We start from the raw sequence: 70,035 nt of genomic DNA, 5'->3' as shown, positions 1-70,035 counted from the left end.
TGTAGAAGGCAATGAGGTCTCCCCTCAGCCTCCTCTTCTCCAAGCTAAACATGCCCAGCTCCCTCAGCCTCTCCTCACATGCCCTGGTCTCCAGACCCCTCACCAGCCTGGTCGCTCTCCTCTGGACACGCTCCAGCACCTCAATGTCCCTCTCGTACAGAGGGGCCCAGAACTGGACACAGCGCTCGAGGTGAGGCCTCACCAGTGCCCAGTACAGAGGCACCATCACTTCCCTGCTCCTGCTGGCCACGCCATTCCTGATACGAGCCAGAATGCTGTTGGCCTTCTTGGCCAGCTGGGCACACTGCTGGCTGATGTTAAGCTGGCTCCACCAGCACCCCCAGGTCCTTTTCTGCTGGGCAGCTTTCCAGCCGCTCTTCCCCCAGCCTGTAGCGTTGCTTGGGGAAAAATCTCTGTGTTTGCACCCGGCTGTACTTTGTTTTGCAGGTGCAGGGGTCCAGCTTTACATTGTGGCGGTGAGAAACAACTGCATTTGTGACTCAGTGAATAAATTTATTTTTTCCATCTGTGGTAAAATTAAGGTCAAATCAATTACAAATTTTTTTTTCTTTCTAAACACAGACTGGAAAATTTGGGAGGGCGGGGTTGAATTAAATGCTCCCATGGGAATTAAATTTTTAATCTTTTCTTTTAAATCAAACGGTATCTAAATTTAACATTGAAGCCTCATTTTTGAAATGTAACATTGAAATATTTTATACTGAAAACTGTTTAAAGGTAGCACTTTGTCATTAAAAGAAAAAAGATCAATGTAGAATTTGACAAATTGGTTTTTTTGACCTAAATTTGAGATTTCGATGGATAAGCTCATGAAAAAATCTTGCCCAGTTGTAATTAGCACTAAGTGTTACCATCAGTCAGGTGAAATAATTGCAGTCTTGAGCTTTGAACAAAATGCAAAAGTGAAATAACTGCTAATGCAAACAACTTTAAACAGTCTGACAGAAGTCTCCTTGCCAGGATGTCACAGTTTCATTAATTCTCCACCAGTTTTCACGTTCCCAGAGTAAAAGAGAAGGCTGATGCAACAGTCAAGGACAACACAATTTTTTAAAAGCCCTTTCAGACCTGATAAAGAAGCAAGAAAGGGCACAGGTCCATGTGCTTTCCCTTGTGTTGTTTTTTTAATGTCCTTAGAAGCACTGATGGAATTAGAAAACCACTGATGAACAATAAGAAACTTAGAGGAAAAGCCAAGCATTTTAAGGAATTGCTTACATACGCACATGCAAACCCATGTAGATCTTAGAGAAGATAGTGCCAGTGGAAACATCACAGCTCACTTGGGTGAACTGGCTCTGCTGCACGTTCAGGATACCTGCCTAGGCAAGGTCTCTGCACTGTGGTTCCAAAACTGCCGTACCCATGGGTGCCCACCCGGGTACCACGGGGAGGGATGGGAGCGGGATGCAGGCTGAGAGCGCCCCCCGAGCCGCAGACCCCCGGGGTGGCCGAGGCAGCAGGGGTTGCACCACTCGCACTTCGGTGTTGGTCACCGGCTGAAAAGTGGTCACTACAGCTAGTGAGGATGCTCTTGGTCCGAATGTAATCAGCCTTATGTCGCTTTAGTTTAAGTAAATGTAATTAAACCTCAGCTAAATTAATCAAATCCAAGTAAGCCATGCACCAGTTCGAAACAGGAGGGGGAACTGACTCCATTGAAGCAGCTGGAAATTTCAGATGTCTTGAAGCATGGCTTCATCCAGAGCACGTGTAAAGGTGGCTGTAGGGGCTAGTTAAATAATTCATATAAAGAAAACAAGTGCAAGTGGGACATGCTGGATGGGGCATCATGAGAAGGCAGTACCAAATCCTGAGAGAAATCCCCTACTAGACAGGCAGGACAACCCCAGGACGGTCCTACAGGGCAGGGGGGAGGTGTTCCTTACCAAAGTGAAGCTCTCCAGCTTCCATCCTCCCTCTAAACTAATTACCTGGACACAGATATGCTGTGGTAGATATATGGGGCTATTATTTCCCACAGTACTTTGCCCTGGTGTACCTGGTGCTTGCTGCTGACTTATGTGAGATGAAGTTATTTAGCTATTTAGACTGCGCCAGCCCCAAAAGTCCCTCCATGTTTCTCCCAAGTCATCGCCGAGCCCTTCTGCAATCGCTCAAGGCAGAACAGCAATAGGAGGCCTCCAACCTCAGCCTCCTGCTGAGAGGATGATCTTAGATCAAAGATTGATTATTATTTATTACCAGGACATTTGGAACAGATAGGCAAGGAACCAGTTGGGATTTTCTCCAGGGGAAAAGGCAGGGAATGGCTGGGAATGAAAGCGGGGAAACGCATGCAGCCCTGGAAACATTTAGGTTCATTCCTCAAATGCCAGGAAATGCACGAACCCCTCCCATTCACATTGCTGAGGAGATGCGTGCAGACATGAGGAATGCGTTCAGGTGAAATATGCCTAAATTTATATCAGTTTTACTCCCTGCAAACACAGGAGAGGCAGCTGTTTGGCCAGGCATGTTCTTGTGCAGGGGCGATGTGCCGCATGAAGGAAACCCCCGGAGCTCTTTGCCAACCATTCACAAACCATTCAGTTCGATTTATTTTTCAAAGTGTTTCCCTGAATGCCTTTTTGGGGAACTTCACTTCAGATTTTATATTTATTTATAATATAAATTAAATAGCTAATACCACGTCATAAAGGAGGAGAATAACCTCAGCTAACTGCCACCCGCTTGTGTGAGAGGAAATCCTTGTCCTGGATGGCTATAAATTCCATAACATTATCAGCAGTGTAAACTCTCTAGTCTTGACGGTCCTGGCGCTAACATTAGCTTTCCAGCACGACAGCGAGGTGGGCAGACACCTCTCACAAGCTCACCTTAGAAAGCGTTATGGTTTGAGAAACCCACAACAATTTAATGTTGTTTAGACAATTATTCTCTCACCCCATGACCCCTCCCTGCCCAGGAATGGAAATTGGGAAAAAACAAGGAAACACAAAGGTTGAAATATAAACAGATTTAATAGAATGAGACTAGATAATTAACTAGTTTAATTAATTACTAGTAACAAAGTACTACGGCAAGATGCTGAAGGGATGATGACAGAAACAGAGAGCCAGCCCTGAAGACCTTCACTCTGTCTACACAGCACCAGGGGAAACCGTAAGGAGACTTCAGTGGTATCTCTGTTCTCGTTTACCTAATGGGTTTAATAACACTAAAGAACCAATATCGATCCCAATACCAATATAAAATACACAAGGATTAAACCCAGCCCATTCCATCAGCAGAAGCCACGCACTCCCAGCAGGGACAGCCAATGTGGGACACCGCAAGCGCTGCGGCTTCAGGAGGAAAGGACGGGCTCAGGGTCCGGCACCGAGGCAAGGAGTTCTCTGGACCGCCGTCATCAAGGGAGAGAGAGAGAACTCCTCAGAAAACTTTCTAATTTATATTGAATGTGACATTCATGGTATGAAATAACCCTGTTGGCAGCTTGGGTCAGGTGCCTGGATCTCCCTCCTCCTCATCCCCACACCTGGCCAGCTTGAAAATACTGAGAACTTGAAACCCATATACCATAGCTGGCTATAAAGTAAATATTTTCACATATTAAGGACACTAATGTCTTCTAAATGTACAGTTTTCCCAAACATTAGAGGATAAATCAGTCCTGTGTCACTCAAACCAGGACAAAAGTCTTTTTTGGAAAAAAAAGATAATATATATATATATATATAATCCATTATTTGCTCAGCTTTCTGGTTTCCTGGTGGAGGAAACCCCTTTCTGCTTCTGCTTAGACAATTAAAACAGTCTGGCCCGCAGTCTTTCTTAAACAGTAAAAATGTAAAAAGAAGCCAGAATCTGGAGTGCAAGGTCCAGCCTGTGGGCACCAAATGCCTGAACCGCTGACCTGAGACCCTGAGAACATCTGCTTCACACCTTCTTCTTGTTCAAGCTGAGAAACCCGGACTCTGAGCTTGAAAGTGAAAGAATCGGTGCTCACAATTGTTTTTGTGGGTGAGAAGGGAAAATGAAGCAGTTAACCGTACCGACCATGCAGTGGCCTTCGGCGCTCCCACTGCAGCACCTGCTGCCATGTGAATAGTCTCCACGTCTGCACCCGTCCCCACCACAGAGCGAGAAACCACAGTGCAAAGATCCCCCGAGCCCGGCCGAGAGCCTCGCTGGGTTTCCTGCCATCGCTTCGTTTGCTGCTGATTGAGTGAGAAGGTGGTGGGACACTCCAGGTTTGGGGCTACAAGAAGACAGCTCTGTTTGCCTGCCAGCCTGGAGGGAGATGTGGAGATAACCCCTAAAGAAACGTCTGCAGGAAAGAAGGTAAGATGCTGAAGCGTTGATTATAGAAACAGAGAGCCAGCCCCGAAGACCTTCACTCTGTCTACACAGCACCAGGGGAAACTGTAAAGAGACTTTGGTGGTATTTCTGTTCTCGTTTATCTAATGGGTTTCATGGAAGCAGGGCTGGCTAAACTTTTTACCGTCGTGAGTTGAGGCTGGTTTTGCACCGCTGCCTACCCTTTGGGAGAAACACATCTCAAAAACAAGTGTGAAACGGTACCAAATCAGAGCTTTCCGCTTCCACTGGTGGGAGTGTTTTGCATTCGCTTTCTGCTGGTACCATTCATGGCAGAGGGGCAAAGCGCTGAACTCAGGCTTAATTTTCATTTTGGGATCCATAAGTCACATGCAAATCTGTCTAGTTCTTGGGTAGCCCGTTCCCGACAGAGACCTGCTATTTGTGTGATGTGGATGGCTGCCTGAATAAGCGTTTCTGCTCCCTGAATAATTGATTGAAACTACGTGAGAAAGCTACAGCGAAATAGATGGGAGAATAGTTACTTGTGCTAATATTTGCAAAGCGTTTCCAATCTGCAGGAGCACACAGCCGTGCTGCAGGAATCCGTGTGCCGTATCACAGGAAACTGATGTTTTCATCCCTGACGAGGCAGGTAGAGTTTGTGCAGTTCAAGATTATGGTATGTTCTCCCTAAGCATGGAAAGGACACTGGCGTGGGACCCAAGAAATTCACTTTGTGTTACTCTGTGAGGAAAAGTGTATTTCAAGGGAAGGAATTAGCAGACTTTCCCTCCACTCTCCTGTTCTACACCTCCAGCAAAGCGTGAGCTACTCAGTGTTAACTAATTAAAGGGGCTGTCTTTCCTTCAGAAGGAAATTGGAAGATATATTTCTATATAATCTAGAGAGACAGAGCACCCAGTAAGCGGAAACAGAGAGATGTCTTTCCTTGGAGATATATAGGTATATCCCAGTAAACGGAAACAAGAATAGGCAATCTTGTGAAAGCTGGACAATGCAGCCTAGAGCTTTGAAGGTTTTGGTTTTTCTTTTACTTTGTTTGCACTGCAAATTGCATTTCCAAGTGCCTGTTTCCACTCAATAGCTAAGATCTCCTTGGCCCATCTGAGATACTTGCGTCTATTGGGGTTCAACCTTGATGGCTTTCTATGTGCCAACTGGAGCGGAGGATTCTGCTTCTGTTGGTATTGGTGTAAGTCAGGTCCATGGCGCAAGAGCAGCAGAAGACCAACAAGTTCCGAATCACGGTGCAGATCTCAAAAAAAAAAAAAAAAAACCAACCCAAAAAAACCAAAACCCAAGAACTTAATAAAAATTTTTGAGACTTTTTAGTTTGGGCTTCTTTCTTTGCATCCTGCCACATGGTACCACCTGGATCATCACAACGCAAGAGGCAGTGGTTGGCAGGGATGCTCACTGAAGCAGCAAACGCCCAAGCTAGTCTCTGCCAGATCCGGTTGCAAACCACCAGAGTCAGCAGAAGACCAAAGCGGCCTTGTTGCCACCTACAAACAGCATCCCAACTGACGTTTCACTGCCCGCAGCCTCTGGGCATCTCAGCTCCAAAATTAAACCTTCCGTAGCGGATGTTTGCGAAGTGGGGCACGGCCACTCGGATTAAGAGAGTTCTGAGTCAAGTGAACGGTGAGTGCATCTTGTAATGGAAAGGATATTTCTCTAATTGAGAGAGTTTCCTGGTTCTGACGTAACCGGGAGAATTATTTCTCAATGTGTCAGCTTTACTGTCAAGCCACAGCCGCATGCTCAGTGTAAAGGCTCAAACTTGTCTTGCTTACGCCATAAGCATGATGGTTATTTATAGCTGGCGTTTACACAGCTGCCACTCCCAAAATACCTGAGACCTCCCAATTTGAAGGTGTTCCTGCATCCTTCGTTGGGGATGCAGCCGAGGGATGGAGGGATACAGGAGCTCGGAGGGGGCCCCTTGCCCAGACTGTGGCAAATTAGTTATTTCTGTGCCAACCACCTAAATCCCAAATGACTGCCTTAGCCTTTCATCTCTATTTGCTGCGGTTAGACAGAGGTGATGGGAAATGACAAAGAGGTGCAAAGTTTTGGGCATTTTGCACATTTACCTGAGCAGCAGAATCTTCTAGAGTTTGCAAAACAAACCCGGAAATTGCTCAATTACAAAATTTCTATTGCTTAGTCAGGCTAAAAATAAAATAAAACCTTGTGCCAGGCTCATTTCTGCTGCAACCACACTCATCTCAACAGAGTTAAGCGGGGGTGAGCATGGGCCTTCACCATGTTTTTCATCAGTGCAACTTCCAGTCACAGCCAGAACAGGGAAATGGAAACAGTGGCGAGCCAGCTGACCCAGCACCACTCCTCTGGTGGTCTCCGCATCCCCAAAACTCACCCCGTCTCCTCCTGCTCGGCACCAATGCCAAGGTGTCTGCAAGGCAGCTGTTACCAATGAGTGTCTGAAAGACCGGGGGCGCGACCCAGTCCAATCCCACTCCTATAACTTCCCAGTGTTGTGTTTGGGCAGGGGCTGGATGCAGCTTAAGGAGCTCTGGGGCTGTCTTGGTTTTACAGGGCTCTGTCCTACAGCCTTGCCCTTCCTTGTCTTCTACAAAATCAATGTATTTTTTTTGTTTTGTTTGCTTGGAGATGATTCACTTCTCCTGGAAGTCCCACGCAGCATGTGCTGTGATGGGGAAGAAACTCCATTGTTTTACCCAGGGCAAGAGGTTGAGTTGATCAACCTGCCGGACAAATTGCATGTGCTTCTGCCCCCAGCAGGGTCACGACCGTAGGTGTAACAGAGCTAATGCTGTTCCCAGTGTTCCTGACTATCATGAGCATGGTGCTAGGAGTTAGGACCACGGGATACCAGCCAAGATACAGGGCTTCTGGCTGGACTCTCTTTTTCCAAGTATTTCTCCATTCCAATACAGTGACCTCCCCCGCAGTGGTAGTTTTGCACCTGGGACACCCCATCCCAGCAGCATCCCTCGCCACAGCTCAGGGGAAAAGGCAAAGCCCACAGCATGGGACCGTTGTGCTGCAGCCAGTCCCACAGACAGCGATAGGAAGGAGACTTTCAACTCTGGTAACCCTAACTTCTGTTGGGAACAAAACACGAGCAGCAGAAGGGGAGGCTGACTGTCCCACGTGGCAGCCGTGTACATTACAGAAGCCACAGAAGGCCCGGGAGTGTTTCCTAAGAGAGCTTCTGTTGTGCTGAGAGCTGGCTGCGTCACTGATGGAAGGGGAGAAGGGAACAGGTCCCAGCTTGGGGGGTTTTAGAAACCCACAAGCCAAGTATCTTTGGGGAACTGCTTGGGTATGGCCATGAGCCAGGATATGGCTCTTCATTTGGAGCATCCTGTGAACTTCCTACCTGCCCCCACACTGCCTCCCCATCCTCCAAGGATGTTTCTGCACATCCTACACTCAAGCACAAAACCTTACAAAGTTATTTCAAAACAGACCTTTTCGAGCACTCACACTTTTGCTGCACACAGTAGAAGATGCTTCCATGGAAAACTCACCCCACTCCAGTGTCACTTGATATCCACAGCACATCTCTGCAGCCACTGCCACACTCACAGAAACATCTCTGAGCACTGCAAAAGAGAAACCAACATTATAGCGCTCCAGCCTGTTTTGAACCCAATTTTCTCCACCCACCACCAAGGATGGGTTCAGCCAGGTGGAGAGGGTTTGGGTCTCCCTTTCCCAGCTGCTCCATATCAGCATGGATCTGCCCAGGGCCAGCTGGTGGGGCAGCTCAGGCAATCGCCTGCTGAGCCTTTCCTGGGGCCAAGGCAAATGTCTAATGTGACCTGGTCCAGCAAAAGAAATCAGCTGTTGGCAGTTTCTAACCCAGTGGAACCTATTCCTGTACACCTTAAACGACTGCGACCTAAATCTTATCTGGCTTGGTAGAGGCACCTGCCTTCCTCCTGCTTTTAAAAAGAGGTGAAAGCACCGATACTCTGGTATTGGACCTCAGAGCTTCAGCCAAGAGGTTCAGAGGTTCAATGGTTTGTCTAGTCCCAAAGACACAGTCAAGCTCGGAAATAGGAGTAGTCCCACCAGGCTGAGCGTACCCTAGTTTCTATGTTGGGCGTGGACTTTCTGCTCTAAGTTTAGCACAAACGAGAGAGATTTGGAGAAGACTGGACTTTCACTTTCTAATGAGCATTTTGCTGAGCGGTGATTGCTCTGCACTGTGTGGCAGGAGAGTGAGAACTGAGTCAATTAAGCGACAAGCAAATTCCTAACAAATATGTGGGAACAGGCCGACATGGGCTGTGTTTCGGCGCACTGGAAGGAGATAAGGTTCAGCTCCCACTGCAGAGATTTCATGAGAACAGATAATTTTAAACCCCCGCAGTGTCTAGCAGCAGTGATTATATTTCACACTTCGGGTGAATAGAAAAGATTCTCCAATATCTTACGGTGTCTCTGACAGGGCGAGTACAGAGCTGTACATTCCCGTGGGACAGGACGTGTGGGTCACCAGCAGAGAAAATATTGGATAAGGTTAGAAAGACATGCAGATGCTGAAATTTCTCCAACTTTTTACTTATTTTTTTTACCAGTTCTGAGCTGGGGAGGGAAAAAAAAAACAAAACAAAAACCATTTAAAAAATCAATCATTTGAAACAATGGCCTGGAAAGCTTCCAAAATCGAAGCAGCTCAAGTCAGGCTCCTGCCTTAAGTTTTACCGAGGGTTTTCTGCTGCCGGGTTGACTTTGCAGCCCTTTGGGAAGTACCTCCGCCGGCCCCGCTAGCAGCAGGGCTGAGGTCTCCGTCCTCCCCTCCTTCTGGGGCCTGCGCTGCGGCTGCCGGTGACAGTGCCGCTGCTGCCTTGAGACCTGCCGACACCAACAGCAGAGAGTTTGTGCCAGGCCCAGAATTACTTGTGTTTTTTCTCGTGCCCACTTCCCAGCGGACGTCTCAGTGCGCGCACAGTGGGCAAGGGTTTGTAGGTGGCACCAGGGGTATCAGTGCAAGGACACTTAATTTATGCATCCAAAACGATAGTGTTGGGACCTTAGGGGAGTCACATAATTGGACAATTTCCGAGTCTGACGCCTCTTACCCGTTTACCACAAATGACTTCAGCAGCCACCCATTAAATCATTTCAGAAAACACATGGAAATATTAAGCAACAAAAAAAAATTCCACCCCATCTTTCCATTCAGTCAGATATACATACATAAACATATTTTTGGCTGAAAAAAACACAAACAACAACGAGCTAAAACGTCATTTGTACCTTTGCGGTCCCGGTAAAAGTTCCCCATCCCTTCTTCGGCGCTCTCGGTTGCAAGTTCAAAGACAACAGGTACAGGGACTGAAGCTTAATCAGGAAATAAAAAATTAGGTAGAGGGGAAATTTAACAAACAATGCATAATTGTTGTTCTGAGGTTAGGTTCAACCTTGGGACTGCTTCCCAGCACGTCGCTCCATTGTGACCTTCAAGATAACCGCACGAGAAAGGGCTTTTCAGCACTCTGAATCCTGAAATGACTGACTCTGCTTACTCAGGCAGCATCCTCCTGGGCAAATTACTCACTTTGTCACTCGTTTTGGTTTCTTTGCTTTCTCGTTCTCTCCGCAGTGTGACACTGGAAGGCACCTCTGGGTCAGGCCCTGTCGTATCTTCATCACCATCGAGCTGCTCTCTGCTCAAAGGGCACGTTAGTCACTTGGGTACAGAAAGGATTAAGCCCAAGACTCTGCAGGACAGTTTCGTGCATCCCAGCCTGTGATTGCTCATAGTGGGGATTTCTGTGAAGATTCTATACTTTCCCAGCTATCCTTAGCAACTCTTACCATTCGCCCTTTCCCAGAAATCCACCTGATCAGAGAAATACCCACCGGCCTTGCAATAATTTCTAATAAATTTGTCTTTTCCACACCTCTGTAAAGCACGAATCTCTCTGACATGGAAAAAGAAGATATCCCACCCAGTCAGTCCTTGGCATTGACCCAAAACTGCTTCATGGATCTCACCTGGGACCCACCAGGGCACTGCAGGGAGGCTCCCCCGACGCAACATGAAGTGGGCTCCCGTCTGTTGGGCACATCTGGATTTTGACAAGGATCTTGCTCTCACGCCACTGTGAGCCCCAGAGCTTCAGGACATGGATGTCTCCTGAGCGCCAGGGACAAAGAAGAAGCCTCCTGCCACCAAGCTCCCTCACCACAGGAGCCTTCGGTGCCATCCCTTGCTCTGGCACACCGAGTGCTCTGTTGGCCCATCCCTAGAGCTCCTCTCCCTCTCCTGACGCCTCCCTTCCACGTGGACGTCATTCATCCCCGTGATGTTTCCAGCAGACGCCTTTGTTCCAGGAAGCTGACCAATAGTTTCCAATCAACCAACCATGATGACTGCATTAAATGATTCTTATCCCTTCAAAAATGGCAGGCCTGAACCTTTTCTCTGGGTTCTTGTTTTCCCTCCTGTCACTGCTCTGCCATGACTGAGCTTTCTGCTGGAAGGGTTTCAAAAAGGTTGAAAAATATTTTTGAAGATGTGTCCAAAAAGTTATGTAAGCCCTTAAAGGAATTGTCTAGATTCAGCATTGAGCCCCAGAGAGATGTCCTGTCTCCCAGAAGAGCATCTCTGGGGGAATGCATCCCCTGAAGAGCTCTGCAGACCCCCCCTCCCCCAGCCGTCCCCACTCCCCTGATGATGTTGGGCTGCCAGGAGACAGCTCCTGCCCCACACCTGGGCAGGGAGGTGAGCTCAGCTCCCCATGGGGCGCAAATACCTATTTCCTAGTAGGTGTTTCAGCTCCACCCCTAGTCCATGTTACCCCCCCACTGGCACCAATACCACACAAAAACCCTATCAGCCCTCACCAGGCAGCTTGAATCTACCTTGAACCTTGGCGTTCCTCACGCGTCCCTCATAGCCAAGGCTGCGGGGAGGGACTTGCACAAAATCTGCCCGTTCAATCTCAGCAGCAGCCAAAGAAACCTCGTACTCTCTTCCCTCTTTCGCAGTAATGCAGTTTTGCAAGTAGAAAGAGCTGGTCAGGACAATCTAGTCTGTTTGCCTCATCAGCCACAGGATTTTCCTGATTTTGATGAGGTTTGGAACCACCCCAAGAAAGTTGATATACTTTTTTTCTTTGGCTGTCTGTGCTGGCTCAGATTCTCTAATCAACCTCCTGCTTTAACATGAGCCAGAAATGTCTGAGTGTTTGCTCATGAGATACCTGAAAGGTTGATACTCAAACAATTACTAGTCTCAACTGCGAGATATAAATCACACCTGGGTGCTTTGTTACTTGACAGTGGCAACTCTATTCATCAGCAGATCAATTATGCTAATAACACTCATAAATAACTTTCCTGTTTATTATAATTAGATATAGGTGTGAATGTGACTTGTCTAACGTGCTGATGTGCAAGACCATTCATCTGGTATGAACCTGGGTAGAGTTCTTAAACCTCATTTTTAACCTTTAGCTGGTATAAAGCAGGGATAATTCCCTGATAATTCCAGCCAAGAAAATGGAACTATTTTTCATCCATTTGCCTTTGTTGTTCTGCATCTGTTGAGAAACTTTATGACTGCGCTTCCTTTTCTGTCCGTTTTGGTCTTATCTCCATCCCCAAATCATGGACACCTGCATTAACACCCAGGCACTGCTCATTTGCCCCCCAGAAACCTGCTGTTTGAAAAGCACAGTTGGTCTAAAATGCTACGTCTCACTGAGGATGAGGACTGACTCCTGCTTTCGTCACCGATTTCCTCCATGGGCATAAACTGGTCGCTCTCTCTCGGTACGTCTCGCTTTACGCACAGCTGTGAGAAGGAGATGACACGTTTTTCTCACTTTGGTGATTCAGATGTGATGCATCCTCTTGAGGCAGGGACTTCTGCTTGCTGCCAGGGCACTGCGGACTCATCCCACCCTGCCGGCGACCTACGTGCCTGCACCGGGGAGCACGGTCGCCCACGCTCCCTCCCGACTCACGGGGACTCTCTGTGCCTCCGGTGGGTGACGGGGGTTGCAGAGGACCCAACTCACCCCTCGCTCTGCCCTGCACCCTGGGAGGGCTACGGTCCTGCCTCCGACTTCCCTGGCAGTGCTAAGAGTGGAAAATGGGCCGGGGAAACAGGAGGGCAATCAGCTCAAAAGAAAGACCCTGTTAATAGGGTAGGGCGGCTAATTGAAGTTGATTGACTTGTGTGTAAATGGCACTGAGGAGATGGCAGGCTGAGTTTTATGGGAGATGATGTGGTATCTCATGGGAGATGCAGTGTCTCATGGGAGATGCGGTATCTCATGGGAGAGGTGGTACCCGCAGTGCGCAGAGCAGCCAGACCGGGACCCCGGCCGGGGCCACCGGCTGCTCCCAGAAGACCTGGAGACGTGGCAGTGCCTCCATGCAGGAAGCTTTTCTGTGCTTGGAGTACATCCCAGCAGCTGTACATAACAAAAAGAAGAAACTGCACATCCTCATTTGGGATTTTAAAGGTGTCAAACAGTCTGTTTGGAAGTGCTGGTCTCCTCACCCCTGCTCTCATTCATGAAATAAATATCACCAGCACCACTGGATTGTGCTAAAATCCGAAACCCCCTCTGGGATGGAGGCAAGTCTCTGCTCTTAACTGTAGCCTTGCAGATACACATCTGGCCACTTTGCTAAGGGTGTTTTTTAGCAGCATTCGTAAGGTGACTTGCAAAGCTTTGTTAGGATCCGCTGGCACCCGCACCAGTGATAATTTGTTTGATTTGACACCTTTGCACAGAGCTAACACATCATTCTCCCCCTGCGCCCACAGTGCTTGTCTTTTCCCGGCATCTCCCCCTACTCCTGTCCTTTCCCAAATAGGCTGGAGTTTTTTTGCATACCCAGTTCCTCTGGACAAGTTCTGTAGAAGTATGCAGAGAAGGGGATTCTTTTCCCTTCCTCCAGCCTCCTGACGGTGCAGCCTTATCAGCACTGTCTTACAGTAGTCCTGATCTGCACAATACACCCGGACGCGAGTGCGTCAGCAACGCTCGGCGCACCAACGATAAGGCTCATAATAGATAGCTCATGGGCTAAACACACAGAGATGCGTTTATCACCCATTTCCTACCGATAAGGACCCGAAACACTGATAAACCTGGCGTGCGCCGGAAGTCCCGCGTGCATCCCCCACCGTGCGGCCGCCTCTGGTTGAGGAGTGACCCCGCACGGCAACTTTTACTTTTTTAAAAGCATCTCTATGACTTGCTGAGAGCATCCCTGAGCATTATGCCCCATGAAGCGTCACCGATCCCTGCAGGCACATTTCTTTTCCAATCATCCCTCAGGGCCAAGGCCTGAGGAAAAAAACTGTTGAAAAGGATGGCTTTGCCCTTGGTGTGCTGGAAGACGGGCACCTCATCTCTGATGCAGGGCATGCAGCCTGCTTACCCGAGCAGATCTGGAAGAGACCTCTGCTCCCCCAGCACTCGTTTTGCTTCCAGCCCTCTCCCTTGGCTGCGTCGTTAACCTGGGATTTCCACTGAAGCACAAGAGCTGTATGAAACCCAGCTTGTTTGCTTTTCAACTTAATAAATAAACCTCATTTCCCAGATTGCTGTTTTGATTAGCCAAGTGGAAGCCGCTGTTTGAACAGCAAGGTGCTTATCTGAAAACGTAAAGCCTGTAAATAAGCTATTCCAGAGCGATGAGCTCAGATCCGGTAGCCCCGGCTATTTTTATGTCTCTGTTTTATTTAATGCAGCTACATTTTGACGCTAGCCCAGGAACGCAGTGCTGGATGCGGGATATAAATAGAAATGAGTCTAGCAGGCTGCAAAAATAAACTCATTGGAGATGCCTGGTTCCAGCTATCAGCCCTTGCTCTTGGCACCCAGACAAGCAGCTGGTTGGGAAGAAGGACCCAAATGTCACGGCTAACATGACCATCCGCTCTGCCTCTTGGCTTCGCTCGCCGTAAGCAAACCGGCTATGACGAGGTCACCTGTTTATAAGGAAAAAATGTCATACCCAGAGCAAAAAGAGGCTTGGAAAGTCATCGCCCACATAGCTCGGCACCCCGTTTGGAAAGAAAAGGCTTACCCTTACACCAAGTTCTGCTCCATTTCTGCTGCAAGCTGCTTTGGTTTCCCGATATCCCAATGAGAGGGACTAGACACCTCCAGGTGCTAAAACTCCCTGCCTCCCCCAGGCCAGGGATACACAGAGAAAAGGATGGTGGGAAGAAATAAAATCCAAAAGCTAATGCCAAGCATAGGAAAGAAAATATTATATGAGCATGGGGCCAACAGCTATGAGAGAACTGCCGAATTTCATCAGCTTCCCACAAGGCCTGGCTATTTCAGCAAGCGTGACTGCTCAGTGGCTTTGTTTCCCTTTTCCGAAATTAAACAAGGATGCTGCCAGCTGGCAACTAGGCAAAAGTCTCCACGGGGACACATCCGCCAGCAGCATCCTCCAAAAAAGCTGTTTTCTGGAGCGCATGATGGGAAAGCACCACGTCACACATGCTCTGGGCACGCACGTCTGCTCCAGCCCTTGCCTGTCCTTCCCCAGAGCCCCCACCCAGCCCCGCGAAGGTGTTTGTGGGTGAGTTTGTGTCAATGGGGGTCGGGTGCTCCTGGGTCACCTCCTCGCGCTACGCCAGCATTGAGGTCTGGGGATGAAAGCAGCTCTGCTCCCTGCAGAAGGCACACAGCATCCATTGCTGCTTTGGTTTTACTCCTTCTGGCACAAATTATTCCCAAGGACCAGCCTCTCCCTATTCCTTCTTTGAATGGGCCCAGCCCAGAATCACAGAATCAAAAAAACACAGGGGCTGGCAGGGCCCTCTGGAGATCACCCAGTCCCACCCCCGGCCAGAGCAGGGTCACCCAGAGCAGGTGGCACAGGAACGCGTCCAGGCGGGGTTGGAATGTCTCCAGAGACGGAGACTCCCCCACCTCTCTGGGCAGCCTGTGCCAGGGCTCTGCCACCCGCAAAGGAAAGAAGTTCCTCCTCATGTTGAGGTGGAACTTCCCATGCTCAAGTTTGTGCCCGTTACCCCTTGTCCTGTCCCTGGGCACCACTGAAAAGAGCCTGGCCCCATCCTCCTGCCACCCGCCCTTTAGATATTGCTGAGCATTGATGAGATCCCCTCTCGGTCTGCTCTTCTCCAGGCTGAACAGCCCCAGGGCTCTCAGCCGTTCCTCGGCACAGAGATGCTCCAGTCCCTTGATCATCTTTGCAGCCTCCACTGGACTCTCCCCAGCAGTTCCCTGTCCTTGAACGGGGGAGCCCAGCATTTGAACCCAGTGCTCCAGCTGTGGCCTCCCCAGGGCAGAGCAGAGGGGGAGGATGACCGCCCTCCACCACGCTCATTTTAATGCACCCCAGGAGACCATTGGCCTTCTTGGCCACAAGGGCACATTGCTGGCTCATGGAAAAGCCAGGATTAGCTTTCGGCAAATCGTTGCACCGGTAGTTAAAAAGGGGGTCACTGCCTTAAATGCTGTGTGTTTGGGTGGGATACAGCAGGAGGCAGCGTGCGTGCTTCCATTTCAGAGACGGCAAATGGAGAAGAAGAAATGGTAGCCGTGTCCCTGTGTTCACCATGGGCAGAACTCCAAAGCCCCCAGCTCCCACACAGTCCCAAAACATGGGGAGGGCTTTCAGAGCGACTGGCTCCCAGGGACAGAGAAAGCTTGGGAGAAAGGCTGGATGGAGCCCAAATCCCTGTAGCCACAGGACTCTGCACTGCCTGACATCAGTGGCCTCATGTCTACAGAGGGAAACCACACGGATGAGTTTCCTCTGCCTTTCAAGCGTCTCACAGTAGCTTCTTGCCACAGTAATTTGTAATAAAGATTTTCAATACTATCTAGGAGTTAATGCAACCCTGTCTCGAGTGCCAATGGTCATGACACAGCAGAGCTACTGGAATGGATTATGTACAGAGCTTTTTACCAGCAGAAATATGGATGAATGCAAATTTATAAAACCCCTTTATCTAGCAGCCTATCACAAGAAATGAATCCTAAAGCATCCTCCAGGAAAATACAGCGTTGGCAAAATTCATCAGCACAACATTTAATCTCCTCGGTACTTTGTCATTTGTGTATCCCGTTTCTCAATATTATTTTTTTTTTGTTGAGTTCTTACAAAAGAACAATAATAGCATACGGTGGACAAGGGAAAATACGAGCTAGCTGGGGCGATTTCTGTGAACAACTGCAGTAATGGGCTTAAACATACAGTGAAAGCAGATGAGACCGTAATTCTTAATAGGTATGTATTTAATAATCCAGAGTCTGGAAGGAGATGATTAACTGCCTTTGTAGGGAATTATTTATTAAGATTTATACCAAGAAGGCAATAGCATTTTCCTGGAATCAAAGTATCTTTAGGAGTAAGTTAAAAAAAAAAAAAAAGGCAATTAATAATTTTTTGAGTCCTCTCGTTTGTTTGACAAAAACTTTTAACAGCCCAAACCACATCAGCCATTTACCTCCCAGCTGTGCCCTCTTTCCCTCTCCCATTTGAGTCCTGCCGTACTCGTTGCCTCTCGCAAGAACCTGGGACCTGGGGAGGGTGTTGCAGGGATGCGATGCCTGCACTTGGCATCCCGGCACAGGCATGGATGGGGTCCTGCGACGGGGTCCATGCCGTAGGGCAGTGTGATGGGAGCGGGCTGGTCCTTGCACAACTGCCCTGGGCGAGAGCTGCGACATGCCGTGGATTTTTATCCCATCAGCTTCCTCCAGCCTCTCTGACAGGGGGGGCTTTTCCCAAGGAAAATAAAGGGTGGTCCCTGCCCAGAGAAATGCCTTATCTAATCAGTCGTGAAGGAATTGGAGAAACGAAGGCACTTGTGTAAGAGCGCCGTGAGAGCAGAGCCAGGAGTGGAGCTGGTATCTCCTGCCCTACCCGAGCACCCCACTGTTGTGCCCATTTAGGAAGCCTCCCACACGATTTGTCACATCCTCCATGTCTGTCTTGTCGCATGGTGAAGGAGAAGAGCGGGGATTAAGGAGGACGGTGGGCTCTGCGGGGGTGCTGTGGGCTCCACGCAGAAGATCTCAGCAGGGTTGGCAGGATGGCCTCAGGTTACCTGCACCGACTTGTGCATCACCAGACCGTGCCAGGTGGCAGAGGCCTTTTGGCATTTCTTTACCTCAGGAGACATCACACATCTTTTATAGGGGTGACTCCTGGAGACCTTTTATCCCTGAATTCCCTCACCCCTGTCTGGGGAAGCTGGTTCTGGAGAAATTCTCTTTGACGTGGAAATCAGATCGCAGAGAGGAGAGGCTGGGCAAAAAACTTTGCGTGGGAGGCTGAATGTGCAGGCGGCAAGAGGAGTTATCCTGTGATGATAAAGCACGGATGCAGGACAGACCAAGAGCAGCCCAGCCTCAGACAGGACAGCACAGGCACATCTCACGACACAGACCTCGGTCTTCTCACTCGTCTTACCACAGTTAATTCTAGTGGTGAGAGTTCGACTGTGTCTATTAGACTGACTGCTACAGCAGCCCTACGGAAACAGCACCTGCTGAGCAGCATGGGAATCTCTGCTTGATTTCTTCTCATTACCCCTTAATAGTTCTTAATCCGTTTCTCCGAGGCACACTTTACTCAGGGACGCTGGGGGTAGATTTCAGGATCAGGCAGAAAATCCTGGCTCCCAGCACAGAAACTGCTGCAGAGATGGGACAGGCACCATCGATGCTGTTGCCTGCAAAGGAACTTTTCCTGCCGTGCAACGGGGAGAGCAAGAGCAGACTCGAGCTGGCCCACACACCAGCAGCTTTGACTCAGCGGCTGCTCCTCAGTGATCTGGAGCAGCAGCACAGTGTTCCTGGTACTGGTGAAGCAGAGAATCATAAAATGGTTTAGGTTGGAAGGGACCTTAAAGATCATCTGGTTCTAACTCCCCTGCCCTGGGCAGGGACACCTCCCACTAGAGCAGGTTGCTCAAAGCCCCGTCCAACCTGGCCTCGAAGCATGACTGATGCATGCCTTGGGGTCTCTCTTCATCCCGATTTCCTGCCCTGGCTCAGTTAAGCAGAGCATGACTCTTGCTCAGCCCAACATTTCTCACGTAGCAACAAGAGGACCAGTTTTCTCAGGCACTGGCGTCAATCTCGCACCACAAAGCTCCAGTGGTTGTTTTGACCACCCCTTTTGCAAGACCCGTGGTCACCTCCATGTGCACTCTCGGCATTTGCAAAGAGGTGAGTGACTCTGCATCTGGAGTCTGTGTCCAGTTCTGGGCTCCCCGGTTCAAGAAGGACAGGGAACTGCTGGAGAGGGGACAGCAAAGGGCTACCAAGATGCTGAGAGGACTGGAACACCTCTCTGATGAAGAAAGGCTGAGGGACTTGGGTCTCTTCAGTCTGGAAAAAAGACAACTGAGGGGGATCTTATCAATGCTTATAAATACTGAAAGGGGGAGTGTCAGGAGGATGGGGCCAGGCTCTTTTCAGTGGTGCCCGGCGACAGGACAAGGGGTAACGGGCACAAACTTGAGCATGGGAAGTTCCACCGTTTAGGTGGAAGGAGGAACTTCTTTGCTGTGAGGGTGGCAGAGCCCTGGCACAGGCTGCCCAGAGAGGTGTGGAGTCTCCGTCTCTGGAGACATTCCAACCCCGCCTGGACGCGTTCCTGTGCCACCTGCTCTGGGTGACCCTGCTCTGGCCGGGGGTGGGACTGGGTGATCTCCAGAGGGCCCTTCCAACCCCCACCGTTCTGTGGTTCTGTGATTCTGTGATTCTGTGACTGCACACAGCATGGAGCAGGGAAGCACCAGGTCTCCTCTCCATGGCCACACTCGGCACCACTGCTGCTTATCTGGGCTCTTCCTAAAAACTCTGCAAAGCCCCCAAGTTGTGACTTTTTAAGCGAAATTTCATCACTTCCCAATTCCGGTCAGGCAGAACATCTGACAAGAAGCAGCTTTCCTGCAGTCGGCCTTTTGGTTTCAGGCACCGCGGGATCCCCAGTGATGGGGACAACCGGGCTGAGGGCAATCCCATGTCCCGGGTCCCCCCCTGTGGTGCGACGTGCTGAATGAGCACCCGGGGGGGAGCGGCTTCTGCCCCCCAGCTCTGCCCATGGACCCGCCTCCCCCTGCCACCTCCCTGTGCGGAAAGGGATGCTGATTTAACCAACCTAATTTAGAAAGTGGTTTAATTGACATAACCTCCCTGTGCTAAGGCTAATGAGTGACGTGCCTTAGAGGGGTTAGTCAGGCCTTTGTCGGGGTTTTTCAAAGCCTCACAACCCACAGCGTGAGTCCCGCTGGAAGTCTGCGAGGTGCTTCTGAAAATCCCACTCTCCGTCCACTCTGAGATTTCAGTATTGCAGAAGTTTCGGCTGGCTTGGCTCCTTGCAAAGACATCAATTTCACCCTCTAATGGGCACAGAAAACTCGATTTCAGCCCCACTTACAGTGCTGTAAATCCAGGCTAACCATATTAAAGTCAAGGGAGCTAACGCTGGAGACTTAAAACTGCTATGAGTAAAAGTCACATCAGGTCCATGCAGTCGACAGCCTGGCCTACAGCCACCCCGGGCTGATTTGTAAAGCAGCTCAGAGAAATTTTTCTATAAATGTTCCGTTAATGTTAACGGCTAAGTCCCTGGCCTGCTCTAAAAACCTCACCCCCGTCTAAGTTAGTAACAACCGTTCTTATTTAATTTGCTCCCAAAGCTGACAGACCACCGTTGCAAGCTGATGTAGTCCCCTTGAAGTCAATCACATGTATTACTGTCACTAGCAGGGGTACAGTTAATACCCTGGCTACAGACCAAGTTTTTGCACCATCCCTTCTCAAGGTACTGAACAAGATCTCATCAGAAGCCACCGAAGGCATCGGTGCTATGACTTCTCCCTCGATTTTTCGTCTAAACTTCACCTCGGGGAATATTCCCCACGGGGATGAATTTTGCTGGAATATTTTCCCCTTCCACAAAATTATTTGAGCCTTTCCGGTAGTCTCCCACCACAAGAAAGAGCTTAAAGTAAAACACACCCTGAAGCTGATGCGTCGGTCCTTGCGTTATGCCCAGCACATGAGGTATGCTGGGTAATATTCACCAAACGACGCAGCTTATTAATAGGAAGAGAGTGGCCTTTATTTTTGTTTTCCCCCCTGAGCCGACAGCCAAGCGCAGCCCTGGTCCATCCTGCACCTAATCAGTCCTTCGGCACCGATTTCCCCGTGTTGCCTTGTGACAGTGGAGGGAGTGCAGGGGACTCAGAGATGCTCTGGCAGGGGGACGCAGGAATTAAATACCATTTCATGTAAATAACCGGATATTTAAACACGACAGCCTGACCCAGAGGGAATTTCTTTTCTTGACAAGAATGCCCCAGCACTTCCTACTTGCAGCCCAGAGGATCTTCATCTCCTGTCTCGCCTGCCCTGTGCCCTGACCACCAAACTGCGTGGCCCCGGGCATAAAAATAACCCAGGAGCTTCTAACGCTCAAAGGAGGAGTGCAGGCACTCATTGCTGCCGTGACTGATGGCTCCTGATGCCGCTTTCTCATTGTTTCAGCCTGAAAAAAAAAAATATTACAAAAAATCTGTGGTCCAACCACATAACAACACGCCGTATCACCAGGCGAGACGCTTCCCTTTCCATCCCGCTGCCGTGGCCTCTCTTTTATTGCTGGAAGCTCTGCTGTGCGTTATGAGCCATGGCTTGTCGTCAGAGATAAATCTGGGGTCACAAAAGAACCAAAAGTCAGAATACTCAGCCATGAGCCAAACGCCCTTTGCTCCTTTGGCTGCCCTACGGCATTGGAGCATGATTTAATCCTTCCTAATAAAAATCTGCATCACATGAAACCCCTTACAAACATAGCGCTAATATCCAAGGATTGTGGATACATACTTTCTGCTTGAATATTTAAGGATCCCAATACTTCTTTTGGCTTTGGTCAGAAACAGTTCATCTCCTGGAGCCAGGCGCTCTCGTTCTCGGTGGTAGGTGAACTCTGATGCCGGCAGGGAGGGAGGAAGAGCGTCTCCCTCACACCCTGCCACGGCATGTTCCAGGCAGCGCCCCCCGACCCGGCTGCTGCTCCATCACTCCCCCATCACCCAGTAAACCCAGCCTGGGGACTGGTGCATCCTGGTGGGGTTTCCCTGGTGCCCACAGCAAGTGAAAAACACAAGCACAGCATTTTGAGAGAATGCAAATTCACGCTTCGGGATCGTTTCAGATCATGTGAACAGTCAGCTTAAGTTTTAGTTCGTAATGTGAACTGACTGAGAATCTGAAACCAGAAAGTAACCAAAGGGAAGCAGAAGAGTGGGCAGCTCAAAAAAGAAGAACAAAGACACAACAGCAAACCCTCCCCGGGCAGAAAAATAGAAAGTGCTATGAAGAACCAGCAGTCGCAACGAGACGTCTTTCAGAAAATGAGAATGAGCAGTACAACACCTAGAAATGAGGATAGATGGGTAAATACCCTCTAAGAGTCGCACATGGATTGGAAGGTTAGAAGGTCCCTTCTAACCCCAACCATTCTGTGATGATTCTATGATTTTGCAATAAACTCAAATGCTGAGATGCAAACTGAGATGTAGATAGAAAGCGTTAAGAGAGACACCAAAAAAAAAAAGGTTTTCTGCATTGGAACTAAGAGGAGAAGAAAAGGACACACCGAGAGCCACAGGGAAAGTTAGAGTGTTAGGTACCCTTCTTGTTTCAGTCTCCAGAGAAAAAAAAAAAACCAAGCTTAATTCTCACCAGCTGCCTGGTAATGAGGCAGGAATACAGCACAAAATAAAGGCTGTATACATAAAAAAAAAATACATCAAATATTTAGTAGTATTGAATACGCTGGTATTGAGCAGGCGAAAGCCTCTGAAATGCTAACAGCCACCCCAAAACTCCTTGAAGACAGTGGTGACCTGGGGGCCAGAGGAGGGGAGAGCTGAGCCAGCCATCCGGAAAGGCAGAGGAAAGAGGAGAGTGGATGGTCAGGAAGATGGAACATCAAAAGGCTGAAGTGACTCTATACAAGCCCTCTGAGGACACCGCAATGGCATGAGACAACAAAATAGCACTTCTTAAAAGCAAATTGTGTCACATAACAGCCTTTCTGACAGGTATCTGGCTGTGCGGATAAGAAGAAAGCAGATATATCCAGTTTCAGCAGGGCTTTGAGGACGGTTTTACGGAGGATGCTTTTTTTTTGTATACGGTTTTAAAGCTGCCCTACACGAGGGGAAGGTGCTGAAGAAGACGCGTACAAATCCTTGCAGCTCTGACTGGCATGTTCACCCATTTATGTGTATCCAGAGGATACGCAGGTGACAGTGATCTTTATCTTGTGCTTTGTGGGCAAATAGTCTCAAAATGCTGTTTCTTCGGAGGTTGCCAGTAATTGCTAGAACTGCCCAGCCAAGAATGATAACTGCAGCAAGGCCAAGCCAGGTGATGGCTCCCATGCCATTAAAATTATTAGCAAACAGCAGGAGATGAAATACACCCCGAGGGATCTCCTCCGCTGGCTCTGCTGCCGGTGTTTGCTCAGAGCGGATGGGGACGAGCCAAGCCAGGATGGCATTACTGCCATCCATCTGCCCTTGCTCCATGAGGGACAAACCGCTCCACCGTCTCTCCCTGGGGCTCCTACAAGCCCCTCCATCCTCCTGAAACCCTCCCCATCATGGTTGGGCACTTTCCATCTCATGGTTATCAAGTTCTGACTTGCATTGGTGCCTCTTTTCCCTCTCAACAAGGACGTCACCTTGCCAAAGGCTGGGAAAGGCACACGTAAGTAACTTTGCGGGGCTTTTGCCATGAAAGGCTTGCAGTCACCTTCATCTCTTCTCAGACTTGCAAATGTCAGGACCAGTTATTCAGAAATACGCATTTTTGTAATGACTGCATCCAGACTGGAGAGGAAGAGCTGGGCTGGGCTGGTGGCCCAGGCCCACCAGCAGAAATGAGCACCATGCCACAGCAAAGAGGTCACCAAGGTGACAAGAGCCTGTCCCACCAGAGGAATGTTTGATTCAACAGGAATTCCCCACCGTTGATGCCAAGAACAAAGCATCTGGAAAGACACGACGCCAACTTTGGCTTCAAAAAAGCTTTTCCCTGTCTTATTACCTGTAGTCATGAATAATTGCCATCGCAAGAGTGTCGCTGGCTCCTGCCACCAAGACCCCTCTGTCCCTGCATGCCAGACCTCTGGAGAAAAGCCTTGTTTGGACTTGCTGACATTTTGCTTACGCCTTGAATCCTCCTGACGCCAATGAGTTTTTCCAACATGGCACATGCGTGTTATTCTTCAGCACTTAAGTAAACAGCAGCAGCACTATGTTTACAGAAGTGCGTTTTGCCTCCTTGCTGCCCCACAGCCCCCTGAGCTGATATGGACCCCCAGCCACAATGCTCAGCCGGTTTGCAGTGACCCAGTCCCCTGGGTGCTAAATGTCACCCTTCCTTTCTTCTGAACTGGACCAGACCCCTAAAACCATCTTGCCCAGCTTATTCCCTCCTAAGCAAGGAGGCGTTCAAAGAAAGGCGCAATTGTGGAGCTAAGCTGAAGCAGTGGGAGAAGGGCAGGTGTAGCAATGCTGAGGGTAAAATCCGCCAATAAAATTGGGAAAATAGCGGGCATCTAGCTGTGGCTACAGCGCTTCTTGTAACAGCTCTTGTTTCATTCACGTTAAAGGTACCTTCAGGTCTATGTGAAGAACACACAGGTCATGGAGGTGGCTACAGCAGAGGTGGTCTGAAAGGGGGTCAGGCTGATGGCTGGAGATGAGGTCCCTCATTAACTTCACAAGTTAATTTTCTCTGGTCATGGGCAGTATCAGAGATTTTAATGGATGACAGGTTACCTACAGCCCATGGATTAATTTGAGGACTAATTTTTTTCAAAAGTTCTTGCTCTTTTTGAGAAGGAGAATCAAGAGGCTGAGTCATCTCATCTCCAGAAAAACTCAAGTCTCACATCAGTTCTCGGATGTCTGTCCTGCTTTTTCCAAGATCCTGGCGCGCTGGGTGCCGTGCTTTACAGAAAACTTGGCCTCGAGCAGCCTGATAGAAACCGCAAAGTGCTGAGCACTTATGACCATCATTTGCTGCTTACAAGGGGACTGAGCTTTTCTGCAAGCCCAGCCCAGATTATGGGTTTCAAATACTAGAAAATCTGTCCCTGAGCTCTTAATCCAGTTTATGGGCTCATCATGAATGGAACTGAGCCATTCTTGGAATGAAAACTTGGCAAAAGCGGTCTTTCTCCACTGTATTGGTAGAAACCGCACTCAAAGCTCAGGCCAACAAATCGAGATTGGGGAGTAATTAAAACCTGTAGCAGCCTCTCAGCGTGGCTGAGGGAAGCGGTGCCAGAGCTAATTGCACAGGAACGGGACCGACACGAAAACTCACACCTGGGACTGCTCTCTGGGTCACACGCCTGGGTGGGAGCTGAACACTCCGTGTCTCCAGCCAAGCTGAGCCTGATGGTGCCAGAGACCTGACTTCTGCAGCCCCACCGAAACCAGCAGGTTGTGCCTCCCCACCATGAGCGCGTACGAACGCCTTTTCCCTCTGCAGAACAGGGCACGGGGAGAGGAGCTGAGTTCTCCTCTCCCGGCAACATCACATCCATGCAGCCCTATTGAGGTTAATAGAGTTGTTCTCCCCCTATTTATACTTAGCAGCAAGAAAAACAGACCTGAATGTGGCTGTTCTTTTTTAAAAGACTCTTCTAACAATAGCTCTCTTGCAATAGCTTATCTACTGCCCATCTGTGACTCCAAAGTAAAATCTGTTGATCTAAAAGACTTCCCCTTCAGAGCTAATCCTCAATGATCCTTGCTGTTCTCTGGCAGCCAGGCTGAATTCGCTCTGGATTGCCCACATCAATAAACTGTACATTATCTATGCTTGAATTTGGTGAAGATTCTGGCTAATGATGCATGAGATAGAAGAGGGCTCTGCTGATGTAGTCTTAGTCGTGCTCTCAGTGAAGCTGGTTGAAGTGGAAAAAATAACTAAGATGGATTTTTGCCATTAAAAATCAACTGGTCGGATTTAGCGCATGGGTAGGAGCAGATGCACTGGTTAAAATCGTGATGTGTTTGTGGAGTCTCACACATCAACAAGGAAAATACGAAGTGGAAGAAGGGCCTGAGACGTATTTGCTGCAAACAGGATGAGCGCCAAAGGAGATGTGCTGTACAAACGCATGGGCGCTTCGCTGGGAGCAAGCGGAGAGCTGAGATGTCCTCCTAGCCCAGGAGACCTCAGGCAGCGCCAGATGTGCGGAGGCAGCACACTGCAGGACAACCTTTCCTCCAAGGCCTCTCGCCTTTTCTCTTTAGCTTAGCACCATCTAGAGGGTTGCATCTGCAAACCCGAGGCGGCAGCTCTACGGGGCGCATTTGGCACAGGATTCCACCCACCTGAAACAACGTCGGGTGTGGAGTCAGGTGGAACCAAAGGATTGAAAGCAAAGCCCCAAAAGAGCAGAGAACTCCTTCAACCGCCTTCACTGTTTGTGAAAAAAGCCCAAGGCTGTGGGGCAAACTCCCCTTGTCCTGGTGAGTTCTTCTGTGAAATGGAAAGATGGATCCTCCAGAGAGGACTGGAGGTCGGGAGGCCTAGGGGCAGAGATCTAGAGAGGAATGCTCAGGGTTTGGGCATTTTTTCTTGAAATTTTTTTTTTTTTTTTGAACACGTACAGATCTTGCATCACATGCTTTTGCAGGCTGCGGTGACATCTGATGATGTGATGGGGAGTTCTCTGTGGTTTAGAGCAGAGATCATTCTTCATGTCAGTTCAAGCTGTTGCCTTTCACTAACACCACAGGACACCAGCTGGACTAAAAATTTCTACGCTGCATTTTACAGTTTTCAGCCCCTTACTGGAATCTCCTGACGTGGAACACCAGAACAAGACCGAGGGGGCGGTGGAGTGACGTTAGCTCCTCTCTATCATCTCACACACAGATCTCGCACTTTCTTCTGCAGCAGCCCAGGCTGCTGACTCGCAGTGCCGCGAGACGCGATACCTGCACTCCGTCAACCCCGTCTCTGGCCAACCCCATCTAATCCCAAGGCACGGCCATCAAAACCAAAGTCCAACCTGCCTGAATCAGTGAGTGAGTGGTTTGGAGATAGGAAGCACATCACTCTGGGCAAAGGGCAAAGGAGAAGCTTTCAGAATTCACCTGACCTCGAGATTAAGGAGGGCATACTAAGCATAAACAGCAGCAAGGTTTTGCAAAGGATTCACAAAACCTGCGTTTCTTTGGTAACTGGCTGCTGTGACCCTGAGGACGAAACTCAAGCAGTGCTCTGGAGGCGGTATGGGGGCAGGACCCTGGAGGAACCAAGGCTAATGCTACTGCCTATGTCTTGTCTGCTAGGGAAGTCACCCTTACCTTCCCCTGCGTACAACAGGGCATGGTATAAGAGGGTTTGAAGGTCTGGCTGGGGGAGGGAAGGACATTCTTGTCCCTGCTGTGTTCAGACACTGACAGGAAAGAAGAGGAAGTCATAGAATCATGGAACGGCTTGGGTTGGAAGGGACCTTAAGGATCCTCTACTCCCACCCCTCTGCCCTGGGCAGGGACACCTCCCACCAGCCCAGGTTGCTCCAAGCCCGTCCAACCTGGCCTTGAACCCCTCCAGGGATGGGGCAGCCACAGCTTCTCTGGGCAACCTGGGACAGGGGCGCACCACCCTCACAGCAAACAATTTCTTCCTCAGATCCAATCTAAATCTCCCCTCTTTCAGTTTAAAACCGTTCCCCCTCATCCTATGGCTCCCCTCCCTGCTCCAGAGTCCCTCCCCAGCTTTCCTGGAGCCCCTTTAGGGACTGGAAGGGGCTGGAAGGTCTCCCCGGAGCCTTCTCTTCTCCAGGCTGAACGCCCCCAGCTCTCTCAGCCTGTCCTCACAGCAGAGGGGCTCCAGCCCTCCCAGCATCTCCGGGGCCTCCTCTGGCCCCGCTCCAACAGCTCCGTGTCGTTCTTACATTCCCTTTCTTCACCCCTGCTCCACACAAGCAAAGGGCACGCTGCAGCCATCCTCTCCAGCTCAGCTTAGAGACCGCAGCACAAGGTTGACCTCCCCACATCTCAAACCCAGGTCCTCCATCAGCCACCAAGTGCCAACAGCAGCTCCTCCAGCCAAGGCCAAGCCCCCTTTGTGGCATGGCCGGCTCAAACCTTGGTGCCGCTGCCCACAGCCGATGCTCAGCGTGGTTTCTCCATCCTGGGAGGTGCGGGGATCCCAGTCCGGCACGGCACAGCCCTGCCCGGAGGCAGTGCCAGGCTAAGCCTGCCTCCCCGCGCATGACCGGGTGTTACTGGAGCAACATCCCCGCGGGATGGGCGGAAGGAGGAAGCCAGGCTGTAAAGAAATAAAACCAAGAGCAGAACCGACTGCGAGAGGAGAGAGGGGAAGAGACAGGCTGGCTGGAAAGGACAGCTTTGCTGAGCCCGGGAGAAAATGGTTTGAGTAATTATCAACGGTAAGGGAACCTCTTGTTTGAGGCAAGAGAGCTTAGATGGATTTCTGCATGGTAAATATCCTGCATATTTTATGGCCTTGGCTGGCGGCGGGGAGAAAGGCTGGTGCCCGAGTGGTTTGAAACACAGCCAGGACGCCAGACATCGTAACTCTCTTTTAGCCCATTAAATCCAATCCCCTCCAGTTCCTCTGTTACTTTTGGCCATGATCCACCACGGGTCCAGCACGACCCCCAGCAGGTCCTCCTCTGCCAGGATCCCCAGCTCACAAGGAGGTCGAGCTCGGGGCTCTGGGGAGGGTTTTTCAGGGTAGCCGGTGTTTTACATTACTGCAGCGAAGCAGACGGGTCTCCCCTTTCTCGCCAGCCTGCCGCTATGTGGCCAGGAAGATGGGGACCCTGTGTGGCCGAGAGCTCCAGGAGCCACCACCCTGCCCGGCGCAGGCAGCCCCCCGCAGCCGCCACCAAAGTAAGTCTGCAGCTCGCTGGGGACGGGGACATCCACGCGCCTCAGCCCTGGCTGTGCTGGGGACGGAGGGGCCAGGGCTCGCGGGCTGCTGGGGGGGCACCTCCTCTTGCTGCCCACTGCCTCAAGCCAGCCGCCCGCAGGGGGATGTGCTGGGTCCCCGTCCCTCCCTGCCTGTGCTCCAGCGACCATAGTCTTCCTCAGAGCCGGGTGCTTTGCCTGAGGAAGAACCGTAACAGGTAGAAGTTGCAAAAGTTTGTTTTCTTTGCTGATTTATCTTCCTTCGCTGGGTTTTGCCTTTAAATGCCATGGCTGCATCCCAGCCTCTGACAGAGGCGATGAGCAAATAGCAGCCTTTGGGAGGGAGGACAGAGTCTCTCTGGGGGTAATCGGAGGGGCGAGGGGATATAACCTGCTGAAGCCCTGCTTCCTCAGGGCTGCATCCCCCTGGGGCAATCTTTGTTATTTCAGGCCCCCTGCTAAATAACAAAATGCATCACCCAGCTGGCAGTGAGAGATTTTTCTGTCCTTGCTGCCAATCTTCTCCAGCCCCGCCTTCCTGCCCCATTAAAAATACACAAATCGCTATGATTTTGCGGATCACTCATGCGACGTCCCCAAGAGGAGCTGCTCCTCCCGGCCGCCTCCCGTTCAGCAGGGTGGGAATGGTGAGGACCTTCCTGGCTCCTGGTCCTTGTCCCAGCCCTGGGGGCTGCTCCCGGCAAGGAGCTGCTCCCGCATCCCCTGGCCGCGCTGCTGAGGCATTAAAGCAGGGTGTCAAAGCGAAATCATTTCTGAAGAGCAAACAGAGGAACCTCAGCATGGGAAAGATCTGCCCCACCAATACCAGTTTCACTGGTTGGGCTGAGTCGCTCGTGGTTGCTCTTGTGCAAACATGCCCCGTGCTCCTCCCAGGCAGGGGCACATTCCCCGGCAGCTGCCGCCACGGTCAGGTGGTGCCCCATGGTCTCCTACCTCTGCCAGGAGATTAAGGCAGTCTCAGGAGACTCATGGGGAAGACACAGGGCTGAGCCATCCCCTTTCTGCTGCTCCCGTGTGCGACGGGGGCAAAGGGAACTGCATGCCTCCAGGGGTCCTATAAAATCTTCAGAATATCACCTTTCCCCTAAAAAAACAAAAAACAAAAACAGATGGATCCCTAATGGGGGGGGGGGGAGGAGGTGGGGGGAAAAAGGATGTCTCCCTTCACTGATGCCTTAATTAAGTGCATATGAAGGAAAAGCAGAGCGTTAGTCATCTGGCCTGCAATGGGAGCCAGGACTTTGCGGAGGCCCCGGATGGGAAGCGCAGGGCAGGCGGGGGGGTGTATCAGCCAGAGGAATCAGCCGCCTCCTCTGAGCAACCACGTTTAGCCCCTTGGCTGCAGTTAATTGCTGGGTGTTGGTCGCCATCGGGGGAGCTGCCCCAGCTGGCACTAGCAGAGGGTCTGGCCCCGTGTCTTTCTGCCAGGTCGGGCACGCGGGCCCCTCGGCCACTGTGGATGTGGGGGTCTTCACCAGCAGGAAGGGCAGTGGGGACCGCACCTCTCTCTGTCGTGGGGCAGCCCATAGCTACGAGCTCTGCAGCACCCCGGGGAAAGCTGGCCCAGGGCGTGAGGAGCATCCAGCTCAGCAGAGCACAGATCCATTGGGAAACATGGAGGATCTGGAAGCACCAGTGGTGCCCAGGTCACAGTTTGGAAACTGGGGAGCTTTATCCCCTCCTTGCAGCCAGGTGGGCTCTCCTGGAGACCTCTGTGTCATAAATCTGGCCCGACTCCCTCGCACTTACCTAACGTTGCTTACGGTTCCCAGCAGGAGGTTTTCCAAGCACTTTGCCAGTTCACACCCCAACCTTGTCCCTTCAGGAATAATCTCTCCCCTTGGCTAATCCTGAATCCCCCTCTTTTCTCTGATGCTTGTGCGTTTGCAGATGTAAAGGCAGAGGTATCAGCAACCCCCCAAGCAAGCGCTTCGCTTACCAGGAACAGCGGCCCCATCCAAGAGCAGCCCTGCAGGTCCTGAGGGTAAAAGCCCTCGTGGTCCTTCCCTGAAGGCCATGAGCTTTCTTCCCACCGGTTTCCCCAGGTGAGAATCCGTTTGCTTGGAGTCCTACAGCCCAGGGATTGGAAAATACCAGCAAATCCCTCCTGTACCTGCTCTCAACACAGAAGCACGACGATAGAAAATGTCCCGATCAGTCCCTCATTACCAGAATTTTCTAAGTGGCAGAAAAAAACATGGTCAACATGTATCAGAGGCTCCTGGCACTTTTGGGCCATGGTGCAGCAGGGGAAGAGCATGAGCCATTGCATCCTAGCAGCAAACCAGATTTTTGTGCTGTGAAACCAAATTGCGCTCCCAATGACATTGGTATATATTCAGACAATTTCCAGGAAGGTAAAAGCAGCTCCTGAGCTGGAGTGAGGAGTCTTAGAGCTCAGGTCTGCGGGAAGCCCGGGATGTTTTGTACAACTCCCCTCCCCGTGCCCAGTAAGCTGGTGAAGCCGTCCCTACCGAGCAGCCAGTACGGTGTGACGGCGGCGCCCGCAGAGCAGAGGGCTGCAGGGACCGCACTCGGATCCACCGCCCCCCCAGCAAACCCCCACCGTCACAGAGCAATGACGGCAGACTCGCAAACTCCGCAGGCGCGGGGAGGAATCTGCCCGACCCCGTCCTGTGACGGCCCAAGCTGAACCAGAAATAAAGACGGATGAAAAGAGGCTGGCTGGGAGCGTGGTGGCTTTTCCTCCTGGACGGGGTTTGCTGTTGTTACGGTGTTTGGGATCGTACGTTGGCAGCAGCGGAGTTTGCCGCCGATGCTTGCCTTGCTGCTGGCGTAGGGAGAGATGGATCTTGTCTCACCATTGCTCGTGACAGAAAGACGAGGGGAGGGGGCAGAGCCATCCTGCCCCCCGGGGAGAGCTGGCCGTAAGCTCCTGCGTCTCCAGGGCTCAGCCTCTTGCTGCCAACATGAGCCATGGTTTGGCCTTTGGTACCAAAGACTTTTCTGGTACAATATCCCGTGAGGGGGGGGATGCTTGGTGGCACAAAGGGACATACGCAATTGAGGGATGAGCGTTACTAGGGATCTTGGTTTTAAAAGCCTTTGTGCAGGGGGCAGACACGCAAGGCTGTGGGGCTCTGCAGGAGCTGGTGGGGGCAGGCCAGGAGGTGCAGAACGGACCCGAATCTCCCACGCACACTCAGACACAGCAAAGCTGGAAAACACAGACCTTAGGACTCTTTATTCTCACCATTGCCACTTCCTAGGACAGCTATCACCACCAAACCATGGGGTCAGTTAAACGTCAGTGCATGCAGTCACCCAAATTTCACAGAAATGCCTGGCTCTGGGGACAGAGGAAGCCACCAGCGGCTCCTGGGCCATTCAGCAGTTCTCCATTCACGGGCACTACCTGAGCACACAACCTCTTGTAGGCTCTCAGCTCCTCATTTCCACTCCCTTATGGACTCCAAGCAAACGTGGAGGGCTCCTGCTCACCACTGGCTCCTCTTACATGTTGTGTGCAAAGATGATGTGGGGGGAAAGAGGAAAGGAAAACCAAAGGAAATGAGCCTGTCCCAAAACGGAAGAGAAAGGGAAGTCTAAAAAGAGCCGTGCCCCGGGATGCACAGTGCCCAGTGCCTTCTTTCAGGCCTCATCCCATGGATCATCAAGGCGTCCATCACCCTCCTCCCCGGGCAGGCAGCAGAAGCGGCAGGTACCGAGCACCATCCCGAGCTGCTTCTTAAACGGAAAGTTTGCCAAGTCATCGGCTGAGACATTGTCCGTGTCTGCCACAGGACAGAGCTCACTGTCGCTGACAGCTACGTGACACAAACATAATCCAGAGCAAACATCACTTTTGCAACACTGCTATGCACAGATTTTCCCTGTCTTCCTTGTACCAAAAAAACCCTTGTGGACTTCATTTTGAAGGCATGGGGCTGGCACCTGCAGGTTTTTCCACATGGCTCTCTGAGGCCCCCAGGGAAGAGCAGTGGGAAATTTCCCAAGGGATCTCCAGGCTGTCCCTGGATCGTTTCTGACCCCCAGAGCAGCTCCTTCACACCAAGGTGGGCAGGCAGAAGGTCTCAAAGGTAAGCAGCTTTCTGGTGAGTGTCTTCCATGTTTGATTAGAGTCATATTTCCACTCGGTCATCCGGATAAGTCCAGGATGAGCGATTACAGCCCTCTCCTCTGCCCCACAGCTTCTTCACACTGTTGTGATGGACAGCTTTTTATTTCAGCGTCCCCCAGCCCCCTCCGGTCACCTGCCCATGAACCAGCTCCGGTGTGTGTTGAGCGCAGCGGTCTCGATGAACTGGCAGAGACAGGGCACGCTGCTGTGCTCCAGGTGCCCCCCCGCCACGGCCCGCGGGAGCCGGCCGGTCACCAGGAGCCGCACGTAGCATCCGCTGAAGATCACCAGGAGCTGCTGGGCCATCACCTGGAACGAGCACGAGAGGTGTCAGAGCAGAGCACCTACCTGCGGGAAGAGCAGATCATACAACAAAAATACCATTTTCTCCCTCGTTCAAGGACTGTCCTTGTCTGAAAGGAACAGGACGGGAGCCAATGGTATATATAACTGTCCCAGATCCCCTTCTGGTCAGCAGTGCTGGCACACTGTCCCCACGGGGGAGTGACATGAAGTGACCACTCGCCAGCGGGTGGCCAGGGAGTCAGGCTGCTTGGGGACCTGTCTGCTCTGTCACTGCCTCCTGGTGCTTTTCTTTTTTGCCTCTAGACAGCCAGAGAGCTTCACTCTGCAGGGATGTCACCTGCACTGAATTCGCTTAGTAACAGCAAGCGGAAAAGCGTAAAATAAATCAAAATCATCCTTTTTGAAGCTTCTTGCTGAGCAGGAATGAGGACACATTTGCTGCTCAGCGTGGCACAAGTCTTTGAAGGCATGCTCCATGGAGGAGACAAAGGCTGGACGCGGCCATGCCTCATCCCCAGCCGGGACACAGGCGCTGGGTCCCTGCACGGACCCCGGGGGAGGTTGTCTTCCAAAGGGGGACCTCGGCCACCAGCAAGGAAAAGCCCAGCCCATGAATTCCTCAAGGATTAAGCACTCGCTGCTCAGTAAGCATTAACTGCTCAGCAGTGTCAGAGCTGGAGAAGGTGTGTGCGGACCTCCAGGCTTCCAGGTGCTCCTGCTGGTGAAAAAAAGAGGTGTCCCCATGGTTGGCGGCTGCTGGGATGAGTTTTGGAGCCTGGGAGGGTGATTTGGCACCTCTGTCCATAAGGGAGGGATGTTTCTCATTACCTCTGGTGGGCCCTCAGGAACAAGGCGGAGCAGCTCATTGCATGTCACAGGCTGTTTATTTAGGTTCCCTCCACTGGATAAAAGAGGGGATTCTTCACGTGAAGCCTCCTCCTCTGTCCCTGGGTTGGGCTGAACCACCGCCTCCATAACCACACAGAGCTGGTCCAGGCTGTGCCGCAAGCCCGACTGGAAGAGAAAGAGATTTTGCGGGTCTCCAAAGGCAGGCGGCAGGTCTCCAGCGGTCTCACGAGGACAGCCTTTAAGCGGCATGATTTCCCCCTGCGTGTTTTTTACTCCTGGGAATTATCATCCCAAGAGTTGAAAACAGCATTGGCCAAGAGTCTCTTCATCCCACAGCCCTGCTGCCACCAGCTGCCTCTTGTGCCAGCGACGGCTCCCCGCGAGATAGCCACAGCCTAGCATGGAGAATTTTGCCTTTAAAAACTATGAGTTCTATCGGACAATACGTGAATTGGCGTGTTACTGTCCAGCCCCCAACCCGCGTCTGCTGGTTCATCCCGTGAGATGAGCAGCCTTGAGGTTTTCGGAGGGCTGTACCCCCTCACCTCTCATCCCACGGCCGTGACCAGCCAGGGCAATCCAGTGCAGGAGAGTGTGGTGTTTGTATATCATACACTCGCACAGGGGAAAGCATTTTCTGAAGGCCAAGAGGACAAAGTTTTTATACAGTTAACCCAGTACAGTGTTTTCTTATTCCTCAGGCTATCCCATTTATTTCAGGACAGCTCGAGGTGTCAGCTATTTCAAGTTGTGGCACATGCTTTCAAATTTGCCCTTGACTCTTGATTACTTTCCTTTATTAAAGTTGCCTGGTTAATTATCCAGACACACGTGTACCACAGGGCCTAAATGAATTCCTACTGAACTGGGCACCGACGGATGCATTTTATTTATCCCCCTCCCGATCTGTCCAGCTCCCAGTTCACAGCAGGGGATGCCCAGGAGGACGCTCAAACACTCGGTTCTCCTTGTCCACCTCCCTCCCACCGAAGCAGGGCCATAGGGGTGGCCCTGCGCCCGTCACCGCGGCCGCTCGGGCTGGGCGCCCACCCCCTCTCACCTCTCGCGTCCTCTGCAGGTCCGCGATGTGGGCTGACAAGGACTGGAGGCAGCGCTCGGGGCTGAAGCGCACGAACCACAGCTGGGACGGGCAGGGTTAAGGAAGGGGTCTTTCCACGCTTCTCCCTCCGCTGCCCGCCCTCTCCACGCGGATCGTGGCGCAGACCTCGCAGGAAGCGGAGCAAAGGCAGGCGGTGCCCACGGGATGCGCAGGGCACAGGAAGCAAATAACACAGCGCGGGGCTAATTTTAAGCCAAAAGGGTCTGGGCTAAGGCAAAACCTCAATGTAAAGGGGAAGAGAAGGGGGACGTTGCCCCAGAGGGCAGCCAGTCCTCCTTGCACACCTCCTGCACCCTGCGGGGGTGGAAACTGGGATAACGCAGGGCCATTGCCCATCACTCATCTCAGTGGCCTTACATCTAAATAAACTGGTGGGTCACCTTGACTTAACTCCCCCCTAAACTCCTTCCTGTTTTCTTTCTTTTGTTACTATGAATTCATTCCATTTATTTTTCACAGAATTTCTGTACGTGGTGCGTGCCTTCAAGATGGAGGCACCGTTTGCAAAGAGTCGACCAAGAGCAGCGTGTCGGGGAGGCGAGTCCTGCCAGCTTTGAGAGCAGCCCTTGTACGGGTCTGCCCTTGTACACCTACTCGAGCTGCCATCATCATGGGGATTCAGGAACAGCAAAAAAACTAGAGGGTTAAAACAGATCTGACATTGGAGCAGAATGAGAAATGGTAAATCCTTGGGCTGTTTTCTGCTCTCGGGCAGTTCTGGGACATGTAGGTAGAGGTGAAGGCTCCTTGGATTAGTCCTCACTGAGGTGCAAAACTACGCTGGTCTGAACAAACGTGTAATTCAAGTTCTCAAGTGTTTCCTCCTCATTCTGCATGACTTCACCCCTGCCAGCCCTCCTGCAGGATTCCCTGCCATGACGCTGTGTTTCAGCCGTGGTTCCCTCTCCATTTCTATCTCATACCTCTCTGGATAGATGGGGCAGAGTGAGATCCACCAGCAAATCTGGGATACCATCTCTCTCACCTTCCTTTAATGCTTCCAAGCTGTCTTAAAACTCTCTTCTTTCCCCTAAATCTTCATCTAGTCCAGAAAAGGGATCTCTAAAAAGCAGCAAATAAGCCTCCCCCTACCTGATTTCTTCAACCTGCATTTTTTTAAAAGGCCGTGAAGGTCACAAGTTCTTGGCAGCTACAGACCTGGCTGCCAGGGACTGCCTCGTGAAATCAGGTTCTCTAATGTGCCTGAAAGAGGGAGCCCAGGGCTACAAAACACCCGGAGAGCAGAGACACTTGGGTGCCGTTGGCTGAGTTTGTCTCTGCAAGGCAGAAGATGAGCTCCCAGGGACGGGGACTCTGGTTTTCTCTGGGTTGGTTTTGTTTTTGCCATGGGCACGTTGCTGTCACTCCGCTCGTAATAAGAGTCATCACTGCCGTGTAAGTGTAATACGCTGTGAGGAATAATTGCCCGCCCAAAGGACTAATCCCACTTTTAGACTCATTATTTCATATCGCCTTTGGGCATATCTCAATCCCCACTTACAGAAGAAGAAAAATGACCCAATGCTTCTTGCCATCCAATAGGAAAAAAGAAAAAAAAATCCTAGAACTCCCACCCAATGGAAAGCCTCGTGGATCATAATATCAATAAATACCTCCACATCATTAGCTACCCAGGAGAGGGTACAAATGATTCCCTACAGAAAGGATACTTGTAGGATGTTGTGTGGCCCGTCCAGGGCATCTGTAATCCCCAGTATTAAACTGTGTTTGATAAAGATTTCATTGACAGCTGCCAGCCTCACATCTGTATTCATATTTATCTATTAAAGAACGGAGGAAAAATTAACACACCCTACAGCAAAGCTGTAGGGCCAGCCTACAGCTACGAACTGCAGCTGGATAATCCCGAATACCGCGTCTCAAAGGAAAGCGGTGACAAGAGCAGTCTGCAGTCAGGCAGGGTTGTCACCAGCCCTCAGTATCATCCCAGCCACCGTCAGCAGATATCTGTGCAGCCAGAAACCTCACTAAGGGTCATTTCTCTTGTAGACAAGATGTCCAAAGGGGAATCGACTTCCAGTATCGTGTTCTCTCTTCCTTCCCCAGCACTCCCCGAGTGAAGGGCTCCTGTCCTGAACCTCTGTGCACCCGCAGGTTTGACAGGTTTCCCTTTGGAACGGTCATTGCACAGCTGTCGTTAGAGGCTTGCCCCAAAATCCATTGAAATCAGTGCAAAGAGCCCTCTGGATTTTGAATCAAGCCTTTCTAATGCTATTCTTTGGATCTCTCCTTAGAGATTTCCATACTCCTGTGATTCCTACAGACAAAAGCGGACACCAGCCAAGCAGTGGATGCTGCAGGCTGGTGGCCTCTCACGTTACCGTCATCTCCATGTTCCCTTCTGCTATCCAGTTTGCCTCGGTTTTACAATTTTATTGCAGCTTCTCTGGGTTAGGAACTGCCTTTTTGTTCTGGACCTGTTGCAAGGCCCAGAGCACCACAGCGACAGAATTAACTGATGGTGTTTAATGGCTGCACACAGCCGAGACTGCAAGGACCGTTGTCAGGAGCAGGGCAGGAGCCGGCTCTGCCGGTGAGCCCAGTGGCTTCCTACAGCCGTGGGAGCATGAACCACACTCTGCAATGGGTTCCTTTATCTCCAGCGACAGCAGGCGCTTTGAGCACACCTGCTGGGCTCCACCACCTACTTTTTAGGCATTACGACACCTAACTGGGCTGGAAAACATCCCTTGCCTGGACCTGATCTCCAACTCTGCCGTAAAAATATTCCTTCCTCCCCAGATAACGATGTTCTTCACACACATCTTGGAGATGACCTGGGTCCCAGCGCTTTGGTGGGACGGGGTCCTGCTCCCTGTGTGCCCGCACACAGGCAGCCTCCTCTTACCTTCCTCTGGCGACGATCGATAACCAGTATCACAACTACAGTGACAGCTACGGCAGCCAGGGTCACCAGCACGCTGGCCTCCCAGTAGCGTCCAAAGGAACACAGCTGGACTGTGGAGTAAATGTTTGTCCAGAGAGACACGTAGAAAACCTATAAAAACCCAGAGAGGGCGATGAGACTCGCAAAACTGTGAAAGTGAGAAAAGTCAAGGGAAGAAGAAAACTACCAGGGTAATACCTTACCATAAATTAAGTCACACGGGATTTTCAGAGGGTGGGAAAGGACAGAAGTTCTTTCCAATAATAAATAGGGGAAAGAAAGGACTAGAAAGACTGAGTGAGTCCTAGTATATTATAAAAAATTAGCGGTCATCAAAGACAGAGAGTGAATTATTAATGATGATTCATACCTAGGAAGGATTTCAACTGAGTTTTTCCATTTAGATAAGAAATGCGCTCACTGAGGCATATTGATAATACTTCTAATGGTCCCTGTATTTAGAAAGCTCCTATGTCAAAGCACTCAAGGCGGTGCAGAGACCACTCAATTACAATAACGCTCAAATGGTCGACACCGGCACTGGGCTCAAGGACTATGTTAAGGACTGACAAACTTGGCTTTTACATAAAGACAGGCAAAACTGAATTCATTTGGCCTTTGCTTCAGATAGCATGCACTTGGGCAGGAGGTTGCCTAGAAGCAAATATGACACGCACAGCACAGCGTGTCACAGCATCATCTCTACTCTGCTCTGGTGAGACCCCACCTGGAGCACTGCGTCCAGCTCTGGAGTCCTCACCACAAGGACACGGACCTTTTGGAGCGGGGCCAGCAGAGGACCACGAAGATGATGAGAGGGCTGGGGGAGTTCAGCCTGGAGAAGAGAAGGCTCCAGGGAGACCTTAGAGCCCCTTCCAGTCCCTGAAGGGGGCCTACAGGAAGGACAGGGAGGGACTCTTGGTCACGGGGTGTTATGATAGGACATGCGGTAATGGCCTCAAGTTGAGAGAGGGTAGATTTAGATTGGATATCTGGAAAAAATTCTTTACTGTAAGGATAGTGAGGCACTGGAACAGGTTGCCCAGGGAAGTTGTCAATGCCCTGTCCCTGGAGGTGTTGAAGGCCAGGCTGGATGAGGCTTTGAGCAACCTGGTCTAGTGGGAGGTGTCCCTGCCCAGGACAGGGGGGTTGGAACTAGATGATCTTTAAGGTCCCTTCCAACCCGAACCATCCTGTGATTCTGATCTTACTATAATACAACTTGTTTGCACTAAACAGGCACCAAAACCCTCAAAACACTGAGCACGAATTCCTACGATATTAATGAAAGGAGAAGACACGTCTAATGGCTATCTAAAAAAATAAATGCAATTAAAATGAAGGAGTCAGGTTTTATCACGCCCTCAGCACGCTGCAAAGTATCAGCCTTACAGTAGGTGCTAATGGTTGAGGTCTCTGGAGGAGCTCCTCTCACCAGAAGCAGCCAAACAAGACTAGACAAGCAACTCAGTAACCAAAGTCGACTGGTTCATTTGTCTGAATTAGCATCAGGACCAGAATATCTACAGAATTTTAAAATAAATTTTTAAAAAAAAAAAAAAAAGCAGCTTGATGTAGCATGTGCTGGTTTTACAGCAAAGTACAGCCCACTTCTGTGAGAGTACCAGCAAGGGGTTGGAGAAGGTGCCTTGCCCTCCAGTCTGTGAACTTGGATTTCCAAAGGAGCCTTAAGCCCACTGGGACGTGTGAAAACCATTGTCTCTTCCCCATCCAAACCTCTCTCCCTCCTTGGGCACAAGAACCCCAGGTGTAAGCCTCAATGCATCTTGGCAAGTGCATGTCTACGAGACGCCTGGGAGAGACCCCGCCATCCTTACCACGGCAATGGCTATCTGGAACACCCTGGAGTTGTAGAACATGTACCGTCTCACTTCAGGCTTCAGGACAGCATCCTGGATCAACCTTCTCCACTGCTCCGCTGGCACCTGCTCAGGGAGAAAACAGCAAACTGGGGCCACCCTCCAGTTTCGGGCTCCGAGTCCCATCAGAACTGGCTTGGGCAGGCATCGTGGGGCCAGGCTGGCACTGCAACTCAAAGTTCTGTCACAGAGCACCCTCCCGCAGAGCACACCTCCAAACTCATCCATACAGCTGTCACAGACCAAAATCTTGTGTTCTTGCCTCATTTGCAGTGAGTAATATCTCCCTGGAAAGTGCAGGGAAAGTCACGAGAGAAAAACCACCTTTTTATGACAAAGGACAAGACAAGACGGATTGTCCCAGGGATGGCTCCATCCCATTAGAGTGACTTTCAAGCCACTCACTAGAATTTATGTTGAATGGGTTTCTTCACGGAGGTTTAAAGCCAAGACCGTTACAGTTGACTTGCAGTCCATGGGGAACAGACTGAAGTTGAGGTGAAACAAGCCACTCAAGACCAAAAAAAAGAAAACCAAAACCTGTCTGTGATGTGGGTGCAAATGCAAACGACGCTAATCCAGGTAGCATTTGCTCCTACAGGGTCCCCAGGGCAGATTACGCATGAGGAGCTCACCTGAACCCCAAGGGACTTCAGTTTCTCTGCACAAAGCTCCATGTCAAAGGAGGTGGCTGAGCAGTTGTTGTCCATGCTGAGCACCATCAGCACCTGGCCGTTGAGCGGTTCTGCAAGAGCCCAAAGGAGTCATGAGCACGGCGCTGGCGTGGGTTTTTCTCCCAGCAGCTAAGAAGCACATGGCAAAGGGAAAGCTGAGGAGCGCAGATCACCCAGACATGATTTAAATGGATCCAGAATCTCCCCTTGGACATTTTTAAGAACATCACAAGGAGCTTTGGAAGCAGCCTGATGTCCCCTGTAAGGAAACAACCTACAGATTCACAGAATCTTCATGATTGGAAAGGACCCTTAAGATCATTGAGTCCAACCAAACAACCTACAAAAAGGAAGGAAACTCCAAATACATTCCAGGAGTGAGCAGTCAGAGATAACACGATGTTCTCATCTTCAGCAGGATAATGTCTTGCCTCACTGATCCCTAACTGAAAGGATAATGGACTCAAGATGCTCGGTGGTGCCAAGGCTACCTGCCTCTTAGAGATATCCTCCATTGCCTACCCACCCCACCCACCACAAGACAAAGATTGAGCAATCATGTTAAAGTGCTTGCCAACAATCACATTTTCCTGGGATGTCGCAGGGCTGCACTGGAGCACGAGCCCTGTCGCTCCTCCAGAGCCCAGGTCCCCGCTCCAGCAGTGCTCCTGGGCAGCACGGCCCTGCTCAAGGCTCTCAGCTTCCCAGTTTCAGCTGGGGCTGGGATCAGAGATGTAATCTAGAGGCCCAAGCTGCAGTGAGGAGCCTAGAAAGTGTGAAGACATCCTGTCCTAGATTTGAGGAGCAGGCTGCTCGGAGCTGAGGCAGCGCAACCCTGGAGTGGCAGAGGAGAGCTGTGGTCTCCAGGCATCCCGTCTGGCGTTCATCTAGAGTTTCCACGAGCTGTGCTAAGTCAGGAGGAAGAGACCGGGTCTAAGGAAGTGCCTTATTCAGATGGGATCTTGTTTCACTGAAGCGTTTCACCCGGCTTTGCTTCCCCTTTGCAGATCCGGAGTCAGCCTGGTGTCCCCTGGGGGGGGACATCTCACTGAGATGACACTCAGTGCTCTCCAAGACTGCTGTGCTGGCTGAAACGCAGCGTGCGCTCACCTTCCCCTTCTCTCCCCCTTACATCCTCCATCCTCATCATCCCTGCACTGCTCAGGAACAGGAGATGCCGAGTGAAACACGGCAATTACATTATGACAGGGCATGACCACATCAAGTCAAAAAGGGAAGCGCAGATGCATCTGAAACCTCCAGGATAACAAGGGCCTGTTTGTTTGCTGAGGTTTATCTCCTCCTGACGCAGAGCAGCGGAGGCGGTGAATATAAAGCAAGAATAAAGACAAATAAAGCCTTGGACTCGGCTCTCCTGTTCTCCATGGCTTTGGTCAAGTTGCTCAGCACAAAGTCTGGCGAGTTGGGCGCCAGGCTGAGACACCCGAGATGTGCACAGAGGCTCGGCTCCTTGACCTCTGCTGGAGAAACAGGAGCTGCTTCGCCCCCGCAAAAGCTGAGCTCTAAGGAGGTGCCACAGACTGAGCAAGCAACAAGGGGTGCCCTGCTGAACGGTGGGTGGAGGTCTCGGTGAGAGGAGCCCTCCATGGCACTGCCTTCCGTCTCTGCACAGCACCTCAGGCCGTTTCGGGAGCAGCGCTGCAGAGAGGGGGCAAATTGTTATCAGGGAAGGGAGCCCCTGCTTGGAAAGCACAGGTCAAGGATTTTCCCAGAGATTTCTTGATTTTTGAAGGCCAAGAGAAGAGGACTTCCAGGGTCCTGGTTTTCAATAGGTGGATGTCCATTCATTCCTATGTATCAGGCTTTCCAAAAAAGTCAAAGTGTCTCCATCCCCTCCCCAAAATGCTGGAATATCCATAATGTTTAGTTACTTTTGCAAACGAGATGCTGTCAATAAGCATATTTGAAAAAAATCTGTCTTCTGATATTTTGAGGACACTGTGCTCAGCACTGCCTTTCTCCTTATCATCGAGTCACTTATCTCGCTTACCTTTCACCCACTGCAGGGATCCTTCCTTCAAATCACTCTTACAGTAGAGGATGGAGGAAAGCGACCCCTTTCTCTCAGTTCCACCAGCTTGGGTTTTATGGGCCATGCTGAAGGTGCCTCTCCTCGAGGGACTCTGTGTCGTACGGGCAGAAATTCAGCACTTTGTACATCCGCCTTATCTTTCGCTGCTAAGAAACGCCGACGCAGCCCCAAGGCAGCTGCTGGGGAGCGGATCGCGAAGTCCTCAGTCCCGCTCCCACTGACAGCTTCCTTGAGATCCTGCTTCCCATGAGCAAGGAGGCATTTTCCAGCCCTGCAAAGAGGAAAAGAAAATCCCAAGTCTTGCAGAGACGGCAAATAAAGGGTAACAGCCCAGAACACTTGGGTGTTCGCTCTGCTCTTCGGACCCCGCTCCCTGTGGATGTTATCACCGGGACGTGTTAGCCCCAGCCACGAGCGCAGTACGCACAGGCTCGCCTTTCGCTGCAATTACCTTTTATTTATTTTTTTTTGTTAATCAGTGGAAAAGTTATCCTTAGATATTCCTTAAATTATCCTGACATCCTTAAATATTCATATTTTCTTAAAGAAAAAAAAATAGTCAAGGAATAGGCAGGTTTTTTCCTTGCAAAGCCAATAGGCTTTTTGCTACTGCTTTCAGAAGAAAGCGGAGCCGGTGTAAATGCCCTTCCCCGGCAGTGACGCACCCCGCGCACCGACGCGGTGGGTGAGTCCCCACGGCACGAAGGAAGTAGCGCAGGTAAAGGAAGCAAAAGGCGCCCAGCGCAGGCAGTGGCGAGCAGGAGCTCTCACCCGGCAGCAGCGAAGCCTCTGAGGGTCCCTGCTGTCCTTCCCCCTCTCCTCTCGGCCGCGGGCGGTGCGAGACGCCGACGGGGCACGTCCCTGCAGCGGGCACCGTGCCCACGGGTTTCCCAGGCAAACGCTGCTGATGTAAGTCTCCAACCTACTGCCAGGACCTGGGAGTTATTAAAGCCAACGCTCGGAAGACTCTGACGTTTACTTTTCAATTGTCTTCCGCTCCCGCAGCTCAGCTGCGTCCACACCGGCTCTGCAAAACTATCATTTATTTTTTTAACCTCTGATCTGTCTTACTTTTGCACCAGGAGCCTGTTGCTGTCTCTTGGTGTGAGGGTCCCTCACAGAGCTCATCCGCTCTCCTTCCAAAGGGGAATGCTTTATTTGTGACCGAGAGTTGTTGCTGTAATTACCCTCCTTGCACAAAGCCAGGGTGGTCACTTGAAGGACCATCGGAAAGGAAACTGAGGCAAGAGAAACAGCACGCGAAGTTCTTCTGGTTGCAGAAAAAAAAAACCCACAGAGGGCTGGAAACTTGCACTTAAAGGAATGAAGCTACAGCACGCGTTGCACAAGAGGCGTGCCGCGCGTGTGTGTGCGCTCGGGACGGGCACAGCACCCGCTCTTCCTCCCCGGCGCGGTGGGGATGATCCCGCTGCACGCGGAGCGGGGCTCCCCTCCGCCGGGTCCCTGCGGAGCACGGGCAGGCACGCGTCGTGGGGCACCTCTCCCGGCACAGAGCCGCGGATTCACGCAGGGAGTTCTCTCACTCCTTTCCCCAATTCTGCCTCCAGCCCCTTCAGATTCGCGTCAAGCCGAAGGGAAAACGAAAAACCAGACAGAAAAGCCCGCGCACACCAGCAGCAAAGCAGAGAGCGAAAAACCTGACGGAAGAAAAGGAAAACCTAATTAAAACCTGCCACCCTGTCATTGCTGCTGTCACGTTAAGTTAGAGAAGAATCAAGGCTCTCTGGCTTAGATGGCGAGGATTTCGGGCCCCAGGAGGCGACAGGGAAGGGTGCCACAGGGCCAGGGCAGCTCAGCCCGTCCCGGGGCTGCGGGAGGGAAAGAGCCGTCCGCAGCTGGGAGCAGCTCGGTGGAAAAGCAGCTTTGCTTTTACCTCTTCCTGCAGCACAGACTCATTTGGCTCCATTGCCTTTTACTGCAAAATGACTGCCTGTTTTTAGAGATCAGGCCCCCCCCTAACCCCCCCACCCAAACCTTCCTCTGCTGCCTCCTGCTAAGGCGAGGGGCAGCCTCTCACCTCCTGCACTCCCCAGGCTGTGTCTCTATGTCTCTTCTGATTCTTTATGCATTGCCAGCGTCTTTCTGGTGACTTTGCCTCCTTCAGGCTAATCCTGAAGGACCTTCCTTTTAGGACACCTCCAAGCCCTGGCTAAACATCAAAGAAACATTCAGCAAGTTCTTCTGCCTCATGTCCAGAGCAGCCGGCAGAGGCTTACCTGGTCCAGCTCACCTCCTGGGAGGCAGCTCAGCTCCCTCCTCCTCCTCACTCTCCTTTATCTGCCATCCTCCTGCTCTGCTCTGCCCAGGAGGTCTCGCGTCGCCCGGCCCCAGCCTGCTTGGGGAGGGTCGTTCTCTTCCCCGCGTCCCCCGGGCACCACGGACTCACCAGGCGCAGCTCAGCGGAGGCAGGAAGCCTGCACCCCCGCGCTCCCTCCCATTACCCCAAGCTGCAAGCACCGACTTGCAAAATCTCCCTTGCGCATGTGACTTTTCCCCCTAGGCTGGTTTCAGAAGCGCGGTTTTAACCCTCTGAAGTTCCTGAAAAGTGCTTCCCCACCAGGCGCAGCCGTGGGAGGAGATCCCGCCGCAGGAGTCGTCCTCACCTTTTGCAGGGTGAGGGTCCAGAGCTGGAGCCGGAGCCCTAAAGGTTGCGAAGAGCTGCGCAGACAGGTGGCTTCCGTCCTCCTCGATGCGCTGGGCAGGACTCACGACGCACAAATTCCAAGGTTGCATCAGATTAATTGCTGGGAATACATTAGTGAAAGCCAAGCATCGACGATAGGGCTGGAGGAATCAGAAGAGGTGAAGGAAGATCAAAAGGCTAAGAACAGGTCACTGTATATTCAGCAAAAAGTCATGTTAAAGCACAGAGAAACAGGGGTAATGTGCCGGGGGGGGGGGGAAGCATAACCTTCCTCAAAACAGGAGGCTGCGCCAACACGGAGGATGGGCGCGAGATTCCTCTCCAGCTGCTGCACTCCGAAGAAAAGCAGCGGGCTCGCACACACGGTCAGAGACACCCCCAGAGCAGCTTCACCTGGCTGGGGACACCATTGCTTTCCTGCAAAGAAGTGACGCCGAGATGGACCACCAGAGAGAAGAATCCTTTGCTGGGGAATCATGGTTTCACGGCTCACCAAAAGCTGGAGGATCCATGGGGGCTAGGAACAGAGTGAATCGGGTATCTGAGTGACTGCTAGTCCTAGTGAATAGTTTAAAAAAAAAAAAAAAAAAAAAAAAAAGGAAAAAGAAGGCTTCATTGCGGCGCCTGTGTACACTTCCTGGAGAAAATGCCATTCTTCTCTTGGAGGGATGAATTTCTGCAACCCTGCTTGCCCCAGACATCGCTGAGCAGTGCGTTCATTACACCACGTGGGGAACAGAACTGACTCCAAAACCACTTACCCACACGGGATCTCGTTACACTGGAAACCGGCAACTCACATCCCAACGTCGTCCAGGGATTGAGAAAAATCAGATAAATCTCCTGGCTGCCGTCGCTAGCTCAAGGCCCAGCTCAAATCCCCACCCAAGATAGGGCCATGCAAAGCTTTAGGTTCTTTTGCAAACGCGCCTCTCATCAAAAGCTTTGGCTTCGCTTCCTCCTCTTCTCGCCCACGCAAGGATCCCGACAAGAGGGAGAAAATGACGACCAACGTGCTTCGAAAGAGCACTGTCAGCTCGCTGCCAAAAAGCGCCCCAGGCAAACCTCCTGGGGGGGGCAATAAACTGGAAAGCAAGGTTCGTAATCACCCGCAGCGCGTACACCGTGCACCTCTCGTTTAGCCAGACGTGCGTGCATGGGCTGATCTTGGCATCAACACCGCAGCCCGTCAGCACAAGCAGAAAAACCCGGCTCCTTTGGGAGGGGTATTGGGGGAAAAAAAAAAGAAAAAAGAAAAAAAAAGCTAATTCCAACTTTAAAGCAATCCAGTTTTGCTGCTCTGAAGCAGCAAAAAAGGCCATGCGCTATTAAATCTTTAGAAACTTCTAGACTGACAGGCTTTCTCTCTGAAGGTTTCCAAAGCATCTCTTTCACCCCTATCTAAGGAACCGAGGAGAAAGCTCCACAGCAGCTTAAACCAACCTAGATGGAAGGCAAGGTTTTCCAGTTGTTTTCCTGAGATATTTTTCCACCCAACCACCTCCCTGGACTTGCAGCTCTGGCCCAAAGGAGGTGATGGATCTGCAGGTTGGGTTGTAAGGAGCCAAGGTCTCCCGGCCCAGCTCTTCCTGAGTTCAGCGGTCATCAAGCCACGTGCTCAGAAACCTTTGGCAGGTGTTATTTTTCAGATCGTCTTATTTGGGGGCATAATTTTGATGATTTTGTTAGGCGGGTGAGATCCTACCAGGTATTTTCTCAACCCAAGCACGTATCCTGTAGCCACAGGCCCCACAGAACAGTCTATAAGATATCCAATGATCAGTACATTCCAATAAACACCACAGTTTAGATTCTAGCTGGACAATCAGCTGCTGTTGTATTTATTGTATTTGCACCTATGCCTTTATATCCGGGCTTCTGAAATGCAAAGGTGTGTCTGTAACATTCCTGTCCCACCTATTTGCAGCCCCTACCATAACTTCAGCATTAGAAATTTAAGCCTCTTACAGAGGACGGCAATTAACAGAGAACACAAAGTCCATCCGTAAACTAGAAAGAACTTTGGAGAGAGGCAAAGGCTCCCGAGAAATAGGGATGTATTTGACTGCAAAGCAAAACGAGGACGCTGGCAGGATCCCAACGCAGACCGGAGGCACTTCTGCTTCCTGGAGCCCAGCCGCCACCCTCTGAAACCGGCCCGATTTAGAAATTAAGGTCTGCCAAAAATCGCAACGAGAATGAATGAAATGGAAGTGAACGAAAGCGCAGACTTCTCTGCTGCAGGAGGCAGCGTGTCGGCCGTACCTTCAGCTTGTGCCGGCTGGCGGGGGATTTGGGGATTTGTTTTATACAAATCAGCGTTAAGGCAGCTTGAGGTTCGTCTTGAGCTTCACTCACGGGTATCTATGAAGAAACAAGACCTGACTTAACATAAACCCACGGCAAAGCTGTTTTTACAAAGTCTCCCTGTCTTGCTTCACCTGCTTTTTGCCTGTTTTCTGCCTCCCGGTTTTACCTCTCTGATAATTAAGTGCTGAGCCCCCACCGCCGCCTTCTCGCGAAGGGACACTTTCACTCCTCCGCCAAACGAGACCTCACCTTTCCTTCCAACACGACGATGAAACCAGCCCCCAGGGCCAACAGTGGTTAGGGGACAAAACCCAGGCACAGCCCCAGGAGGTGGGGACAGCAGGACTCCGGGGGTGGCGATGCCGGAGCCCCCGCAGCCCCTCGGCCTCCCTGGTACAAAGCAGTTAAAAACTCCATTTTTCCCATTTCAAATTAAGCCCATTACTTCTTCTAGCTTCAGTAAACCTGGCGAAAAATCAAGCACCTGTCCTCTTGGAAACAACCTCTAATTTATTTCAAGACTTCTCCATTCCGCAGTGGAGACTCCAGACTAGATAAATCCCTAACCCCCGCCCCCCCATCATCACCCTGAGCCGCCTCTTCCCAAACCTCCCCGGGCCCTTCGGTGCCCTGTTCAAAGGGCAATTTGTTCTCGTCTCTCAAAGCTCAGCGTCCGGACAGGCCACGGAGACCTCTCCTTCCTGAGCAGAACAACTCCCTCTCCCTCCCCTCCATCTGACACGGGACACCTGTATCGATATACGATATATCTTCATTTCAAACCCAAAACATTTGCTGAGTTTGGGGGGGGGGTTCACCCTCATCTTCACAATTTCTGCGGTGCCGTACAGCCAGTTATTGATTCCTCGGGTTTTGTGTATTTGATTTCACCTTTTGAGTCCAGCCTTACACTCCTCTTCGGGGGGTCTCACGCTACTGGTTTCACATCGTTTCTCCCATTTATCAAAATGCTTTTGAATTGTAATTCAGCCCTCTGTACTCTTCGTAGCTCTTCCCAGCTTGGTGCCCTGGATATATATTATAACCATCCCCCCTATTCCATCCCGCTGCGTTAATGAATATATTATGGGGAACCTGATTCCAGGAAAAAAAACCCTCTGCCATTTGAAGTGCTTTCCCAGACTGACAGTAACCACCGACACCTCCCGTCCTCCGGGACAACCTCATCCTCTGTCACATTCTTAACATCATTTCTGAGATCACCCTTCGCTACTTCGCGTAGGCTTCCATCGCTCTTCACTACTGCCGCTGCTTTAAATACAGAGACGTATTCTCATGAGTCTGCTTTTTCCTAGTCTAGGAAATATCCCAGGACCATATTTTCTCTCTATATTCATTCCATGATTTTGTACCCCCCCGCCTTTTTTTTTTTTTTTTGCGCTATTTGAAAGGCTGGTGACACATCGCTCTCACCCCTGCTTTATTTGCAGTGGTCCCCACGCGACCGCAGTTTCTCCCTACACAGCTCCGTGCCCGCTGCAGCGGCCAACGCACGGGCAGATCTCGTTTTCTTCTGATGAAACTGCACTTTCTAACTGTTAACTGTTCCATCGCTATTTTTCCTTCCAGCGAGCCTTAATTAGGAGAACAAAGTAGTTGAAAGCCTTGTCTCGCCCTTCCCCTCTCTCCCTGCACACAAAGTCTTCTTTCACGGACTCTGGGTTGGGTTTTGGGTTTTTTTGGTTTTTTGTTTTGTTTTTCTGTAGAACAGCTCAGCCAAGCTGACAGACTGACAGTCATTAAATATAAAAACTTTATTTCACAGTATCCCTAAATTACATGTTTCAAATTAAAAATGACGCTTGCTTAAGGCATAAAGTGCCGTTCTTGGGGGTTTTTTTTTTCCCCCTCTACTTCTGTCTTTTTACTGTGAAGTCTTAAAGTATTATTCTTTTTATTATGGTAATGCAAAAGCCTCTTGCATCTCAAATTAAAACAGGGGCAGCCTGCTATGTGCCTTGGATAATGACGCGGCTATTGATCCAGCAGATGCTTTATTAGATTATTTTGAAACAGCCGACTGTAATTTAATACCTATTTATTTTCTATTTCTATGCCAGTCCCAGATACAATCTTTTCTGCATGAAATTAGTACTTTCTCCTTTCAACCTCTAAGAAAAATTACACTATGCTCCTTTCTTGGATTAGTTTGGGGAACTTTCTTCAACAAAACGTTGATCTTGAGGGTTCTTGATAGTCTTTTCTTTTTAATGCTTGAAGCCAAAGCCTCTGCTGGGGTCAGTGGGTTCTAGGCTTGTCTTTCTTATTATGCATTAATGCAAGAACTAGTGATGTCAAATAAAAGGGAAAGAGATTCCAGATGAGGAAAACAGAGACAGAGAGGAGAAACGAGCAAGTTTCATACCAGAGGAATGGCATTGTTATCTATAACTTACAGAAGGGACCGTGCGATGGTACACCAGAAGGGCAAGAGAGCACCAGAGTATTTAGGTCAGTCAAAATTGGGGTGTGTTTTTATAAGACCGAGCCTGGCTATTGCTGGGTCACCCTGTCTCGCTGTTCACACCTCCCACGAGCTCCCTCGCAGGCCAGGAGCTGCTGGCTTTTCCGTGGGGTTACTTATTGCCAGCGAGTCCCGCTTGATCTGGGCTCGGGTGGGGAAATCAGCAGGAGCCCAGAGCTGGGGACAGAAGGAAGGGGAGAGGGACTGCCAACAGCTTCATGGGCTTATAGTCAGTATATAAAAAAAAATAAAAATATATTAAAGACCATCAGGAACTGTGTAGGGACCTCACAAAAGCAGAATGAGGAATTTAAGGTTGCCAGATTTGGACTTACACACCGGAATACCGTGGATGATTCGTTTGTGTTACCATCTAGCAGCGGCCTGTCTCCGCAGGGCAGAGCGAGGAACAGCTCATCCATCTTCAGCGGTAGCCACAGCGCCGGGGAAATTTGGGGTCCTCTCTTGCGGTTCTGAAACTGTCCCCATCAAGCTGCCGCGAGAGTTTGTGATAAAGCACCGGCAGACAGGATTGCTCCCCTCTTAACAACAGCGCCCTCAAACTCCCGGAGTCCAGATACGGGGCTGGGGGTGATGTCCCTCCTTTATTTCTCTGTTTGGACCCTGGAAAGGTTTCTCTTCCAGGTGAGCCTGGAAGGGAAAACGGCAGGGGGGATCTTTAGAGGAGAAAATTACTTTCTCTGCAACAAACAAACAAAAAAATATTACAAGTTAAATATCACACAAAAGGGGATCAAACCCATCCTGGCTCTGAACCAATCTAAAAAAATATACCGAGCCCCATTAGAGTGAGCAGAGATGATGGACCTGAGCGGGATGGGGGGCTTCGGTTTCCCCTCTGCCTGCCCTCCCGGAGGGGTGCTGAGCTCTCTGACCCCCCCGCTTGAAGAGGCAGCAGCAGGAAGGACACACCGACCTTCAGACCGAGCAGCGGGAGCGAGCGCCATCAAGACAGGCGGGCCCTCAAAATTGAACTCTGGCTTCAAGCAGCACAAACGCGTGTCCTTAATTGTGCCTGGTCCTGCACGTTAAGCCCTCCAGATGACACTCGCATTCTGCCGTTAATAAGCCATTTGTCCATCTGGTGCTTGTACAGATTACACGCCTTCTCAATGGCATTTTAAAAGTGAAATGCATCAACTCTATAAATACATAGATAATGCCTGAAAAGAGATTCCACAAAAATCAAGTACAAGCCATAGCTGATGAACACGGATGTGACTGCAGCCAAATTGCACCGTGTAAATCCTAATATGCCTGCTTCGATCCCAGGAGAAAGTGCTTATTTGCAAGCAGTTTTCACTGAGAGAAATCAGCAGAAGTAGCCACTCACTTTGGCATCGCGGAAACGCAACAAGACGCAAGTGCTGACGGCTTCTTGCCTCCATACAGCACCAGGAGCGCCACCATCCTGGCAACCGGCCGGTATTTCCAGGGAGGAGAGCTCAAATTAAGGCAATCAGACAGCGGCGTATGTGCCCAAAGCAGGTTCTGGTCCTTTCTGTGGTAAAAGAGCAAACTATGGCTCATATACGTGGGGCCACACATGCAAGGAATTACGGAGATCAGCAGCAGGGAGAATTTGGAGACAGGTTTGTACTAGCAGCTGGGGTAAGTTTTACTCTTCCTAATCAAACTTGCTGCAGAAAGCCTAGGAAAATTGGATTTCAGAGGCAAGAAGCCACGTGTCCAACTCCACACCTTTGTCAGTAGAAAACTGTTCCCTGCAGAGTATTCTTCCGGCACAGCCTGGCTTAGGCACAAAGACTGCAGGAGGTCTCCCTTTCCCGGGGCATCACAGCATAGGATGAGAGAATCTCAATTTAAAATAAAATATTTACACTGCAAACAAAGCCAGCCTTCCTGGAGAGCAGTAAGTGGAAATACTCGCTTCTGTGCAAAGGCAGAGCGCCTGGTAATTCTAAGCAGTTAAGTTCCAGGGAAATACTACAGAAAATTTATATTCTTGCAACACAACGTTCTAAAGGGAGCGTCTTCACACCACCTTTTGCCAAGAGGAAATAAACAGGGAAGAGTTTTTCTTTTTCTCTTGCCTCTTAGTATTCTGGAGAGCAAGGATAGAATGTCCTCATTAACAAAGGGAAACTTAGGAACCAAGATGAGAAAGTGGGGCGCGCGCGCGCTATATTTTTCCTGGACAGAATAACAGTCTTTTGCTGATAAACAAACAGGATGAAATTGCTAATTACAGCCTGGAGCTAGGAGGACTTCTATTAGGAGTACCATGCTGGAGCCTGAGCACCTGTTCTCACCAGGAAGAAATGTTTCATCTCCAAAGGACAGACTCGAATTAGCACGGCTGCAACCTTTTACGAGGCCGTAGCACCTCTCCAGTCATTAGACCAGACTGATTAAAATTGCTTTGATCCTGTTCTCCTTGTACCGACCTGGCTTTTTACCCAGCCTGGCACATTTAACTTTGCAGGAGGCTTTTGTTTCAATTTTACAACCCCTTTAATAGCTTGAATTCCTAAAGAATTCCTTTCAGAACTACAGTACATTCCCATAAAATACTACAAGAGGAGACACCACAGCAGCCTACTCTTTCATTGCCCGGCGTGACTGCAGACATTCGTTCCTGCGTTACGACTTCCATCCACCCTGCTTTCCTCCCTTCCAATCACAATCAAACTCTACAGGCCTGAGAGGCTTTTCAATGCTACACTGAGGGAGCGAGGAAACACAGCACGTCCTGTCTGAGACACAGCATCAATACGGTTTCTTAGATCCTCAACTGCTGATGAGGTACGCGCTCATCGAGGTCTCTTTTCTGCAAAAAGCCTTAAACTGAACTCAACAAAAAAGCAAAGCTATATTTACCATTCTGCTGGTAAGGAAGAAACTGCTGAAACATGAAACTTCATAATATATTCGTGTGTACTTTTGATTAAAAGAGCTAGAAAGCTATGCAAAATCCCAACACAGTTATTTCACACAGTTTCCGGGTACGGCAAGATGCTGCAGGATACAGTATGACCTTGGAATAAACAAGCAGTGACCAGTATTTGACTGAAGGAAGGATAATTACTGCACAGCGCCTGGCTATCAAACTATTCCAGTGAACTGGCAACATTTTATTTCCCCTAATGGTCACAAGAACATTTGTTCCTGAAGGTTTTCAGAATGATCTGGCAGGTAAAGCACCAGAGCAGAGCCAAGAGGAGGAGCTCTGTAATGGGTTTTTAACTTACTTACTGCGACCTTCAGACATTTGCTGTATCTCTTACTGTTTCTTTTGTCAATACTTGATATTCATTCTTCAGAATCCAGGCTCCCGCGCAACACAGCAAGACTTTTCTGCACCCTCAGAAGAAGTCAGCAGGAACAAGACGACTGACTACAGACTCTGGAGTTAAATAAGTGTTTTTACTTTCAAGTGTCATAGTGCCAGACTTGTAACTCAAGCTAACAGCAGAATATACAGAGGAGATTCAATACAGAGAAACTCAAGCACCTGAAAATTATCAGCCAGCACTGTACAGCCAGAGAATTCTTCTTACAAGGTTTAACCCCTGTACAAAGGTTAACAACACACTGAAAAACGCATTTTGGTCAACAAGAATACAGTTACACAGGTCTAACAGCTACTGACACAGGTTCTCTGTTTAAACCTGGCCAGCATCTCTCTCCCTGCTTCCCAGAGGAAAGCCCCTCACTGAATACTATCTAGATAAAAAGGGAGCATTAGTGTGGCAACTTGAATATATATTTAATAACTTAGCACAGATTTGAGACACGGGCATTTAATGGTTGAATAAGCTCTGAATCCGTGTCAAGAGAGAAATTAACAGAACTCCAACAAGGTATCGATGACTTACAACTCACTGAAATAATTTAACACATTTACAAGAAGAACAGTTAAGGTATGGCTAAGAGCTGTACGTTCCACCTGAAGCTCAAACGTTACTACCAGCACTTCCAGTATGCTTATTTCCTTCTTCCACTACTACCCATTGATGCGGTAATTCACATGGATTTCAGGTTTGATGTCACACACTAGTGACAACAGCTGGGACAAGACCACTTCACGGTTCTTCTGGAAGTTCTGCTGGATCACACTCATCTTTTCCTGGGTCTCTTTCTCAACTTCAGTGGTGCAGCTGCCATGAGATCCAAGCGCCTAGAAATAGCAAAGAGAAAGATCAGATGTGAGTCGTTTGACAAAGAAAACACTACACCCATCTCAGTATTTTGTTATTCTGGACTGCCTCACTGCATCTCAACCATTAATCCTTGCTGATCGCGGAACTGCACTATAAAAAAAAAAAATATTAAATAGTGCTGTTGGATTCTCTGCTCAGATTTCCCACTAACCTTGCCCAAGTTTGTATTTCACCCACAGCCCACACCTTTTATCCTCTCTTACTCATTATCTCTCAGTTTAGAGCATAGGCTTCTCAAGAGTGCCTGAAATAAAGGTCCTGCTGAACTGGTGACTGGTACCGTGAATCCCTGAGCACTACTGTAATAGATAGTGTAAGAAAAGTAACACCCATGATTTAGTTCAAGCAGAGTCTTCACATCATCCCATTGTGTGTACCCTTGGAGAACCTTTATGAAAATCTCTGTCTTCCTAACAGGACTGTGGGCCGTGAAATACGCACAGCAAGGACAGCTTACACCACCATTCTTGCCCCATAAGCAACCTGGAATTGCCTGGTACCATACGCCTACTGAGCCAAGCTAACAAGCGATTGTAAAATATTAATCTAGACCTACTGACATGAAGGCTATTACGCAGGAGAACAGAGGAGGTGGTATCGTGCTAACCAGACGACGGACAGAGGGGAGGGCTGCCAGGTCATTTCTTGAAGATTTCAGAACTGACAGGGCCACGCAGGCAGTGGAAAAACCCTGGCTGTGCTACAGCCCTCGGCAGGTGAAGGGCCTTGGTTCTGCATCTTTTGGGAATACCTCCTCTTGCTCAGAAGGAAAGGAACACAGCAGGCAAGACTGCTGAGCAGAACACAGGCCTTACAACTGGTTCAGCAAGAGCACAGCATCTACAAGGCAAGCAGTTTCTACCACATTGGCATGGCAGAAAGCAGCCTGTCAGAAAAGGAATGACCTTAGTCTGTTTTGACACTGCCACATACACCAGGTTGAGAGGCTGCCACCCATCAGGGCACCAGACAGTACATGAGCTCATTAAGCTAATTCACTGCTAGTCAATAGTTCTGGCTGTTGAGATGCAATACACCATGTTCTGATTCACTTCCACTTTTTTTCCCTCCTGTGACACGTGGCTGTGCATCAGAGGAAGGCAGTTAGGGAAGTACTTCTCCAGCAACATGTTCCACACCAAGGGCTGCTCTCAGGGCAAGTAACCCCAAACACAAGGCTAAGAGGCTGGGCAGGTAACAGTGAATGATCTAGAAAACAAACCGCTGCTTCCTTGGCTTTGAACTCCTTCTCCCTCTGCAGGCGGTACTGCTCAATCTCTGCCTGGGCTTCTTCTTTTGCCTGCTTCAGCCTCCGATTCTTCCCTGTTTCCAAAGAACATACCAAATGAAATAAAGAAGAGAAAATAGTGAAAGCATATTTCTTCCCCCACACCTCTCCAGCTGCCCGATGCACAACAATCACTGTAGCATTTGTTATTGCAGCAGATCCTTCTGCAGCAGGCAACAGCAGGGCACTGCACACCCTTGCAGCCCCTCCAGCTCTGTGGTGTCAGCCAAGCTCAGGAGCACGAGGTCACCCTGCGTGCTACCGAACCATCACCAAGCTCAGCATGCAATGAGCTTCCATCAGTGAGAAACGGAGACATTCTCTGAGCCAGTGGATGCAACAGACAACCTACAGGTCCGGCCTTGCTCATATGAGCATGCAACATCCCTGAGTGATCCCAAGGAGCATTTAAGGCTTAGTTTTGTCTCAAGCAAATTGTGCAACTAACGGAAAACCTGGCTACTGCATCGACTTCCCCTCCTGGACTTTTCACCACACCCTCCCCCCCAAGGCTATCATCATTAGAGTGAGCTACAACAATCTGCTTCTTGCAAAACTGCCAGGGGGCAGAACCATAACACAGTGCGGCTCCATTGAAAAAAAAAAAAAAAATAAATGCTTGAAGCAGGAAAAACTTCTAAAAATCTCAAAAGGCGCGGATCTTTCTAACTTGACTTTCTCTCATTTAACAGGAAAAGCTAACTTGGGTCCCTAAGGAGTAACTCTCTCAACTATAAAATACGTAATCATCAAGAGAGAAATACACTGCTTTCATCACAAAGAAACACATAAATTTAAAGCTAGGAAAGATAAGCACAAGCAAATAAGCACAATCAAGCCCCAGCTGAAGACCCTGCTGCCAGGAAGGCCAGGGTTCTGATGGTGGTCTCCTAGGGAGCAGTCCCACTGGACCAGGAGCCCCTGAGCTCCTCCAAGACCTGTGGAGGCCTCTCCAGCTACCAAGCCTCCCCACTGCTGCCAGGGTGCATCCGACATCCCTTTCCACACCCTCAAACAGAAGGCAGGCCCCCGGAGGCACAGAACAACGCTGCACCCCCCAGCGAGCCCTAATGCGCTCACCACCGCCCCTCAGAGCCCTGTGGGGGGAGCCCCGCGACACCGCATCCAACCGGCTCCCCCTCTCCCCTGAGGGGACAAGGCCTGAGGCGACGGGGGGGCCCGGCCTGGCCTAGACCGGCGCGGCCGCGCCGGTCTAGGCCAGGCCGGGCCCCCCCGTCGCCTCAGGCCCCCGCGGCGGGTTAAGGCAAGGCCGGGCGGGCCGTACTCACGCTTGCGGGCCTCGGCCACCTTCTCGGCGGCGCGCTTCTCGGCCTGCAGCAGCTGCTGGATGCCCTGCGACTGGCTCGCCATGGCGGCTCCTTCCCCTCAGCGCCCCGCCGTCGCTACGTCACTACGTCAGGGCAGGCCACGCCCCCAGCGGTCAGGCCACGCCCCAGGCCGGCAAGCCACGCCTCCATATCCATGACCACGCCCCCTCCCCGCCGTGGGGCACCCCCCCGGTCCCCTGCAGCAGCGTCTCCCGACCTCGGGGGGATACGGGGGTGTCACATCCCCCCCGAGAACGGAGCCACCGCGCTCTGGTGACACCCCTTCCCCCCCCCTCCCCGACTTGCAGTTGCTGCCTCCAGCTCTGGGGCCACCAACAGCAGAAGGACACGGAGCTGTCGGAGCGGGGCCAGAGGAGGCCCCGGAGATGCTGGGAGGGCTGGAGCCCCTCTGCTGTGGGGACAGGCTGAGAGCTGGGGGGGTTCAGCCTGGAGAAGAGAAGGCTCCGGGGAGACCTTAGAGCCCCTTCCAGTCCCTAAAGGGGCTCCAGGAAAGCTGGGGAGGGACTCTGGATCAGGGAGGGGAGCCATGGGACAAGGGGGAACAGCTTCAAACTGAAAGAGGGGAGATTTAGATTGGATCTGAGGAAGCAATTCTTTGCTGTGAGGGTGGTGAGCCCCTGGCCCAGGTTGCCCAGAGAAGCTGTGGCTGCCCCATCCCTGGAGGGGTTCAAGGCCAGGTTGGACGGGGCTTGGAGCAACCTGGGCTGGTGGGAGGTGTCCCTGCCCAGGGCAGGGGGGTGGGAACAAGGTGATCTTTAAGGTCCCTTCCAACCTAAACCATTCCGTGATTCTATGAATTTATACTCATCCAAGACCACCTTCTCAAGGGGCTCCCAGGGGAGCTAAGCCCCTCTACTCCAAACACGCTTACTCCACCCCAACCCCACTCCAGCCCAACCCTTGGCCATCACACCCCAGGGATGATTTAAAACCCTGAACGCAGCTCCCCCAACATTTTTGGAGCATAAATTACAATTATTGCCACGGATGAAGCGTCAGAGCCATGACAGTGACTCACATCACTGCAGGGAGGAGCGGGGGGCTGCTGGGATGCCTCTTCCATCACTCGTGATGGAAGTGACCGGAGACAATGAATCAAATGCATATTTATAGTGCGAATAGGAATTATGAGTGTTTGGCAGGGTGACCTTCATCTGTGCCCGGTGATGAACTAAACGGGCTTAGCGGGCCTGTCCATCGAGTGTTACATTTGTTTCAGTAAAAGATGGGGAGAAGAGCTCTGGTCATCAACATGCATTTTGAAGCAAACCTGGGACTCGGCGCTGCGTGTGACCAGGGAGCAGCTGCAGCCGCTGGGGGCAAAGGGACGAGAGGGCACCCACGGTGGCACCGATTCAAAATATACCATAGCACCTTGAGAGATGGTGGGGTTCCAAGCTGTTTTACAAGAGAAATGGCCCAAAAATGGAAGTCACCTCATCTGGCTCTGAATCTGAGGAGCCCCCTGCCCTCCTCTCGCCTCAGACCTCTGCAAAAGCCACTAAATTAAAGTCTCCCACTGACCCCTGCAGCCCTCGGATGATGCCTCCATCCGCTTTCCATCTAGAAACTCACCATCCTCAGTAGCTGCTGCCATTTTTTCAGGGATGGTCATCTGCTGCTAATTAAAGCACTTTGAGCTGTACCCACAAATTACCTCCGCAGCAGGATGCAACGCGTGGAGCAGGGTTTGCAGCGGAGAGGCCGAAACGGGCCCGGCTCCCCCCTGAAGTCACAGCAGGCGCGGGGGGGTCATTTTTCTCCTGGCTGATGGCGATTTTCAGACCCGCAGCTTCTGTCTGTAAGATAATGATGATAATGAAGCCCTTCTCTGCCCCCAGAAATATCCTGGCTGTGATCATGCTAAGTTTTCAGACTAAAATCCCACCCAAAGTACAGCTTTGGGTGGACCAAAAGCATTTGATGAGTTTTTAGCGTTAACCATTTTAACGGTTAACAAATTAGGCAATAATAGCTTGCATTTAAAACTACCTTTTGTTTGGTTGCTTTTTAGTTTAAGATGGCTCAAAAGCCAATTGAAACCTCATGGTGTGCGTCACATGAAGGACATGTGAATCTAAAAGCTGTTTGGTCAACTTTTCCATTCCCTTTAAAATTTTGAAAAAACCCGCTTCTCGCTCGTTGCCAAAAAAAAAAAAAATGCGTTTCCAATCCTCAAACCCGCATTTGCATGAATAAGAGCGCCCCTTGCACAGCTTTGATTCTATCAGCAATGGATTTATAATTAATTAGCGTCACAAGCACTTCTGAGCTTGGCTTTTATTCCCCAGGACTCGTTGTGCAGGAGCTTGTCACTCGCTGTTACAGCGAAAGCAGCTATCGCTGAAACCGATAGCAGCATCCCGTTATTTGTCCAGCGCTGATTTCTTAATACTGTAAACTTCGCTAATCCTAAAACTCACGTACCTCCCATTCGATGGAGACTGGGGGAAGGAGATCTGTAGAAGGCTAAGGCTAGTCCCGCTCCCTACGACAGAAAAATAAATTGCTATAATCTTTCTGGCACGAAACCAGTTCCTCTCGTGCTGCTCTGCCTGGGCTGGGCTCGGGGATAACACAAAGCCCCCGGATCCCTCTGTCCCAGGAGACTCCAGCCTCTCTGGCTATACACAGATATTTAAGCAACGTAAAAAGTTTAGTATTTCAGAAATATCATCTCTGTATCTGGAGCCTGGCGGGATCTGAAAGACCCGGGTGCCGAGGAGGGGCACTGGGCCAGGGGGTGACTCAGGGCTCATGTGCCAGCTCCTGCCAGAAAGGGAGGACAGTTTCTTTCAAAAAACAGAAACATTTTATTTTCCTTTGGCTGTTTCTGCAGATCACACTAATGAAAGTGAAATTAAACACATTTCTTATTTAATTTTTCTCTTTTGTTTTTTTTTTCTTTTGTCTGTCTGCTTTTGTTCTACGCTGGGTCATAACTCCAAGCATGTGTTACACTGGTTTGTGAAATAGCAGAAGAGGTTTCCAGAATCAGGAAGAAAAAGAAGAAAAAAAAAATCAAAAAAACCCAGATTTCCTTTGTTTTTCTTTTAGTTTCCAAGCGCATAAAATATGTGCCACGTCTTATGATCCCGCAGTCATTAAGGATGCCAAGACACAGTTCATAAGAATGAGATTTTAAACATTGTGTCTGGCTTCTTTCCAGCTCAGGTAATTACATTTTTCCTCTCTAAATTCCCCTGCACTTTCAATTGGATACGTTATTATTCTCCATTCCCCAACCTAAACTGTTATGCTCTGCAATCGTCTACTCTTTTGAAAAGGTTTTGCGTTGAACGCCTGGGAACCGAACTGGCTTCTCTCTTCTGAGGTTTAATTCATTAACACAAATCACTTCCAGGCACTGAGATGATGCAGCTGTTGGTTGTTGATAAACGATCATTGGTTGATCATTAAAAGACTACCAATGAATAATTATTAATTAGAATTCATAGTTTGGAGGGATATTTTAAATGCATAAACCGAGTGTTAGAAATCCAAGCACAACATAGCAGGAAAATTTACATAGAAACATCAACAAAACATCCACCCGCACACGGCGGTACTGCCTGACCGTACCTGACCTGCGCCAGGAATTTAGCCCAAACATCCCAAAATAAAAAAGAACCTCTCATTTTTCATTTGGTGTTTCTTTGTGAGCAAGGACAAGTCAAAGCCTGGAGGGACCTGATTACACTGATGGAATTACACCAGAAGAATGGACTTATGTTTATATGATAAGAATTGATTTTTTTTTTTTTTTAAAAAAGCAGTTCAAGAAGCCATAATTCTGGTGCCAGCTCTTGTTATCTTTCTTTGGGAAAAGCCTGCTGCTTCGGGGTGCTGGTTTCAGTGGTTTTCCAGCAGCCCGGAGGCTCCCCGAGCTTCTCCCACCGAGCAGGTACATCCCCAGGATGTTCTGTCCTCCCAGCCCCATCGCTCCCAGCTGCCGCAGCCCCTTCTGCTGGGCTCCCACCCACCGCCCCAGCTGACGGACACACTTCCACCAGCTGCTCTTGGAGCACAGTGCCAAGGCCCAATCCCAGTGCCAAGGACAAATCCCGGCAGTGCCGCCGGGCCATAGCACAGCCTTGTGCAAGGCACCTTCTCCTGCAGGGCCCCAGCCCCACCACACACCCTCCCCCCCCCTCACTTCACCACTGTCTTAGCTGGAGGAACCCACAGCAATTTATTGTCGTTTAGACAGCTATTCTCACACCTGATGAGCCCTCCCCATCTGGGAAGGGGAATCAAGAAAAAACAAGGAAATACTAGGGCTGAAATGTAAACAGATTTAATAGAATAAGACTAGATAATTAACATTAATAACACTAAAGAACTAATATCGATCCCAATACCAATATAAAATACACAAGGATTAAACCCAGCCCATTCCATCAGCAGAAGCCGCGCACTCCCGGCAGGGACACCCAATGTGGGACACCGCGAGCGCTGCGGCTTCGGGAGGAAAGGACGGGCTCAGGGTCTGGCACCGGGGAAGGAGTTCTCAGGGTCGCAGCCATCAAGGGGGAGAGAGAGAGAGAGAGAACTCCTCAGCAAACTTCCTGATTTATATTGAATGTGACATTCATGGTATGAAATAACCCCATCGGCAGCTTGGGTCAAGTGCCTGGATCTCCCTCCTCCTCATCCCCACACCTGGAGAGCTCAAAAACACCGAAACCTTGAAACCCGCACACCAGAGCTGGCTATAAAGTCAACATTCTTCTGAACAGTCTTCTAAAAGTACAGTTTTCCCAAGCATTAGAAGACACTTTACTGAAAAGTAAGGTTACCAAAAGAGAAATCAGCCCTGTGTCACTCAAACCAGGACACCCACCTGTAGCAACAAGCCCGGGTCCCAGTTTCATATAAATCAAGACCTTTTCATAAGAGCCAGGAAAGCCAGCAACTCTGTTTACGTATTCTTCTGTTGCGAGGAAATGTCAGCAGGCTTTATTAATTCCTTGTGTGCCAAAAGAAATCTCCATTCATATTTCCTTGACATCTACCGGTGTTCGTTCTTAATCAGAGGTCAAGTGTCCTTCGCGAGGGACGTGGCTGGAAAGCATAACCCACGGTTTGATGAGTGACCCAAGGCTCCCATGGGGCTGTCTCCTCTGCTGGTGTGTCCCACTTCTGCAGAGCCACCTGGGGGTCCCTGCGTTACGGAGCACAACTCCGTGGGTTCAGCCACATCCAGACAGCACACAGGCTTCTGGACCAGGACTTTTAGATACGTTATACACTAATAATTAGCTTCTCCTGTAATAGGAGGCCCCAAAGCTTGGACTGCTGAAGGCAACTACCAGTTCTTCATTAGCTCTGCAAGAACAAAAGCATTATTCCCGCTCCACTGGGAAGACAGAGACAGTTCAATATTGTTTTCCCTATCAGAAAAGGGTCTCTCTTGGCTTTTCAGTTCAGCTTTCTCTGCCCCAAACCACCGAGTAATGTCACTGCGTACCATGGTACAGCCACAGCTTTCAGGTGGCTGAATTTCAGTGACGGATGAGATAATCCCTGCATACGGAGATTGTTTGGTGCTTTGAGAGATGTTTGAATAAATGACGCTCTGCAGTGTAAGACTCATTATCAATATTGCTTGGAAATATCAAAAACGTCTGAGGCCTCGGTTTAATTTGGATGTTTATCATAGGCTCCAGAGAAATGGAAAAATGTGACAATAACAAACCACCGCAGCAGTGATGCCAACCAGCTCCAAGCAGGGCTGGAGAGCTGGGGTATTGCTAAGCCACAAGGGAAGAAGATGCGGGTGCTGGGGGATCCTTCTTAAACACTTGTTCAAACGAAAGCCATGCTGGAAAGCCTGCAAGTGACAGCCTTTGGGGCTGCAGCAAACACCCTGCTCGCCCCTGGGGCTTGGCGAGATGTATAACGAGAGTCACTGATGCGCACGTTCCTCACGGGGCCGCTCACGTCAGTCAGCTGCAGGACTCCTGCCTGCCAAATGAGGCAGCTTTTTCTCCATGAAGGGGCAGTGGAGCAATGGACCCTTCACTGCAGAAGTTCAACCCCGTGCTCCGAATTGCCCCAGGAAGGGGAACTTTCCTCCCTCCCAGCTCAGCAGAGTTTGGAGCCTGAAGTCAGACAACAAATAGCTCCTCCAGTGAGGTTTTTTCAGAGGTATGTAAGCACCTACGCATGCAGATAGCTACCTAGTGGAACTAATTTGTTTACAACATTCGTGGCAAAATCTTAATAACCAATTTCTATATTTAGTCTAAATGCCTGTGAATATCTTGAGCTCTGTATCCCTGTGCTTACCGGCCCCATCCACTCATGTGGGGCTACGGAAAAAGGCCAGAAATAACCTGACAGCCAGCACGACCCTCCCGTGGAACCGTTGTTTCTGCTGAACAAGACCCAGAGCTGATGGTCTGCTTTGGTAGTGCTGTATGCTCATTTTTGACTCTTAATTACCAAAGGCCCGGTTCATTGCAGAATCAAGTCTACCCAGTTTACCTCAGTTACCCTCTTGTTCTCGTACTGCCCTTCCCTCCCCAGATCAAAACCCTACTCCATCCCACTTGTTTCCATTGCGATTTGCCAGACAGCTCTTGGCTGCAGGGGAAAATAAAAATCAATCTATTTTTCCACCACCTCATCCATCAGCTTCATGCTTCGCCCAGCATCAAGCTGCCGGTTGCCAAGATGAGTTCTCCAGCAGCTGGCCACCACCGAACAAGCCCACGGCCATTTGGTCCGCTGTATTTCAGAGGCTGCAATCATCTGCCTAATTGTGTTCTAGACAGGGGCACAGCAGCCAAGTTGGGGCTCCGTGTAATGAAATCGCAGTTCAGTAGGTTTCAGGACATTAATAGCATGATTAACCTGAAACAACCACGGTAACAAATTGATTATCAAGAACAATAAATCATCCTCTTACACATAAAGGTAGCCCAGGTTTTTTGTGCCTTGGAAAGCCATGAGTCCGTCTGCAGGACCATAACAACCTCCAGCACAGAGCAATGCCCAGGAAAAAGCCAAGCAGCACTTGATTCAACTATTTCGGAAATGCAGAAGACAAAGGAGGAGAAGGCTGCTGGCTTTTACATCTTTAAGATTTGGACACAAGTAACATGAGAGCTTTCATCCTGATTTCCTGCCCCTCCCCATCCACTGGCCAGTCCATTTCAGAAGCCTTTGGGACTGACTCTACAGGGCCTGGAGCCTGGACAAGGTGTGGCTGCTCTGGGCATGAAGGACATGGGCAGGAGCATCGAGCTACTCCAGCATCGAGCAATCCAAAGCCTGCAAGAGACATCGAGCTGCTGAGTGATGGGCTGGGGCCCCTCCTGCATCCCAAAGCCCTGAGCTCCCTGGATTTGCTCACCCAGTTTTCCGTATGCAACCCTTTGGATGCAGACTCTGGGCTATTGCCAAAGGCTCAGCCCAGCTGGATCCAGCTGCCTTCCCACCGGCAGGAGCAGGGGGCCAACAAAGCTCACTGGGCCTGCAATGTTTGATGAACCTGAAAGCATCAGATGCCCAAATCTCGCCCAATGTAAGCCCCAGCTGGAACAGGAACTCTCATTTCCTTTGAGGCACAAGTGAATAACTCCTGCGCGCGGAATATAAATCATCTGCTCACATCTCCTGATCCAGAATGGAAACACTGAGTGAGGCCCGAGAAGAATGAGTCATTGTCTTGCCTTGGTGATCGTACCTTTTGTCCGGAGAGGTTCGTTAACCATCTGCTGTTGCATTGCAATACACAATATCCACATCCAAGGAGCTGGAGATGAGCGTGGCTAAGAGGGCACAAGTATGTGCAGGCTATTTATAACATCAAGGAACATTTCAGGTGGTAATTTGCAAACGCTATCCACAGGCACAGAAGCAGCAGGCGAGAAATAGCCATTTGGCTTGGGGTTAGCATCCAGAGTCCTCTGGTGCACCCAGCCACCATCCGCACGCAGGGAGGCATCAGCAGGGCTTACCTTACACCAGTCCCAGGCCAGACCAGGGCCGATTTTGCTTCCAGGCATCTCCTGGGTGCTCTCAAGTGCACTTCAACTGTAGCACCTCAGGTATTGCTGTAGCTCAGAACACAGATGTTCACGTCCCTTCCATCGGCTGCAACCTGCACTGGAAAACAGCGGGTAACAGAGCCCTTCGCAGCCCCTCTGCCCTGGCAGACTCTCTGGTGTGTAAGGAGACACACAACTGCTCTGTGCTCCTTGTACCGAGCCTAAGAGTTGAGCAGGAATCTTCATATAGACAGATGGGACAAGAAGTGCCAACTGCTGCTGTTAGTAAGTCAAAGCAAGTCCGGCCATCCAATTCAAATGGCTGGGCCACATCTCACTGCTTTAATTTGAGCATAATTTACTGCCGGTGACAAAAATTAGATCCAAGCCAAGGAGACCAGTAAGACATCCAGGGACTGAGCCAGGGTAAGTTGGTACCACGCTGTCTGTTGACCTGTATTAATATTGGCATCAGAGGAAAGACAGCCTGTGACCCATTTGGGCTTTGAGACCCACTGGGAACTGCAGCAAGGCTCCCCTGCAGCCCATTCACTACCTCCTCCTTCCCAGGAGGAGGCTTTTATAGAGATATTTCTGGGCCAGGAGGAATCCAGAAAGAGATTGGCAGCTTGGGCATCTCAAAGCCTGTCACGCATTGCAGTGGTGGAGTCAGGACATGGAAAGACTGAGATGGCAGGTGGGAGAACTTGCCCTCTTCCAGCCTTGGCAGCAATGTTCTACAGAGATGAGGCTCACCTCTGGAAGAAGGACCAATCCCTCCTTCCCATAGCATCTTCCAGCGAGATAGCTACCAGTTCCTTAATAACTCGGCTCTGCTGCCATCCCCAGAGCTACTGGGTCACTGCAGCGCTCTTCTCCCGTCGAGGAACCTGCGGGTTAAATGGGCAAAATGTCTTGCTGCTGCTTGGACATCTGTGATGTAAAGGCCACAGCCTTGGATCCAGTTTCCCCAGCGCTGCCCTGGGAGCCCTTCCCAACGGACAGGGCTCCCTGCAGCCCCCCTTTGCTGCCAGGAACAGAGGGTGGAGGTGGAGGGGAGAGCAATCCGTTATTTTAGTCTGCCAGTGATGAGACACGGGATCCCGAGAGAGACATTACAAATTCATCTTGCAGATAATAACATGATATATGAACACAGGCAATTACTTCAAGAAGGCTGCAATCTGTTAGAGCAACGCCGGGCCATTGGCACGACAAGCAGGATCCTTGTAGTTGCAATGTAGCTCCGCGTTCACCCTCAACCTGATCCAAGCCCTGACAGCAGGGATCAACAAAACCTATTGATTTCAGGGGGGTTTTGTGGCAATCCTCATTCCTGAGGCAGAATAACACTCCTATAAAGACTTCTTTGCTTACTTAGGGCTTTAAAAGCATCACTCGGGTTTTGCCGGTATGCGTGAGCTTGCTCTTTCCTCATGTAAGGCTCTTTTGTTGGATTGATCTTTTCACTCCTTTTGAAATCAATACACCTAGCCTTAGAAAGAAGATATAGTTTTGGAGTTCAGGGGCCAGTTCTGATGGCAGTGCTGGAGTACTGCTGGTTGGTTTGTATCCACCTCCGTTTGGGAATGAACAGACGGCAAAGGTTTGCGTGAGTGGGAGCATCGAGGCTTTAAGAGCATCTCCTACTGAGCCAAAGGGATTCGACCGTATTAGGTGCCTCTGATAATCCCACATTACCTTCACAAATAGATGCTGGAATGTTCAAACAATGCATAACCAGGCTTTTAAAACCACTTGTGCATATACAGATGACACTAAGTGCCACTCGGTGAGAATCCCACTTCTGGGACTCTCAGAATAAAGTTCTTAACTCCTAATCCCATGCAAAGAGGTGAGCGCCTGAACCCCTTAGGGCTCACCCATACCCCAGAGCTGTGCAGACATACCCGTGCCTAAACCAACACCCACTCTTCCCAGCACAAAAACGGCTGAGATTGCTAATTCTGCTCCAGCTACTGCCACCGAGGAGGGAAGCTCTAACAGTGGAGGCATCTTTATACAAGTAACACCACAGAAGGGTACCTTATATCAGCATCACTAAACAAACAATCAGGACAAACCTCAGGGGATGGACACGCGAAATGAACCCCGAGGTGCAGAACTGGAGCAATGTGCATCCCAGCGGCTGCCTACAAATGAGGATGCTGTGCCTGGGCATCCAGAGGCAGGAATTAGGCGGGGGGTGGGGAAGAATGTGCAGTTGATTCACACAGGGATAAATTTGCCACTCCTGGTCTGCAGATCCGTCATTTTTAGACTTGCACTTTACCTGCCCACGTATCCGCAGCATTTTGAAACAGTGACAGCTTGGTTTGCCACACGTTAATCCAGGGGCTGACTGACATCTGTGTACAAGCAAAGTCTGAAACACCTACGCTTTGTACCTTGCCAAAAATCAGCCATTGCAGCCTTTCGCTTCTGTGCTCAGTAACCTTTGTGCCCCAGGCACAGTATTGGCAAGCCGTCAGCATGATAATATGAAAGTCTTAGCGTGGCAAGACTGCACTGATTCCCATATTACCAGGCAAGGGTGGATGGTTGAGTTACCCACCTCTGTTTTAGTGGGAGCTTCTGGTTGAATTTATGTAGCAAAATAGCCTAATCTCGCAGAGGTCAAGCATACCTAAAAGTAAAAACTCTTCCCAGGTTGTTCACACCTTCATTGCACACATGAAGCGTTAAATGAGGACCAGTCCCCCACTGGGACCTTTGGGTGCTGCTCACGTTTTAACAAAGTTATTTACTTCTGGTACTTGGCTGCAGCTTTTACATATTAATTCTCATAAGGCTTCCACAGAAAGAAAAATACTTATGAACATCCAGCAGTGCTAGAATTGACACCCTTCTAGGTCTAACCCTGTGCAAATCGCACACACAGCTTCCCTTCGGATCCTGCAGGGCACTAAACATTCATCTGATCTACGCAGCTGCCACCCCCCTACTCCCCCCAGCATTTCTGGGGGGCAGCAGACATTCGATAACAGTGGACAACCCCCCTCCCTTTCTCAGGTCCCACACTCTAACTCAGCGATTCATCCCAGGCAGTGAATTAGCTCCACACTTCCAGTCCTCCACTGCGGAGCCGTTCCCCAGACCAAGGTCTAAGTGAGCCTTGAATTCCCTCCTAGCGATAAACAGAGGCAGAGCCCATCGCTAGCCCGTGCTACGCAGCCTCTGCCTCTTTATATCCAACTCACATTGGTTTCATGACCCACCTCCCGATGTCACCTCAAGTAGTCCCGCTGGAGCAGTGCATCTCGAGCCTACCTGGCACCAGCAGCGCTGCTCCTGCTGTGCTACTCGCTAGGTGGGTTGTTCTGCCCAACGCAAAACACAAGAAAGTGAATTTGCAATAAAAAGGAAAAAAACATGAGGAGTTTCTCTCTGCAATCTCACTCCGCCCCTGGGTAGGACTCTGGCAGAATCCAAACTCCAGCTCCGTCTCGGCCAGCCCAGCAAGGGTTCAGGATCAGATCAAAGTTTTGCTCGTTCCTACCGCAGACGCCCTGCCCATAGCTCTGAGAAGTCTGGTCTTGCTACTGTTATTGGTGCCAAAAAATACATTTTTGATGGGTAAAACGACCCCCTCAATCCTGGCCTGGGTTTAGTGGTGTAGGAAGCCTCAACCCTGGGATGTCACTCAAGAGGAATGAGGTTGGTTTGTCTACAATGCTCCAGCAGGTAAGATTTAAAGTGACAGGTATGCACCTATCTGCTACCTCCATGCCCAGAATTTTATTTAATAACGGCTAACAAGCTCTCTGCTAGTCCTTATTTCAGGTGCCGGCACAGAAAGGGGGTTAGTTCCCAATTGTGTTTCTTTTCTGTGTGATTTCCACCATTTTTAATAAAGGTGTTTGTTGTCAAACCCAAACATTTCATATATATATAGTGCACATACGCACATACATCCCTTTCCTCCTCTCCCTGTAATTTAGGGAGCACGTGTAATTTGGGGCTGACACTCAATGAATTGCATCTGGCTAAGTGAAATACCTTATGCAGTCAGCTACATATTTCATTCCAAAATGCTCAGGCTTTCCCGTTTAAATCCCTTTCCCATGAAGGATGACTGGTATTTAAACAAGCACGTAGCATTTTCTAGAGCATTTCATCCACTTTAATTAAAAACTAATATTTATAGAGCAAGGCAGATGCGCTACACAGCAAAAAGGAGATAGCAGTCCTCCCTTCTGGATTATTAGCGACTTTCTGCAGTAACTAGCACATAATCACTGTTAAACTGGAATAAGTACTATCGATTGTTATCTCTAATAGAGGATATGATTTTAAAGAACTTGCAGCACTGGCCTGTTCAAGCTCATTGTATTTATCGATTGAGACTATGAAGGCTGCAATCACATGCGAAAGCACAAGGTTATTCATCAAACATCGGCTATTCAAAAGGAGCATCCAATACTGCCCGAGTGAAAGAAAATAAGCACAACCGCTGCCATAGGATGACTGTCACCGTCCCATGGCTACACACTGGAGAGGTGGAGAGTCCACACGCTGCTCCAGGCATTGGCCCCCAGACAGAGGTAGCGTCTCACCTCTCCTGGGGAAGCAGGAGGCCAGCAGAAGTGACATGCCAAGCCCCCCGCCCACTAGAAACATGAGAGGAGACAACATCTGTCTTCTGGTGCCCATATAGACGCGCAGCAATCTCAGCTAGTGCTGGGTAACATTTCACCCCAACAGCTTCTTCCGAACTGAATCCAGCTGTGGAAGCGGCTGCAGGCAAACACTGAGAATACAGACTTTCTGCAAGGGAGCTGTACACTCAGGATTAGGATAAGAAGGAGTTTTCTTGAGCAACACCTCACTTTTAGCTCACCTATTCTTGTCTAATAACTCCTACTGCTACTCTGTTCAGCCTCCAGAGCTTTCCACATTACACCATGGTTTACTGTTAATTACACATTACTTTTTTTTTGCCATACCCTGTTGCATCTATGACCATAGGAACTGGCAACAGCATCACAGCTCCTCAGAGCATGAGGTTGCTGCTATAGCTTTGGTAGCAGCTGCCAGGGAGCAACAAAAGGGGGCTGGTGAGCAAGGGAAGGGGACCAGAGAGCAATGAGTAGGAGCCTCACCGAGGAGAGGGCAGTGCCACAGCACCCATGCAAGAAGAAGGCAGGAGCTCCAGGGTGGCTGGCAATCCATCAATCTCCAGACAAATCTACAGTCAAGGCACAAACCCCCACACAGAGCACAACTTGCATAAGGGGCTGAGCTTAAATAATCTCCTGAGCCAACAGGTGAAAGCCGGCGGGTGAAGACCCCAGATGGGGCTGCCCAGGGCAATCAGGGCCAGGTGGAGCACAGGCAGGACGCTTCATCTGCACAGTCCTACTCTTCTGCTAGGGTACTTCAGGAGTTATTAAGCAAAATCAATCCTTAAAGGAGCTCCATCCCCGTGCTCCTTGCAATCGGGAGTGTCAGTGGCCCCTTGTCAGTGGCTGTTGCCATCTCTTCCTTCAACAGATCCTCTCTCTGCTTTTCTCCTTGTC

The 70,035-nt window shown here is 50.3% G+C and overlaps 2 protein-coding genes and 1 long non-coding RNA gene across 13 annotated transcripts; 1 reads left to right on the top strand and 2 right to left on the bottom strand.

The window, feature by feature from the left end:
* Window positions 1–27,636: 27,636 nt before the first annotated feature.
* Window positions 27,637–30,893, top strand: LOC134523679 (uncharacterized). Its single transcript, XR_010073379.1, has 3 exons — window positions 27,637–27,799; window positions 28,164–28,265; window positions 30,195–30,893. It is a non-coding gene; the product is annotated as an uncharacterized LOC134523679 (long non-coding RNA).
* Window positions 30,894–31,322: 429 nt separating this feature from the next.
* TMEM268 (transmembrane protein 268) lies at window positions 31,323–52,901 on the bottom strand. 11 transcript variants are annotated; one of them, XM_063352888.1, is made up of 11 exons: window positions 49,992–52,901; window positions 47,127–47,225; window positions 44,821–47,038; window positions 42,155–42,467; window positions 40,105–40,214; window positions 39,428–39,535; window positions 37,551–37,700; window positions 36,352–36,462; window positions 34,622–34,702; window positions 33,541–33,726; window positions 31,323–32,715 (listed from the first exon to the last, which is right to left on the bottom strand). In XM_063352888.1, exons 4-11 carry the CDS (start codon window positions 42,258–42,260, stop codon window positions 32,536–32,538), a joined length of 1,032 nt encoding a protein of 343 aa, XP_063208958.1. In that variant the 5' UTR covers window positions 42,261–42,467; window positions 44,821–47,038; window positions 47,127–47,225; window positions 49,992–52,901; the 3' UTR covers window positions 31,323–32,535. The 11 variants fall into 11 exon arrangements, with proteins under 11 accessions (XP_063208958.1, XP_063208962.1, XP_063208964.1 ...); XM_063352892.1 differs by having other exon boundaries at window positions 44,821–45,419; XM_063352894.1 differs by having other exon boundaries at window positions 44,821–45,419; window positions 50,027–52,901.
* Window positions 52,902–53,045: 144 nt separating this feature from the next.
* ATP6V1G1 (ATPase H+ transporting V1 subunit G1) lies at window positions 53,046–56,581 on the bottom strand. Its single transcript, XM_063352899.1, has 3 exons — window positions 56,439–56,581; window positions 55,084–55,184; window positions 53,046–53,818 (listed from the first exon to the last, which is right to left on the bottom strand). Exons 1-3 carry the CDS (start codon window positions 56,518–56,520, stop codon window positions 53,645–53,647), a joined length of 357 nt encoding a protein of 118 aa, XP_063208969.1. The 5' UTR covers window positions 56,521–56,581; the 3' UTR covers window positions 53,046–53,644.
* Between the last annotated feature and the right edge of the window lie 13,454 nt (window positions 56,582–70,035).

This window comes from Chroicocephalus ridibundus, chromosome 15, assembly GCF_963924245.1.
Source record: "Chroicocephalus ridibundus chromosome 15, bChrRid1.1, whole genome shotgun sequence".
Classification (NCBI taxonomy): Eukaryota; Metazoa; Chordata; class Aves; order Charadriiformes; family Laridae; genus Chroicocephalus; species Chroicocephalus ridibundus.
Note: the sequence above shows the minus strand (reverse complement) of the source record. Positions and strands in the feature narration are given on the sequence as shown.

Excerpts from the sequence above, each read along its gene's own strand:
- TMEM268 (XM_063352888.1), bottom strand. The coding sequence starts at position 42,260 with ATGGCCCATAAAACCCAAGCTGGTGGAACTGAGAGAAAGGGGTCGCTT. Across the intron at positions 37,701-39,427 it reads TCCAGATAGCCATTGCCGTG|GTTTTCTACGTGTCTCTCTG; the intron begins GTAAGGATGGCG and ends GGGTTTTTATAG. Across the intron at positions 32,716-33,540 it reads TTCCTGAGGGCCCACCAGAG|GTGATGGCCCAGCAGCTCCT; the intron begins GTAATGAGAAAC and ends TGCTCGTTCCAG.
- ATP6V1G1 (XM_063352899.1), bottom strand. The coding sequence starts at position 56,520 with ATGGCGAGCCAGTCGCAGGGCATCCAGCAGCTGCTGCAGGCCGAGAAG. Across the intron at positions 55,185-56,438 it reads GGTGGCCGAGGCCCGCAAGC|GGAAGAATCGGAGGCTGAAG; the intron begins GTGAGTACGGCC and ends CTTTGGAAACAG. Across the intron at positions 53,819-55,083 it reads TCAAAGCCAAGGAAGCAGCG|GCGCTTGGATCTCATGGCAG; the intron begins GTTTGTTTTCTA and ends TGCTATTTCTAG.